The sequence below is a fragment of a genome, unplaced genomic scaffold, assembly GCF_019419815.1.
Source record: "Pyrus x bretschneideri cultivar Hongxiangsu unplaced genomic scaffold, Pyrus_bretschneideri_v1 Contig42, whole genome shotgun sequence".
NCBI classification, from domain to species: Eukaryota; Viridiplantae; Streptophyta; class Magnoliopsida; order Rosales; family Rosaceae; genus Pyrus; species Pyrus x bretschneideri.
Window position 1 is genome coordinate 3,786,311 of NW_025999746.1, and position 69,291 is coordinate 3,855,601.

The window sequence follows — 69,291 nt, forward strand, 5'->3', positions numbered from 1 at the left end:
TTGCTAGGGTTAGTGACTGGTTCCAACAGTTTCTCACGAAGCAAAAATCTGACCTTTGAAACTCCTCAAAACTAATCTCCTTCGACTCGACAAAACCTATTCGACCATAATACCTCCGACAACCCAATGATGGAGATAAGTTTCGTGAAGGGGAATCGGATTCCTTTCCTCATCAATTACTTCACCATTGAAGCTCTTGATTGCAATATGACTCCTTAGGAAGTCGATATTGTAGTAATACTTGTCTGCAACTGATCCTGGTCCCAACACAAACTTATGGGAGACAAAAACACTAGTTCTTAGTTTTGACAATCCGAAGAGCATGCAAGCATGGTGTGCTTAATGCAAATACTACCATAGCCAACAAAAACACGCAACCTTGGAAACAACTTGCCAATTTTTCAGCCAAAATTAAGATAATCTCTGGTTAAACAATTAGAATACTCACACTCACAAATAATCTCAAGACTCAAAGCTCTGAATCATAACAGAGCGATGTTATTGGTATTCCAAAAACGTCATCATACACGCATCTCTTATAAAAACATAGGGGAAAAACTGCACTTCGAGGAGTTAAAGATAATGTCTTTGGAGTGCCAATATTTTGTAACAGCTCCTCAGTTCTTTTATATTGTTTTGCAATAATTATAGTACGGATAATCACAAGTGAAGCGATTTTCACGCTCTAAATTTTCATTCTTCCAGATGTTTCTATCATTATTCGCAAAAGGAAGGACTGCATGGGAGAAAAGGGGAAGTGCATAAGGTAAATGACTTTGCACTCTTTTTATTTCTCTCTTGATTTTTTTTTTTATTTGATCAATCAAATGCTAAAACTGAATAAAAGTGAGCGTGAAAATCAATTTTTTTTTTTTATCAAATTTGCACATTTCTAAACAAATTATGTACTTTCCATGCGAATTTTCATATGGGTTAATATAGAAATGAATAAATATAAGTAGAGGTGGGCACAGTCCGGTTCCACCCTCAAAATGGAAAATTTTCAACTGTTTGGTTTGGTGCAATTCCGCTTAAATTTATTACCAAAACCGTACAGTTCGGTTTATGCCGGTTTATGATTCTAACCAAAATTAAATATATGTTTTTTTTTCTAATTTTCTTCTTCTAGTACCAAACACGTATTTCAACCACAAATTCAAGTAAATTTGAGTGGTAAATCAATAGATAGAAAGGCTCATATCAAAACCAAAGTGTAGATCTTAAACTAAAACTAAAATGTACATAATGCATAATATACTAGAAAATAATAGAGAAAAATAATGTAAGGGGAGAAAAGTGATAAAACAACAAAGGAGGGGAGAGAAGTAAGAAAAATGTCTTATTTATATAAAAATAATAATAAAAAAATAATTTATATTAAAAACAGTTCGGTCCGGTTCCTTCGGTTCTTAATATTTCCAAACGGGAACTATTTGAAACGGTTCGGTTCGGTTTTTGTTCCAGTTTTAACTTGTTTGGTCAACGCGGTTTTTAAGGTTTTTTTTTATCACGGTTTCATTCGGTTTTCCGGTCTGATGGTTGTTATGCCTACCCCTAAATATAAATCAAACATAAAGAGGAAGCGAAGAGCGTATCAGAGTAAGGCAGACCTCTTCCACCAAAGCCACCAAATCAAGTGATCTAAAACTTTGAAATTTGATCCAACGGCTAAAATTATTATAACTTTTAAAGGGACTCATATTTTAGTCATTGGATCAAATTTTAAGGGTCCATATCACTTGATTTGATGGTTTTGGTGAAAGAGATCATCTCCCCTAGAGTAAAAAGAGGAGTTTGAGATGATAAGTTAGAGTCAAAGCTAAGCACAGAGGACTTTGGGAGGTAGTCTGCAACCAAAATGTAGAAGAGATCCATAACTCCTGTGTGTGTCTGGGAGCTGCTGTAATTAGATACTAGAGTCAGAGTCTCCCCATCGTTTATTTTGACTGAGCCGGGTTGAGGATAACAAGTGGACATTCCTCATAACAATCGATGTTGTTGACACTCCAAAAAACCCATCACCATCCCTTATAAAAGGATAGGGGTAAAGCGAAAGGAAGACATTTTTGAAGTATCAATAACAACACTTCAAAATTAATTTCCTTTATGCGTTTTTGCAAGAATTATGGATTAGGGTAATCACATGTGAAGCGATTTTCACACTCTAATTTTCTCCTTCTACATATTCTTTCAACTGTCTCCATCACTACTCACAAAAGGGACGGACTGAGGAGGAGAAAAGGGAGGGCATAAGGTAAATGATATCGCACTCTCCTTTTTTCTCCATCTCTCTCCTAATTTTATAAGGAAGTATGCGGAAATCATTTCCGTATTGAAAGTGCGCATTTCTGAACATACTATGTACTTTCCAGGCGAAATTTTCATATGGTTAATATGGAAATGAACAAATATAATTCAGTCATAAAAATGAAAGGCTGAAGAAGCGTACCAGAAAAAAAAAAGAGTTGTCTGAGATGAGAAGTTGGAGACTTCCAACCTGTTTGAAACAATCAAACATATGTATCACGGCTTATGCGTGTATGGGTGAGCGTGCACCGCCCCGTCACACTTTTTTTTTTCTTTTTTGCTCAATATAACCATGCTAATTACATCTATTTATTTTAGTTTTATAAGATATCAATATTCATTTTTAAAATATATTAATAATTACCTGGGTACATTATTTTTTTGCTAGAAGTATGTGAAGAACAATATTAGGGTTTAGGTAATTATTATATTGTAAAAATATTATTGATGCTTGTTTAAATTTCATAATTTGTGGGAATGGTATGTATATAGTGTATTATGTGTAGATGGTGCATATTTATATCTTTGATACTCTTCACACGTAGTTTACTATTTTTTTTTCCTTTGATTCAGAGGCAAGCCCTACAAATACAAAAAAAAGCGGACGAGTTTGTGAAACAATTTCCTTTGATTCAGTTGGGTTCTTTCATGCCCATTCAAACTGCAATTTTTTCAAATCCTTGAAATATTTGGACCCAATTAAATTTGATACCATATTCAAATTAATGAATTTTCGATTCTTCATATAAAGTTTAGGGTCATTTATCTAATTGTGTCATTTTTCGAAGAGAGAGCTGTGAGCTATGAGTTTTTAGGTTGAGCTTAGATCTGTGCGCATAACTTGTGCATGTCGTGTACATACAGTGTATGAGCGAGCTTAATACGAAGAAAGCGAACGAGCACGCGAAACAATTTTGTCCATATCCTTCTTTCTTCCTTCTTTCCACTCTGATTTCCCTCTTTTCCACCAAATTTATCTCTTCTCCAAAAGGCAACTGACCTTTAATACGTTTTTTCATTTAATTGCGGCAAAAGCTAAACCTAATTTTAGTGCTTGTAAATTTGGATTGAGAGAGGGAGCTAAGGGAGGGAGTAGACAGAATAAATGAAAACCTACATATAAATCAGAGAAATGATAAGAAAATCAAAAATCAAAATTGAAGGATTTGGGTCTCCTCCAAGAAACACCAAACCAATCACTTCAACTCCAAAAATTCATCAATCAAAAAGCAAAATTAAGCAAACCCAGTTCACAAAACCTATGAATGAAAAGGTAAAAATCGAAGAAGATGGGTGGGTGAGAAAGAGAGCTCTTGTGCATACTCGAAATATAGAGAGAGGAGAAAGAGAGCTTGGATGAAGAAGTTGAGTGGATTAGAGAGAGCTCTTGGATGAAGATAGGTGGGTTAGGGTTCTTTGAACTAGAATTTGGGGAGAGGGATTTTCTCTCTCCCTCCTCTGTTTCTCTCTCTACAAAATGAGAAATGAGAGCTAAAATTTCTGGATAACCTATTTATATGGGAGGACAATTTAGTCATTTTAAGGTGTGGGAAAAATCTTATTTCTGTCTGATTGTTGTGCATGGCATGTGCATATTTGAAATGTCTTATTTCTATCACAAAATTAAAAAAATATCCTATTTTTAGGTATTTTCCAAAAAGAAATACCCAATCACCTAATCTACAAACAGAATATCATATGATTACAAAAAATATATGAACAGAATTGAAAACGTTTTGCTTCACTACAATATAAAAACCGAGTGAAAACAGGATGAATATGTCGGTAACGACATCAAATTTTTATTCAAACGAGATGGTGCTAAACTGATATCTTGCTTTCAACTTTGCATATAGTGACGATCATATCGTGAACAAGCACCTGAATATTTATGCAAATCTTCAAATTTATTAAGTTGATAGGAGCTTTATAACTTCATCACACGTTCACCAAACAGATGAATATGATCTTACAAATGTTTATTTTATGTGATAATAGTAGCTTATGTTACTCAAAGTGTTTCTGCAACCAAAATGTAGAAGAGACCCATAACTCCGCTATGCATCTGAGTGCTCTCGTAGTTAGAAACTACAGTCAGTGTCTCTCCATCTTTTATCTTGACTGAGCCCGGCCGAGGGTAACAAGTGGTCATTCCAATGACATAACCAGCCTCATTTCCCGCTTTTTTGCCTTTTCCATAAATTGGTGTTGACGAACACAAAACCCTTCCATCCTAAATTAAAACGATTACAATTAATTAGCAAGAACATTAGTTAATCAGTTGGTTAATGACACTACGACAGTGTATAATTACTAATTTGATTAACAACCAATTAAATTACTTGGAGTGGAAGAAAAAAAGCACCTCTCCATGCAGTGTTGAACCAAGCCCCCCAATGTGCTGATGGGCTACACCATAGATGACATAACCACCGGTTGGCATTGTAATCTTTGCCCATTTGTTGTCTAAGCACCCATTAGTGGCATTGCAAGATTTTTCAACATCATATTCGACCTACACAAAAGAAAGATACATAAAGAATCAAAAGATTTATGTTGTCAAACTGTAACGATGAACCACCCATGCGTGTTAGCAACAAATTAGCAATCAAAATAACGAAGTTTTACGTTGTATCGAGACAGACAGTGTTTGATAAGAGAATGTTAATGTCATACAGTACAAAATTAAGTTCATAAATTAATTAATTACCAGGCAATTGTGTTTAGCTCCAGTAGGTGCTGAATGATTCATTCTATCAGTGGCATCAAGGATATAAATCTTGACAGGCACAACAGACTCGGACCAGTCAACCCACTTCACAGTATATCTCAAGTAGTGGTTTTTCTTTTCACCACCAAACCCTTGTTTCAGTCTGCACTTTGCACCATCAGGGCAACATGTCAAACCCCCGGCGTACCCAGCCGGCAGAGGCTGGCCACTTGGATCCCTGGACACGTTATACATATCACACCTGCACTCCGTGCACCCTAGGTCATATTCCACACCTCTAGTATCAATTGCATGCACGTTGAGCATCCATCTCTCCTCAAACCCTTCAGGAACCCCTTTACCATCCCCAACTTCGATTCCATAATGACCTGGAACGTGTGTGGCTGTTTTTCGTGTTTCGGATCCGAGTCCAAAATATTGTCCAAGAGCACCATTCTGGCACATCCCACTGTTCCTCAGCCATATAACATCCGATTCCGAGAGCTGCTGGGGAAGCTGCTGATCTGGCTCCACGTAACCTTTCCGAGCATAATATCTTTCAACAAGCCAGTGATGGACGTAGACTTCATGAAGAGGACTGGAATTCCCTTCTTCATCAATTATTTCAGCATTGAAACTCTTTAGGGCAATGTGACCTTTTGGGAAGTGAACGTTGTAAAAGTATTTGCTGGAACTTAATCCTGGTTCCAACACAAACTTAGGGGAGAGGTAGACGCCAGTCTTGGTCTTAAATTTCTTGTGTTTCAGATGTGCATGTGAACATGGAGTGCTTAATGCCAATACTAGCACGGCTAACAAAAATACCCAACCTTGAAAACAACGTGCCATTTTCCTGCTAATAATGAAATGGTAATCTCTTAGAAAAATACTCGCGCAAAATGCTCATGAAATCTCTTATGGATAATACTTTTAAGAGAAAAGTCTTCCTTCACTAATGTGATATCATTTCATTGTATAACTGTAGAAACGAAACCGTTTATTGTTTTTATTAGAATTTAAGACCATCTGTAAAAAATTCTTCAATTTGGATACCATTGTCATCCATATATGTTGAAAAAAAATTGATGGTTATAATAACAAAGTAGCATTCTTGAGGTAAACTGTCAATTTCTTTGATTCATATAGATAACCAAAGAAACTCTAACTCAAATAAATTTTTTCTAGAAATATCTTTAAACAATGATATATGACTCAAATTATGACATTTGTATGTAAAATAATACCCCGTTAGCGAGATTTGAGAACTTCTCACTTAATTAAGAATGAAGAAAGTATTATTCATCTCTTATTTTTTTATGTCAATCAATCAATAAATATATAAACTATCAGAAATTACAAAATAATATTCAAGCGTAAGATAATAAAATAACATGATATGACGACATAAATGTTCACGTTCATCACAAATTCGAAACGCGCAAGAAACAAAAAAGTTAGCTAAAAAGCAAGTTTGAAGGGCTTTCTGTAATGGGGGAAAAGATTTTCAAATAGTTACAGGGACTATAAACACACAAAACTGATCTCGTCATTTACATGGGTGCATTTTTCCTCACTACCCTCAAGTTTGAGATGGTAATGCTCATTACCCTACTTAATTATTACTATTGAATGAATTTAAATTTTGATATTTGTGTTTATCCACTACACAGATCTCAAAATTTAAACTCATCCAACAATTATAAAGTGGTGAGGAAAATTATTCCCTCATTTACATACGTTCTAGTATAGGCGGGTTTCAGATATAATTACAGACCTTACTTCTATTAGGTCAGTTTTTGTTTGTCTGGAGTAACATTGTGGATATAAGAAAAGACATAAGAAAAACCCTTCAAAATATAAAAAACCAAGACAATGTAATTGCTATAAACTGTTTTCCACCTTGATTGAATCTACAAACCCCATAAAAATTGAAAGAATAATGAAAATAAAAAGGTTAAAAGTAGAGAGAGTACTCCGAAATGGATGTCTGCTGGAAGAGGAAGCTCTCAACCACCGAAAGAGTATGAGGTGAAGATGAGCACCGTGTAAGATATGAATCCATTACCTATCCATCCTATCCTATATATATACTTATTTGTAAGTGTGTCAAACACAAATGAAGAAAATAAAACGTGAGAAATTGCCTGGAATCTGGAATTGTACATGTTTTATCACTGTGTACGGTTTACTTGTCCTTGGTCATCCCACGAGGAATAGAACTTACGGGCAATCTTAGACTATTCCATGGAAGCTTATCGCCGCTGCCACTTCAGGAAAGACAGATGGGTTAATTTCTTCCTGCACAAGCCAAATAATGGTATAAGCGTTAGATTAGCAGTCAGCCCTCAGCCATGACGATGCTAATTAAGGGAACTAAGAAAATATGACTGCATTTAGTTTCATCTTAGGTTTATTCAATTTGGATCAAACATTCAAACCTATCGGAGTAAAAAGATTGCAAGTGATACTCGAAGCCGCTATAATGAGGGGTGAATGATTGCCGGAGTTACGTACGGAGGGATCGACTGCGTATTATTCAATATTCGATTGATTACGATGGTTTGGTGAACAAGAAAGATTTGTCAAAGTCAATTTTTTCTTTTTGTCCAAGTTTTTCCATTTTGCTAGTAAGATTTTGAAGTCAAAAAGAGCTGCTGTTAAAGATTCAAACAATATATGTATATAGCAGATTTCAACAATAGTTGCTATCTGTCAACAACATGGAGATACCTGAGTATTTAGGGATCCTGTGCAAAACTTAAATGGAGGCCCTTCATTCTTTTTAATGTAATATTTTTTTAGTATTTTTTTTTTTTTCAATTTTGTTCATCTATAAAACTAAAATATTACAATTTACTATAACAAAAATAAGTTGTTTGATCGCCGAGGTGTTTTTCCTTACCTTCAAAGGTCCTGAGTTCGATACGCGTTGGATGTGTTTTTGTTATCTCCTTAAAATAGCAAAACAATGTTCTTGTTATCTCCTTTTTAAGTTTACAAATTTCAAAAACTTAAAATAGCAAAACAATATCACAGGGATTCAAACCCAGCACAACGGATATAAGGAAAAAAAGGCTAAACCGCTAGCACTAGAACCACATATGACATTGTCTTTTGCATCTACTCTATTTTATATGCATATGTATACATGTAATGAAAATTTGGGAGCCCTTCTGAACCGGGGGCCCTGTGCGGTGGCACCTGTTGCACACCCTCTGGGCGGGCTTTGATATATATATATATATATATATATATTGTCAACATTAGTTGCTACTCACAGTAAATGTTGCTAAGTGAATATTAGCAGCTGTTATTAAATGGTCTTTAGATATTAGTTCTCTAAAGGGATATAAAAAACTCCTTACGGAAGACAATCAATATACAGAAAATTGACCCAAACACATTATTTCTGAGGATTCATAAGTACGAAATCTACATCTATGAATTGATCATGTAATTGGTTCTTAGAATTAATAGGTCTTCAAATTGTTCATAGCGCTAGCTAGCTGCGGTTATCTTTTGAGTTTTGATTACAAAACTAGTCAATTACCACATGTTTATAATTTCTTGGCGCGGCGCGTTGTTTGTGGGAAAATGTTAGAAAAGTCGATCTAATCTAGAAGGGATTGTAGGCATGATAGTTTAAAATTTTGAAGAGGTCTGTTTCAGTTTAGGGTTGTTTGGTAATTATTTGGTTTTCAATTGAAAACTCGTTTGGTAACACCTTCAGTTTGAAAACTGAAAATCAAAAACCAAAAAATGAAAGTTAGTTTTTTGAGTTTTTAAAATTTGACTTTCAATGTTTAAGTTTTGGTTTATACTGAAAATAGCTACCAAACGATTTTCAGTTTTCGAGAAAATGAAAAAAAATTCAGAATTAAAAACTAGAAGCAAAAATGTTTTCAAACAGCCTCTTAGTCGCTCATATGGAGTTTGGAAATGGGATCAATCGGAAGCGATGACAACTCATGGATATAAAAGTTGGGAAATTATTGTGCTAGTAAGCTTGACTATGATTTTGCAAATGCAATGTCGAATGGAGGAGGCGATGGAGGAAGGGATGGTGGGATGGGTGACAAAGAACAGTGACAGAGTCAGAATTTTATGTGACAGAGGGTCTTTCATAAACGTATGGATTTTTTTTTTTTTTGAACTTATAACATGAGTAATTGAAGTAATTTTCATAAAACTGAAAGACCCATTAAATTCAATAGAGAGAATCAAAAGAATTGCACAATACAACTCAATAGGAGGCAGAGAGAGGAGGGTAACTATAGAAGAGGGCAAAAAGGAAGTCTACGAATAATATATGATTAGGTTGCTTTAGAAATAATATTAAAAATTGTTTTAAAACCCTCATCTGCAAACTCACCGTTTCATTAAACTATAAATACAAAACAACAAAACTATTAGAATCTGAAGACGACAATGTGGTTGGAGTCAACTTTTTCATGTGGACAATCCATCTTCTTTCTCATGTTACGCAACACTGTAGGCTTTGGGCCACAAGTAAATTTCTTACATTGTAATCAGGATGGGCCCGTGGCCCCTCCCTTGACAAAAAAGAGGATTTTGAATCTCAAAATGCTACTTCCATAAAACAACTCAACCGCTAAAACTAACAACATATTGAGCAAGTAGTGATGACATATGATAATACTGTCGAGATATCCAACACTGACGAGATATTAACCGAATACTGATGACATACTGATTGAATAATAACAACGTATCAACTGAATACACTTTTTAATTGTAAATTTTTGTACAAAGTAATTATAAACCAATTTCATAATTAAATCGGACGTCTCTTAAGCACCCCACATTATCTCCCCTTTTTAATTTACCATTGTATAACCGTCATAATCGAAACTGACATTCTCTTTATCATCATCTAAAAATTATTTTTAGAAAATTTCATTCTAAGCTGCTCAGTCATCCATATGAATAAACAAACATATTAATCATTTATCATGAGGATGCTAGATGTTATTAGAACCGTCAATTTATTCGCCACATTTGAATGATTAAATGATTTTTAAGTTAGATGAATTTATCTAAACATACCTTTAAATTATTATTATTATTTTTTTTTTTTTTTACTAACCGTAAAATAATGTTACGTTAAAGGAAAAAGAAACGAAGGAAGTATTGTATTGTATTGTATTGTATTAAAATCAAGTCAGCCCAACGCAACCCAATCCGGCTGCAAGCCTTTGGGTCGGGCCACCACAGCGCAAGTTCTGGAAGTCCATTGCATGGGAAGCAATGGTTAGGAGGAGAGAAAAGATCCGAAATTATGGCAGGAGTTTTGACGATGAAACATCGGGCCACGCACTTGACCAAAACCAACAACGTGGCAAATGACGGAGCCCTGTCGCTCCTAGAGCCGCGGCGGCTGTGATAAAACTGTTCCAACGACGCTAAACTAACCAAAACAAACGCTCTCTCACTCTCTATCTCTCTCCATCTCTCTCTATCTCTCTCTCTCTCTCAAGACGCAGAGCGCAGAGCAGACATGGAAAAATCTGAAAGAGCCAAAGAAAGAAAAGAAAAGAGACTCCAAGAAATCTCCCTCCTCAGAACCATTCCTTATTCCGATCACCAGAGGTTGGTTTGCTCTTACTTTGCTCGTTCAATTTTCCTCACATTTCCATTTCTGATAGAGTAAAAAATGATGACTCTAGCTGTTGTTATCTTTGTTATATTTGCAATTTTTTTGTGTTCGTAATTGAAAACAGAACTGAACAAAAAACCCAGTTGTGATTTGTCATTTGTGCATTGGATGTTATGATTTTTGCAAGTTTTGCAATTTCTTCATGTTTGTGAATCGAACACACACAAAAAAAAAAAAAAAAAAAAAAGACACATTTGTGATTTTGTGCATGGTGGAATGCATGATCTTAATTTAGTCTCTAGCTGTTGTGATCTTTGTTAGTTTTGCAATTTCTTCATGTTCATGAATTCAGAACAACAAAACGATCAACCCAATTGTGATTTGTGTATTTGGGCATACATGTGTGTGACTGTGTAGGTGGTGGTCAGCGGAGACCGTTGCGGTGGTGACTGGGGGTAACAGGGGGATTGGGTTTGAGATTTCGAAGCAGCTTGCGGCACAAGGGGTGACTGTTGTACTCACATCCAGAGACCACAGTGTGGGGCTTGAAGCGGCTAAGGTCTTCCAAGAAGGTGGTTTCAATGTGTTTTGTCATCAGCTCGATGTGTTAGACACGGCGTCCATCACCGAGTTTTGTGACTGGTTGAAACAAAACTATGGTGGGTTGGATATTCTGGTGAGTTGATCAGATTTTGGGCTTTGAAGATAAACTGTTTCATTCCATTCCCAGCTGTACTTTGCCATTTTCCATACGGGTTCTAATTTTATGCAATTATTTTTCTCCCCCTTCAATCTTGCAGATAAATAATGCAGCTGTTAATTTCAATCAGGGTTTTGATAATACTGTTGAGTATGCATCTCAGGTTATTACTACAAATTATTATGGCACCAAAAATATGATTCAAGCAATGATCCCCTTGATGAAACCTTCAGTTGCTGGAGCTCGTATTGTTAATGTGAGCTCAAGATTGGGTAGAATAAATGGCAAGCGGAGTGTAAGTAACTTGGTTTCTTACATCTTTTCTTTTGTATTCATAAAAAATTCATCCTTTTTATGTATGTCAATGTTGCGGGTAGGGAAATTGGAGGATGTTGTGCTCAGGGATGGGCTAGATCGCTACTTTTCGTGGGGCAGTGAGATCTTTGGTTGCATGCTTGAAAAGAAATAAGTAGTGTTTTCTAAAAGGTCAAAACTTGATGGATTTCAAAATAACCGATTTAGGTTATAGAAGTTAAGAAGAGGGTTTGTGCTCATCTGGGTGCTAGCAGAGTGTTACCCTTTTGACCAGAAGTTTGAGAACCTGCCTTTATGTTTGTCCCAATGGCATCAAATTCCTAGGAGGCCTTATAGTTCGCCCAGGTTATGCTGCTGGATTGAGGAACACTGTTGAGAAACCATGGGTGGATGATATGAGGTGGATTTGGTGTCGGAACAGGTCAGGAAAGTAAGTGTCTAGCTGCTAGATGAAGCGTCTCTGAGAGGCTTGCTAGATTTCCAGCTGCCGTCGGGTTTTCTAATCAACTCTGATTTCTCTCTAAGGGATATCAGTAGCGTGATGTGAATCTCCATTGTGATATCATTTGATGCTACATATTTATTGAAAAATTATCAGAAGTTTAATGAAACTTGTTCATCTTTCCCCGACCATATGCACTTGCACAGCTTTGTTTTATATCTATCTAATCATTTTTTTTTTTTCTTGACAGAAAATTGAAGATGTGTGTTTGAGAGAGAAATTTAGCAATTTGGACACAATCACTGAGGAACTGATTGATCAAACAGTTTCCAGTTTTCTACAACAAGTACAAGATGGCACTTGGGAATCCGGTGGGTGGCCTAAAACGTTCACTGACTACTCGGTATCAAAACTTGCAGTCAACACTTACACCAGGCTGATGGCAAAGATGCTATCAGACAGACCAGAAGGCCAGAAAATTTATATCAACTGTTACTGCCCAGGTTGGGTGAAGACTGCTATGACAGGTTATGCTGGGAATATTTCAGTTGAAGCAGGGGCTGACACTGCAGTTTGGCTTGCCTTGCTTCCAGACCTGGCAGTAACGGGGAAGTTTTTCGCTGAAAGACGTGAGATAAGCTTCTAAGGTAGTCTGTCTAAAGACTAACAAAGTTTGTGCAACAGTTCAATTGCTTCATTACGGACTTCACATCCGTTACAGCCCTTATACAAGTGAAGATTCTAATGTAATCGACATCTTCCGAACTGCAATATGCCGTGAGTGAATACCTTATGAATTATGTTGAAGAAGAGAGCCAGCAACTTACTGTAGAGTGTAGACGGATAGGTTGGATGCTAGAACGTATTTGATGTCAACAAAGGTTATGCGACGTGCTTCTGTGTCATCGGAAAGATGGGATTTTTAAAAGCACCATTTTGTTCCCAATCGTGTTTAGTTATTGGGGTTAGGGATTAAGTTGGGAAGTATTCACTTAGTGATTGTTATGCCACTGTTTATTTTGTTTGGGTTTTACCTATCAATGCAAGTGATTTTTCTATGTGCATTTGAAGAATTTTTTGGTATCATGTTGGGAAATAATTTTGATACTCTACTAGTAAATGTCTAAATCCTGCTCTACTATTTTTCTTACTTCAATTATATTCTACTAGTAAATGCCTAAATCCTTGCTTCCAAGAGAATTTAATTTTGATGGGGCATGAGTGAAGCTTACCACAATATTGAACTTTGTGGGTATATCTTTTTTTTATATAAGCGATATTGAAGAAGTAAAAATTGAATAACTAGTTGAGTTAGAAGTCTCTTATCAATGAGGTATTATTTATAAGTGTGCTATATCTATCTCTCTCTCTCTCTCTATATATATATATATATATAACTTATTTTTAAAATCTATCTGCATCACTAATTTTAATACATTTTCAATATGAATATAACACCTATGTTTAGTTTAATTGTTTTCATTCATGTTATAATTGATCATACATGGATATTCCGCTTCAATCAACCTCAATTTTTTGTCATTCATTATCTCGAATTACTTCAATATTTATATGTATTTTACTTCCGCACTCTGAATTCTATGGAAGGCTTTGCCTCCTACAATATGGAAGGCTATGCCTCCTACCACTAGTTCCACCCCATTTGGTATCAGAACCAAGTGGTTGGCAATTGCATTAGCATTTATTTGATCTATTTCTGATTCATACATTCTTATATTCTATTTGTATTTCTTAATCGTCGGTCCTCAGTTCTTCTTTTTTCCAGCCAAACAGTAAGACGTGGTCTAAACATTAAGTCCCAGGAGAGGCATGAGCGGGGGAAGAGTCTAGACATACGAGGAAGGTGAATCTTTTAAGTCTTGCATATAGCATATTTGTTTTGTGTGCATCATGAGTAGATTATTTAGATCTAGTTCAATGGCCAGCACTAGCTCTAGATCCAACTTAGGAACTATATCTGACATTGTCAATGAAAAACAAAAACTTGATTTTCAAACAGATGAAAGTATTGATTTTTCTGAATGGAATATTCCAAAGGTTTCAACCCAAAATATTTACAAGAAAAAATGGTTTTTGACCTCTTTTAAATCAAAACATCACGTCAAAACAGTTGAGAATGCTTATGCTTTTAGCAAAGAACATGAGACTTGTCAATTATTTTCTCCAGAACAAATCAAAGCGCATCGCAAAAATGGTCATAACTATCTTCATATTGGTTTAGTTCAAATTGCAGTTAAGCCATTAACCCGAAAAGGTCTTAACACTTCTATCCTTTTATGTCTACGCGACGCTAGATTTACTGATTTCAACGATAGTATACTAGGAATGATCGAATCCAGTCTTTACAACGAACCTATCCATTTTGATTGTTTTCACGATCTCACAATAAGTCTTTCCGATCCACATGTTTTAAAAGCTCTTACTCTTAATATCAAAACCTCTAGGTATCACGTCCTGGAAGGAACACAACATTTAGTACTTATTTTCAGAATTTATTACAAAGCCACTGGCACAAACATGAATTTCCAAGCTTTAAACAAAAGCCTTCGCGACCATACCCTTTTGATCCAAACAACCCAAGAAAATGCAAACATAAGAGTACCAAGAACCATTAGGTGGTCAGACATCAGTCTCCCTTCAGACTGGTGTTTAATCAACGAAAGTAAGCCGGTTTCTGTCCAAAATAGTCTAGTTAATCTAGACAACATCGAACAATATTTTGTTGGCACTGTAAAAATTAATTTTGATCGACCATCAAGGCAATCTCATGAATCAGTACATTCACACAAATCTTTTGCTCCTAGCAGACAGTATTTTTTGGATCCACGTCAACCGATAGACTGGGTTGAGATCAAGATTTGATCAAATCTTTAGTAAATAAAAAATTAAAAGAGCAGGAAACTGCACAACAAGATTTAATTAATTATTTGCTTAAATTAAAGTCTGTTAATACTTCTTCACAAATTGCACATCCTATTTACCATCCTCCAAACCAAGAAGAACCCACTTCTCCATCTGCTTCTAATTTTGAAACAGCATCGGTGAATCACCAATTACTTATTTTAAACAAACCAAATAAAATCCGATGAAGGAAGCTTAAAGCTGACATCGCTTCTGAGGAAAATATTCCCAGAAGAAATATTTTTAGAAAAAAGTATTGTGATGAAGAAAAGCTAGCCATATATGCCGAATGGAAAGCTTTTGTAGAATAATACCAATTTGAAATATCTTTCTTTGATTTTATTGAAAAATATTATGAAACAAAAAATAAAGTTACGGTTGTTACCAAAGAAAATTGGGTTAAGAAAGACAAAACTCTGATTTCTTCTAGTCATCCTCCCAAAGAAACTATTTTGATTTCCACTGGAAATACCAACATTCCCGCAACTCCTTTTAAAATTCCAAAATAAGATTCTGGTTTTAAACCTGTCATTGAACAGAATAATTTTACAAACCAAAGTCTTCACACTATTGGAAAACAGTTAGACAAAATAGAAACTAAAATCGACAAATTGTCTCTTCCAAAAACTTCTCAGAAAGAAAAACCATTAGTCCATTTTACTGATACTTCTTCAAGCTCTAATGCTTTAAAGTCTATGACTACTTTACAAAAAATTGATCATATGCTTACTGAGCTTAAAAAAGAAAAAGTTGTCAATGTTTTGCAAAATAATGATGTTTCTGTTGAAGGAGAAAATACTTCTGATCCAGATTCTTCTCAAGAAACAGAAACTAGTTCTGCTATTCAAAAAATTGAAAATGTTTTTCAAAAAATTAATATTCAACCAACTTTTGATTTGAAACGTATTCGTACTCATCCTGTAAATCCCACATCTTTTACAAAAAACTGGTATCCCAAACCAACACCTCCTGATCTTCAATTTGAAGAAAGAAATATTCAAAATCAATTTTCAATCTCTGCTGACAAACTCTATGAATGGAATATAGATGGATTGTCAGAACAAGAACTTTTGAACAAACTTCAACACATGTCCATGGTTGCCAATAGCTACATTTCCAATCACAATTTTACACAAACACAAATCGTTGACCTATTAGTCACTGGTTTCACCGGAATGCTTCATTCTTGGTGGGAGAAGCACTTAACTTCTCAATCCAGAGATGAAATACGCTTTGCAATAAAAAAAGATGAGGAAGGACTTCCCATCTTTGATGAAACGATAGGACAGGGAATACCCGACGGAATAAATACTTTACTTTAAACGATTATAGAACACTTTATAGGAATACCTAGCAACGTTACTACGCGTATTCACGACCAAATGAGTAATTTAAGGTGTCCAACCTTAAGTGATTTCAGATGGTATAAAGATGATTTTATATCCAGAGTTATGCTTCGAGAAGATAGTAATCAACCTTTTTGGAAATAAAAATTTATCAATGGTTTACCAAACATTTTTGCTTACAAAATTCGGAATGTTTTAGTAAACGAAGAAGGTGTCATACCTTATCATACCCTTACTTATGGTAACATATTCAATGTTATATAAAAGGAAGTATTGAAAATGTGTATCGACATGAAGATTTCAAAACAAGTTAATAAAGATAAATCTATTGCTAAATATGAACTTGGAACGTTTTGTGAACAATATGGTTTACCTCCAATAGCTCCTTCAAGTAAAAAGAAAAAAGCCCAACAAACAAGCAGGTTTGCTAAACATCAATCCAGATTTTATAAAAACAAAAGATCTTCCAACAAACCTTTCCAAACAAATAAATTTTATGAAAAACCATCTTCAAACAAAAAACCTTTTCGAAAATCTAAAAAGGATTTTCAGAATAAAAAGGGAAATGTTACAAATGTGGCAAATTTGGTCATTTTGCAAATGAATGTAAAGTTAAGAAGGTTATTAACCAGCTAAAAATCTCTGACAAAGAGAAAGTTCAACTTATCCAGGCCTTAGAAATTAGGAACATCGACTCTAGTCAATCTGATAAAACTTTGGATTTTTCCGCCTCAGATTCTAATAGTTCTAGCGACGTTTCTTCGCCAAACATTAAGTTTGGATGCATAGACACTTGTTGTAATAAAATTTCAGTACTTAATAAACAAGAAGAGTTTTTAATAGAATTAATTAGCAAAATCGATGACCCTGATTTGAAATCTTTTTATTTGAAAAAACTCAAAAATTTAATTTCTCTTCATGAACCTGGCATTAGCCAAACTTCTTCTCAAAAGATTTCTCTCAGTACCACTATAGAACGTTTTAATAAACCCAAAAAGCAAATCACCATCAAAGATTTGCAAAAAGAAGTTAATCAAATTAAATCGGAAATTAAGTTTTTAAAATCCGAAAATATCGAAATTCGCTCACAACTCAGTCGAGTTCACACCCAAACACTTGAACAAGACAGTTCTTCTTCACATTCTGATTCTGACGCACAGTCAAACAAGTCTTCTTCTTCAAAAAATCTTGTTTTAAGTCTTTTAGACAGAATTCGTAAATGGTATTCAAAAATTAAGATAATAATCGAAGATTTTTCTTTCGAAACCATCGCTTTAATTGATTCAAGCGCAGATTTAAATTGCATTCAAGAAGGATTAATACCTACAAAGTATTATCATAAGTCAACTGAGATACTTAGCGCTGCAAACCAATCCCCAATGAAATTGAAATATGAGATCCCCAAAGCCCATTTTTGTCAACAAAATGTTTGTTTTAAAACTACATTCGTTTTAATTAAAAATATTTATGATCCAGTTATTTTAGGACTCTCTTTCATTGCATTAAGTTATCCTTTTAAAGTTCATCACAACTATATTTCGACAGAGGTTTTTGGCCAAAAAATTACTTTTGAATTTTGCATGGAAACCGATCTTAAAAAGTTAAAACAACTTCAAAAAGATAATGTTTCAAAAACCCTCAACCAGATTACTGCAAAATCTCAACAAATTGAATTTTTGCAAGATGAAATTAAACACAAACGAGTTGAAGAACAGCTCGCAAAAAAATCATTGGTCGAGTCTATTAGCCAATTTTCTGACAAACTTACTAAAGAAATTTGTTCTGACCTCCCCAATACTTTTTGGCACCGAAAACAGCATATTGTTAAACTTCCCTATATTAAAGATTTTGTTGAGTCAAAAATCCCCACAAAAGCCAGGCCCATTCAGATGAATCAAGAAATTTTAGAATTTTGTAAAACAGAAATCAATCAACTTTTGGAAAAAGTAATTATTCGTAAAAGTAAATCTCCATGGTCTTGCCCTGCTGTTTATGTCCAGAAAAATGCAGAATTAGAACGCGGTGTTCCCCGATTAGTTGTTAACTACAAACCTTTAAATGATGTTTTAGAATGGATCCGTTATCCAATTCCTAACAAAAGAGATTTGATAAGAAGACTTTCTCAAGCAATTGTTTTTTCTAAATTCGATATGAAATCAGGTTTTTGGCAAATACAAAATAGGGTGGAACTAGTGATAGGAGGCATAACCTTCCATATTGTAGGAGGCAAAGCCTTCCATAGAATTCAGAGTACGGAAGTAAAATACATATAAACATTGAAGTAATTCGAGATAATGAATGACAAAAAATTGAGGTTGATTGAAGCGGAATATCCATGTATGATCAATTATAACATGAATGCAAACAATTAAATTAAACATAGGTGTTATATTCATATTGAAAATGTATTAAAATTAGTGATGCAGATAGATTTTAAAAATAAGTTTATTAAACTTACTGCAATGCAGATTACAAACTGATTTTTTGCCTAATGGCAGATAATGAACAACAAAAGACTGGAGCTTGCAGGCATCCTGGATAATATATATGTATTTCAAGTGTTTAAAATCTCTGTCCTTTGTGGACGAGCAGAAATATATATTGTTGAACTGAATTCTTGTGTTTTAAAAAACTCTGTGTCTTCTGAAGATGAAAACCTCTTTTATAGAGCGAGGAGAATGAATGATACTTGCAATATAGATCCGAGAATCCCGCTTCCATCTGAAGAAAACTGGTAAAAAGATGAAAGGTGACTGTGTAATCACGTTGATTCTTTCACAAAAGTTGGATGAATAGTGACTTTTATTGTCTTTCACTATTGATGAATAGTGACTTCTTGTCTTTCACTGTTGAAGAATAGTGACTTTTCTGAGGAGCTACTGCTGAAGATGATGTTGGCTGGTACAATCACATGGGCAAATAATGTAGGTTAATAATCAAATGGATCATGGGCATCTTGAAGATCTGCTTGATCTGCCCATTTGGAGTGAAGTTGAGATGAGGCATCAAATGTGTCAGAGTCCGAATCTGAACCTTTTCATTTTTATAGCATCGCTGCTTCAGCCATGAGCTGTTGAGCCAAGTCAGGAAGCTGGGAGGACTTATCAGATTTCTCTTTTTTCTTCGAGCTGGAGGACTTAGAAGGTTTTTCTTTGAAAGAAGATGACGGACTAATGTCTGATAAGGATTGAATTGGCTCTTGGGTTTTTAGCAGCTCAGGAAATTGCTGATGAATTGGCAAAGCTTGTGAGGACGAAGCTGAAACTTTGATTGGCAGTGCCTGAGAAGATGCTTGGGGAAATTCCACTTTTACAAGATCAATAATTTTTTCGTGGTTGAATTTATCCCACCATTTTACCCATCGGGTTCTGTAAATACCACCAGTGTCTACTTCAAAGTTCCATTTGAGAATCCATGGGATCTTATACTTAGCCATGAGTAGTGAAAAAATAGTAACTCTGTTGTCGAAACGACTTCTGTCAAAACTGGGTTGGAAATTGTTTGTGAGCACATAACGAAGGTCATCTGGAATGATAGAAGAGCTTGGGCCATGGGAAGCCCACCAATCTAGAAACCATGCCAGAAACCGCAATCTGAAATTCTTATCAAAGGTTATGAACCATGAATGACTAAAATCTTCTGTCTGGTGGAGGAAAATGTTGGTCCATACTTGGATATAATCATAGTAATTGTAATGGTTGTTTGGGATGAGAACATGCTGAGTATGAAGGGGTTTTGTGTGATAAAGGGGAATTCCCCATTCGAGTTCGGTAAGAAATTTTTCAATATGGAGTGAATGATACAATATTTTGTTTTGATGAGTGGTGTTGTAAATTGGCTTAATAGCAATGCTTTCTGTTTCTGAAAGGATGACCTGGTAATATTTTAGGCTTTTATAGAATTCAGTTGGTAGGAAATGAAAATTTGGTGGAATGCGTAATTTGGCAATGCACTCTGGGGGTTGGTTTTTGTCGATGTGAAGAGGGATGCTAAAAAGCTTTTCTGAATTGGGATTTTGGACATATGGGGATGTTTTAGCATAGCTAGGTGTTTTGGGTTGTGAAGGTGCTGGAGATCGTACTGAAGAGTAGGGATCATAAGGGGTGGCTAAGGCCATTTGGTAGTTTGGACGGATATTTCCTATTGTTGATCCTAAAGGAGTGAATCTGTTGGTGCTGGTGAGGGCTGATGAAGAGTCAGGAATGGACTCTTGTTTTATTGGTGCTGAGGTTTGGGTAAGGGTGGCTGGGAGCCTTCGTTGTTGAGTAGGATTAGTACCCATTCTTCCCCTGCAAAAATTCTCTGGTCAGAAAATCTGGTATGCAATTCTGGCTGTCTTTAATGTATTCAATTTCAAAATCAAAAATACTTAATATGGCTTGCCAGCGTGCGAAAATCTGTTTTGATGCAATATTTTGAACGTCTTTTTGTAAAACATGTTTTGCAGATTTGTAATCAACACGAACTAAAAATTTTTGGTTTAATAAGTCATCTTGGAATTTGCTAATGCATAATACAATAGATAAAATCTCTTTTTTAATAGTACTATAGTTGCTTTGAGTCGGATTCCAAATTCCTGAATGGAAACGAACAATTTGTTCAGGAGATCCGGAAGAAGTTTTCTGTTTGAGGATACCTCCATAACCGATATCAGAAGCCAAGTGGTTGAAATTCTTCCATTGGGATCTAAAAAAAAAAAAACCACTAACTCACATAGCCGGACTGTAGATGGTTAATAAGTTTTTTATTTTCTAAAATATGTTTTCATAAAAAAAACCACTAGAAGATGAGCACACACTTTGTGTGTGAACAATTTCATTTTCTTTTTTGTTTTTGATTAAAGAGTATGATTAGTTTTAAAATTTTTAAAAATAGTATGAGACAATGATAATGTGATCTCTTAATAAGGGCATATTTTTCTTAATATTACATAAATACTATTTTGCTTTCTTTATGTAAATATTATGTATCAAAAGTAAGGATAAAATAGGAAAAATAGAGATATGATTGTCATTTTGTCAAAAAGTACAAAATTACTATTTTTCCCTCCTTTTTGTCAAGAGTGTGTATCAAAAGTGAGGGCAAAATTGAAAAAAAAAAAGTGGCAAAAAGTTGACAATGAGGGTTTTCTTAATATGTAGTATATTGTGTATCAAAAGTGAGGGTAAAATAGAAAAAAAATAGGGATATGATCGTTATTTTGTCAAAAGGTACAAAATTACTATTTTCCCCTCCTTTTTGTCAAGAGTGTGTATCAAAAGTGAAGGTAAAATTGAAAAAAAAAAGGCAAAAATTTGACAATGAGGATTTTCTAATTTATAGTATAGATAATAACTAAAATAAGTAAATTAAAGAAAAAACAAAAAAATAATATATTATCAGATAAAACAGTTTAATTATACTTTATTCCTTGGAGTGCAACTTGCACATCATTCTCATCATGCTCTAAGATTTCTATCTAATTATAGATTTTGTTAGATTAGATGTTAGATTAGCCACCGACGGAGTTTGAACCCACGCCATCATGCAAAGCCCAACATCTTTCTACCACTATGGTAAAAGACCACTTGCTAAATTATGCATATATGAATTAGGTCATTTGCTCATCAATAATTTTGTGTCGTAATTTAAAAATAATATACATATGATCTTTCACCGGTAGTCATTCTTTTTCGGTTCGGATGGTTAACAATACCTTTAAGTTTCAACTACGTTTCCAATGAGCAGTGGCGAAGTCACGTGAGGGCAAGGAGTGGCGACCGCCCCTTCCCTCACTGGAAAAACATGCCTGGAGCGCGGTTCAGCCCCTCCCCTCACCGGAAAACCCGATTGGTTCTGTTGTTGCTTGTTTTGTACAACTAACTATACAAGGAATTCAAATCAATAAATGACCATCTATAACAAGTGCTTCTCCTGATAAACTGGAACTAAAAAACAATAGGCAAAGCAGCTTTCTCCTAATCATTCTTGAAATGTGTGGTAGAGAGTCAATGGATATCAAATATGACAACATTTTATCATTTTGCTCTTCCCAAAAATCACAACTCAACCTATGTTTATTCAAGACACCATCACTAGGGGCATTTTGGTCATTCGATAGGTACGGATTATAACAGATATTAATATTGTTCACTATTTGGTTGTCTAAATTTTTAAGGAACTTTTACCCTTTGAAGTCATGCCCTTCCCCCCGAAAATTCTTGACTTCGCCACTGCCAATGATTCCCAAGAGCATCAAAACCGAAGCATCCCTCTAACAAACAATGGAGAATAATAATCATAACCTAAGAAGTAGCAGAGATCCAATTCTAAAACTAAAGCCATCAACTGAAACCATACATGCAATAAGAAGATTTGGATGACAAATTCCAGTCGAAAACCAATCTAAAAGGAGATAAACAGTTAAAGTATTTCTATATAACTGTAAAAGTTCCACACCACCAACCATCTCCTCACATAAATAACACCAAAAAAAATTATCAGAATGCCTATGCAAAAATAACACTACCCTTATGTCCATAAAAAATTCGGTTTGGCCAGATACCACCTCAATAAACAATTAAACATAGTGGCTACAAACTAACAAAATTAACGAGAGAGAGCAAGGGAGAGAACAAGAAAAAGGCACAACATTCATCAAATTAATGCAGTAATATTGTTAATTCATGCATGTGCACAGACATGCTCTAGTAATAGAGCCATAGAGTAAATCAGTGACTGTCACTACCAACCTCTAAAAAGGTGATCTTGAGTGAATTGGATGGGCGAATTCAATATCATGAATCTTTGCCTAATAATCAAAATGAAGGAATCCAATATTAATACATGGGAAGAAAGAAAACATTGGAGAAACAGTATATAAAATAGAACATGAAACACAACAATCTAATTGTAAATTTTGAGAAAACCCTAAATGGTGGCAACAGAACAATCATTAATCTACAAATTCTAATTTAAAAACCCTAAAATCCCTACACCAGAAATTCATATTAATAACAAAACCCTAATTCAAAATTACCTAAATTTTAGAGGGATGTTGGCTGGTAGCAGTGTCCTCGACGATAGTGATGGGGTGATGGTGGTCACGACGGCGGAGGTGTTGTCGAATAGGAGAGAATCGACGGCGGGGATAATGGGGTAATGGCCTGGGTTCTTTGGGATGTCGTCGAGAAGGATTATGGGTGATGCCGTTGTGTTGGTCGACAACGGTGATGGCTGGTGAGCACTTTGAGGAGGAGGACGATTGAGAGTTAGAGAGTTGAGGGACTGAGAGTCTGAGGAGGAAAGTCGGCTGCAACGGGAAGAGAGAGACCGAGTAAGCGAGATTAGAGAGAGGAAGGCTTTTGTGCAAAGTGCCTATTTAAAAAAAAAACTTGGGAAATTTTTTAAAAAAAAAACACCTATTTTTAACTATTGCACTGCCAAAATTATCACAAATGGCGCGACACAGATATACATTTCCACTTCGCGCAAAGTGCTTTTGCGCAATGACCACATTGTGGCATCGCACAAGGTTTTTTTTTTAAAAAAAAGTATTATAAATTTTACTAAAAATTTACTTAATAAATATATATAGACCTTTGAACTTGATGGGATACGCATTGTACGAAACTAATTTCAACGATCCAACCGTCAAACTTGTTTGTATATGCTTCGAGATCACATATGCCAAAAATAGCAAAAAACAAACATTCAGATATCAAATAACGTGACAAAACTTTTCGACGGTTATAAACAAAAAATCACGATTTAACGGTAGTTTTAACTCAGATTTTGATGATTTTTTTACAGCTACACTCTTTGATCCTATATGAATACAATGAAATAACTCGATCATCAATTTAAAATATTTACACAAGTGGATACCACAAAATCTTATGTTATACTTAATGAAAGTATAAATAAACTCTAAGTGTTAGTGAATCTATCGTTTTGATGGAATATGCATTGTACAAAACTAATTTCAATGATTCAACCATCAAATTGTTTGTGCATCGAGATCGCATATGCCAAAAATCACAAAAAACAAACATTCAGAGATAAAGTAAAAGGACAAAACTTTTAGACGATTATAAACGAAAAATCATGATTTAATGGTAGTTTTAACTCCGATTTTGATTATTTTTTACAACTACACTCTTTGATCCTATATGAATACAATAAACTAATTCAATCGTCAATTTAAAATATTTACACAAGTGGATACGACAAAATCTTATGTTATACTTAATGAAAGTATAAATAAACTCCAAGTGTTAGTGAATCTATTGTTTTGATGGGATACGCTTTGTACGAAACTAATTTCAACGATCCAACCGTGTAACTTGTTTGTATATGCTTCAAGATCGCATACGCCAAAAATCACAAAAAACAAACATTCAGAGATCAAGTAACGGGACAAAACTTTTCGACGGTTATAAACGAAATTTAAATACAATGAACAATTCCTATTGTTAAGAAAGGAATCTTAGATTGATTTGTCAAATATTGTAGATTGATATTTACTTACCTATTAGGTTATCAGTTAGCATTATTTAGGGAATAGAATAGGAAACAAGTCATGTTAGCCTTTATATAAAGCTGTAAATCCCGTTGATGTTAATACATAGAAATTCATTCCTATATTTTATGCTTCTTATGAACATAGGTGGACCACAAAAAGTTTTTACAGCTACACTCCTACGTTGCGAAAAGCTGTTTTGCGTGACGCCAATCTTCGTCGCGCAAAGTTTCGTTGCGCAAAAGTCGTTTGTGCGATGCCTCCTGTTTTGCGTTGCGTAAAAACATACTTTGTGCGACGAAATTTACTCCGTCGCACAAACATGTTTTTGTACTAGTGTTAGACCGGTCCAATATATATATAAAGTTTAACTAACATCAATGATTTTGCACTTGTTGGATTTGATAGACACGGTGACTTTTTCTCATGATTTCTTGTTTGATATTAGGTTGTAATTCCTCAGAGTTAATTTTATTGTTTTTTTACAATTTGTAAGCCTGTACAATTTTGTTGATCAAGCGCAGCGACACACAAGCGTGATGGGGAAAGAAGAAAACATGTGGTACTTTTTCACACCAAGGGATAAAAAGTATCCAAAAGGGACACGTCCAGATCGAGCAGCATGGAATGGATACTGGAAAGTTACTGGGGTTAAAAAAAGATGTAATGTTAAAAAATGTTGAAGTTGGTTTTTCGACATCACTAGTTTTCTACGAGGGGAAGTCTCCCAATGGTAAAAAGTCTGACTGGCTGATGCATGAATTTAACGTTGTAGCTCCTCCCAGTAAGGCAGACAGAAATAACATGAGGGTTTGAATATATTTAGATATTTTAACTACTATTTCTTTGACAAGAGTAAAAGAGCTAATATTGTCACTCTACATTCGTCATGCACTCGAAATACAAGAGAAATTTTACTTAGAAAGGAGTGCATGGTGACCCTTTGGAGTGTCAAAAAACGGCAATCACAATAAATTTGAGTTTAACTTCTTTGCTTGGAAAAATTTTGTGTTCCTCCCAACACTTAGTTTTGACTTAATATTTTCTCTCTTGCAGCTTGATGACTGGGTTTTGTGTAGGGTATATTACATATGAAGCTTAACAAGGCTAAGAAATTGAAAGCTTCAAACCAAAGTCATGATGTTAATCAAGTTCAGGAACAACAAGACAATGGACATGATTATGATAGAGTAGATCTTTTTCCTCAAAACCCCGACGAGTATCCTCATCCTCCTCAAAACTTATATGATCATCCTCCTCAAACCTCGTATGATCACACTCCTCTTCAAAACTCATATGATCATAGTACTCCTCAAAATTCTAATCATCAATATCCTCATCAAATCCCTACTCATCAACCTTGCTTAGTTTCTAACCAGGGTGGATATAACACAAATCCCATGGGCACGGAAGTTGGACATCTGCATTTAAATTTAAATTTTGAATCTCCTATTTCACTCATTTTTTGAGTTACCTACCAATTTATGTTTTAACTTATGATAGTGATTATTCATATTTGGAACAGGTTATGACGGTTGTTTTGAAGCGGATCAACCAGCAATCCTCCCACGACAGAATGATCAACACTTTTATCTTCCATACTATAATTCTCAGCAATTGGCTGGGTATCAACCTCACCAACAATTATGGGGTTGATAACCATGGGACAATGGTATGACGATTGGTTCGCGAAGCCAATGACTTACCCTATATGACTTTGTCATAGCTAGGTACTAAATATATACTTTTTGTGACTTTAAAGTCTTAGTACCTTTATATTTTTTTTTTCTTGATTGGAATAGTGTTTTTAAATTCTCCTTTCCTTTTATTCTGAAAGGCTATCTATTGGACCGGGAATTTTCTATTTTTAATAACTATTTTTAATGTTTTTTTTAAGAAAAAAAATATGTTGGCAATAATTTTATTTCTACTCTGAGCTTAACACTGAAAAATTCTTCTGTGACGATTTTGATGACTTTCTTTTCATATAAAACTTTGTTTCTATGTTTTCCACATGCACTTCTCTCCCCTAATCTTTCATGATGTGTCGCATGTTCAACCGATGAATGTTTTTGAAATGCTGTGATAAAAAGGTTGGCACATAATATGTTAGAGCATACTAGGCACATAACTGATGTCCTTTTCATTAAAATTAAAAAGCAAGGCTTTGAATGCAGTCTCTAGCGATCAATGTTTTTTTACTAAAATCTTATTAGTTTTCTTTTTTTATCAAAGTTCTTGACATTAATAAAATAATGTATTTTTATGTAGGTTACTATATTTTTAAATTAAAATTTGAAGTTTTTAGTTGTTTGTTTGAGACTTTATGTGACATCCCACATCGCCCAGGGGACTGATCCTTATATGTATATTCCATCTCTACCTAGCACGAGGCCTTTTGGGAGCTCACTGGCTTCGGGTTCCGTAGGAACTCCGAAGTTAAGCGAGAAGAGGGCTAGAGCACTCCCAGGATGGGTGACCCTCTGGGAAGTTGCTCGTGAGTTCCCAAAAACAAAACCGTGAGGGAATGGTAAGTCCAAGCGGACAATATCGTGCTACGGTAGTGGAAGCGGGCCCGGGAAGTGATCTGTCCCGGGCCGGGATGTGACAATTTGGTATCATAGCCTATCCCTGGTCGGAAATGTGCCGACGAGGACGTCGGGCCCCTAAGGGGGGTGGATTGTGACATCCCACATCGCCCAGGGGACTGATCCTTAAATGTATATTCCCATCCTACCTAGCATGAGGCCTTTTGGGAGCTCACTGGCTTCGGGTTCCGTAGGAACTCCGAAGTTAAGCGAGAAGAGGGCTAGAGCACTCCCAGGATGGGTGACCCTCTGGGAAGTTGCTCGTGAGTTCCCAAAAACAAAACCGTGAGGGAATGGTAAGCCCAAAGCGGACAATATCGTGCTACGGTAGTGGAAGCGGGCCCGGGAAGTGATCTGTCCCGGGCCGGGATGTGACACTTTAAATAAAACCCATAATTTGTGGGACTAAAAATAATAAAATATAAATTATATTCTCCAATACGTTGTGTTTATAAATATAAGCATAGGTACAATCATCAAAATTATAAAAAATTTATCGTACTAAAACATGGGTACATTCTTCAAAGCTGCAAATAAAAAAAAATAGGCTTAATAGTATTAGTAAATTTCTTTTATTAAACTTGACACGAATACATTCTCAAATCAACAAAATAAAATGTACACATATAAGTTTAAAATGGATTAGAAAAAAAATTGAATGGGTTTTATATATAAAAAAACAAAGAAGTTACATCTTATATTAAAAAAATGATACATTTCCATATAACAAATTGGTATATTTTAAGAATAGTTACATTTTGTTGATGTACAAAATCAGTGAAGACTTTGGAACAATGTAAAGTGTCAAGTTTGTGACCTTCACTTGGTTGCTTCGATCACTAGTGAGGATAAATATGTAAAGAGATAGAGATAGGGAAGGAAACACAAGATGTACATGATTCACCCTAAGTTTGGCTACATCTACGGAGTAGAGGAGTTCTTATTAATAGTGAAGGGTTTACACAAATAAATATGTTCAAGCATAATCATCATTAGTGAGTTTTAATGACTAGTTTAAGTATAATAATGACATTAGGGATTCATTGTAGGAGAATGATCTTCTTTTATAGTTGAGGAGAGTCTCTAACTTTTGTCCGCGGTCAATGTGTGACTCTATGAGTTTTATTCTAACCTTGACATGTGTCGTGCCGTGATTGGCTTCCTGGTCAGAAGGAAACTCTTATGCTTCGGCAAGGGTGTCTCACCATGAACCTCTCAATGGATCCTTGAAGGTATGAAGTTGACCGGTGCTTAGTAGTTTCGGGATTGATCAAGTATGGTACAAACACATTTAAAATTAAAAAAATTGAAAAATTATATGAATGACTAAAAAAAATTTTAATAAATAATTGAATTTTTTATTATAAAAAACTAATGAATACAAACTTATTCAAATTTTATTTTAGAAATGCTTTAAATTGAAAATTAATTAGGAGTTTATAAAGATGTAGCCTTATCTTTACTATGAGCGTAGCAATAATGTGGTTCAAGTTCGTCTATGGCGAAATTTGAACCTGAGACCTCTCACATACAAATGAAAAGAAATATCACTAAACTGTAGTACTAAGTGGCAGTAAATAGTTTTAGTTAAAAGCAATGTTATTAAAAAATTTCAATCAAATGTTCAAAAGTTTTAATTTAGAATTACTAAAAAAAAAAAAAAAAGGTCTAAACAAATGCTGCTAAATCTAAAAACGAAAATTTTAACCTAAATTATACAATAAATTAGTCATAATAATTTAGAAAGTAAAATATCAAAGCCAAACATCTCCTTTTAGGTACCTTGCCTTTTCTGAATTGACGCCACAACTCACAAGCATATGGACGTAAAAAGGCCACGATGCCTCGGGGCGGGCAGGCCCTTTTCATTGTTGATCTAATTTAAACCCCACAAATTGTATCATTTCTCGACTCCTCTCTCTTCCCTTCCGTTGTTTTCTGCGAACGCAGTCGAAAAAAGAAGGGAAAACATGGGAAGCTTGAGAAGAAGCTTGATCAGCCTCCACCGAGCTCTCAAATCCACCGCTTCCATCTCTCCCGCCGAAACCCATCTCAGGTATTCCCTTCTCCCTCATTTGCAATGGCTATTCGTAAAGGCGGTGGCTTTGTGTGGAGTGAATTGGCCCTGATTTTTGTTGGGGTGTGATTTCATTTTCCAGGCCTCAATTCGGATACGGTTTGTTTCAGCGTTGTTATTCCGCTAACAATGGCAGCAATCTGGATATCGACCTCTCCAACCAAGAGAGCAAAAGGCGGTTGTTCAACAGGTCACTAATTCTTCTATAACCGTTTCGTTTTCAGTTTTTTGTCGCGTAGTTACCTCTATACATAACCAAAAATAATTGGTTTTGTTGCTTCTGAGACAAGAATTGGTTTGGGTTGTGGAACAGATTGATATACAGGAGCAAGCAGAGAGGGTTTTTGGAGCTGGATTTGGTTCTGGGGAAGTGGGTGGAGGAGCATATACATTCCATGGATGAACAGGGAATTAAATCTCTTGTGGATGTCCTTGACCTGGTAAATTTCTTATCACCACTTTGATCATTAAAATCTTCTGCTTTCGGTGCCCTTTCGAATGCTTGATAGTTTATGCTGTGATTAGTAAAGAAAACACTGCCGAATTTGTTGTTTTTTCATTGGAATTTAACCAATAAGTTTCTGATATATGCGAAATAGTTTAAACAGGCATTCTGCTAAGACTCAAATCTTGTATAGTAACAGCCCTAATGTGAGTTGATGTTAATTGTCATCGTAGACTAACTGAAAGTGTTGCATAGGCAACACCAGCTCAGATGTGTTTGTTCATGGTTGTTCACAGCATAAGTTAGCAGTGTATATAAGGTCATCCCTATTTGATGTCGGAATTATATTTGTTATCCATCTGAGCGTTTAACTGACATATAGGGATGTGGTGCTTTCAAGAGTAGGGTGACCAGCACACTATTTGTGATGGCGCTAGCTTCTTCAGTTATTTAGAGCTTTCTTGTTCACTGTTTCTCACTCAGTTTTGTGATGTATGTTGGCAATAAATAGTTGTTCCACTTGTGAATAAAAGAGGCTTTGCATTTTCGGTTGAGTTTTCAAGCACTTGAAATCAAATATCAAGAAACATAAAATGTTTTAAATCCCTGGATTTTCATCAACCAACAGTTGAAATAACAAAGATTTAGAGTGTGTAAGTAAATGCTATGTTTCCTGTTAACCTCAGAACTTAGCACTTAGAGCATGGTCAGTTCCCTATTCATGCACTTGATGTAAGCATGGATGGAGGCAAGATGTACGGTTTTTCTAGAATTGATACTACGCAAATTGCAAAGTCGAATGACAAGGGAGAAACTTTTGCTTGATTTTTCATTTGCCATACTGATATCATTTTCCCTTCTACAGGAAAACCCAGATCTGTGGAAGTGGTTAAGTGGCCAGGAGCAACCCCCTGAAGCACTCCAAACTAATCCTGTGAGAAAGTGATATCTGAATGTTCAAATTCCATTTGTTGCTATATTCTCCATAGACACCGTTTTCATTCAAATGATCTGTTTTTGTAGGTTTTTACTGCAGTGCGCAACAAGATCATGAACAACCTGAACAGCTATGCCTCTCCCGAGACACGAGCAACACCTGGCCAGCCATGGGTTAGAGGGTGGGATGATATAAAGAAAAGCCAGGGTGGCCCTTTAACCGGGAACCAGTAGCTCTGCCATCACCTTTTCAAGTTAAATTTCTATGTAGTGTGTTGATTTGTGTAATCAGTTAGCGATGAAAAATGCCAATTAGAAGTTGCAATGCCGAGTCTTAAGTTAAACACCGGCGGATTCAATAAACCCAAGAGGTATGATTCTCATTTTACAATGTAACACATTGATAATATGGTCGATACACTTTGGCATGCGTTTTCAGAATGAATGAAAGGAAATAAATTGTGTAATCAAATGGTGCAGTTATTAGAAAACTGAATTATTCTTTTGGTTCTTTGCTTCTGGAGTTGAGTTGTAGCCTTCGAAATTTTCAAATAAAACCAGTTTAAACAAGTTCTTGTAACGAATAGGAATTGCCTGTCGATATACCCTCCATAATATAAATATCATTGTAGGTAAGAAAATGTACTAGCAACAAGTGCTTGTAGCTTAGTTAGTTAAGAGTATTTAACTATGCATTTGAGGTTTCAAGTTTGATTTTTTGCTCCCTATAGTATTTTATTGATGCTGGTGCATTATCGACAAAGAAATACTAAGGTTCTAAAAGACCGCTAGTCGAGCAGCGGGCTAAGGACACGGTGAAGATGCACAAAAGCAACAACTGATGAACGGGAACAAAACATAACGGTACATAATGACTCAGATGTAGCGAAATGTAAGTAAATGTATAAAGCCTAAATGTAGAGACTTAAAATCCTAATGGAGAAACTACAGAAAATTTTGATTTTGGGCTTGATTCCTAACAGATTTTACCACAAAGGTTTAAATTCAACTTCTTTTTTACCACATGGGCCATTTTCCAAGTACTCTATTACCACGATAACTATTTATTCAATTAGACTGTTAATGTTTAGTAGTGTCAAATTGGAAGGATATTTTAGTAGGGTAGCTCTCTCACAATAGTTGAGATTGAGAGTCCAAAAATATGACGTACTAAACTATCTGGTAAGAGAATATATGTTGAAATGCTCTTAACTAGTGGTAATGATCATCTTCTTATTTATTATCATTTTTTTTTTTATCGAATTTTATTTATTATCGTTGAATGAGTTTAAATTTTAATATTTATATTTATTCACTATACAAATCTCGAAACTTTAATAATAATAAATAAATGATTTTCATTACAACCACTTAAGAAGGGTGAGCAAATTTATTTTGCAAGATGAAACTTCTACGTCACTTAATAATTTCTTTGGACGGAATGGTGACGGCAACGTGGCAATCATTGGTAAGCTCCTGAAACAAAGCCGACGGCCGATGTTAGCTTTACTACATCCAGATAAACGGTCTGGATGAACCGAACCGAAAGCGATTCGACCCGACCCGACCCAACCCATTTGATCAATTTCCAGTTCTATAATTTTCACATTTCAATTTCAAATACAGAGAAATGCAGAAGTAGCAAAAACAAAAAGGTGTTTTTAGGATTATCCCTAGATTTGTGGGGTGTGGCTGAATTCAATCGAAATGGTACTAGTTGCAGTAGCAGTAAACACACCGCGTGATTGAGATTGTAATAAAGGAAATGGTAATTGGGTCGGAGCCCGGTAGCGGGAGCTCCGATTCCGCGGGAGGATGGAGCGTGGCTCGCGGGCTGCTGGTGAAAACGCTGGTGATGATAGGCGGAGCTCTGCTGCTGAAGCGGCTCACCAAGTCCACCACCCGGTGGGACCACGCCCGCCTCGTTTCCCGTTCTCTCTCCGGCGAGAAGTTCTCCAAAGACCAAGCGGCCAGAGATCCTGACCACTACTTCAACATCAGGTGGGTCCCCAAAACCCAATTGGACCACAATTCTTCGTTCCTTTCGTGTTCAATTCAATTGGGTTTTTTTGTTTGAAGGGTTTTGTGGTTGAATTTTACATGATTTCTTGATATTCTTGCAGAATGGTAACTTGCCCAGCAGCTGAAATGGTGGATGGTTCTAATGTTTTGTACTTTGAACAAGTAAGCTTATTGTTCCATGCAAAATTCATTAAATTTTTTTCTGTAAAGTTTGGTTTTTTTTGGGTTGAATTTAAGCTTGAATTTGTGGGGTTTTGGTAGGCTTTTTGGAGGACTCCTCAGAAGCCGTTTCGACAAGTATGTTCATGCCTTCAAATGTCAATTCTTGGCAAACTTACTTGCCCATTGTTTTGTTCTTTTGAGTAATTGTTAGAGTTTCCTGGTTGCAGAGATTCTATATGGTGAAGCCTTGCCCGAAAGAATTGAAATGTGATGTCGAGGTGGGTGTATAATCGGTTTTGCAGTTTAGTTTGAAGAGCGTGTTAATGTAATGATAATCTGTATGTGAACTTCTCTTTTCAGAGAGTATTTACTAAGTAAATTGTTACTAGCTCTCTTTTACTCAATGCACTAGCATGAAACTAGAGTGTGCGAGATGTATCTCGGGATTCTTTGAGGTTCTAATATATTGAAATTTCTATTAATGAGCAGCTAAGCTCATATGCAATCAGAGATGCAGAGGAGTACAAGAATTTCTGCGATCGCTCAAAAGACCAGCGACCACTTCCTGAAGAAGTTATCGGGGTTAGTCTGTTCGCATCAAAATCATAATCTTTGCTTGTCAATGCTTGCTTTTAGATTTTCTGGTATCAAACACATTATTGTGGCTTACAAATGCAGTTTATAGTTATCTTGTAGAACATACTAATTTTAGGTTATAGACGACTTTCAACTTGCTAACTTCACATTGATATAACTTCTTTAGCATTGAACCTTTCAGAGAACTAATCTTATTTAAAAATGTAATCTAAGATGATCTTTTAGTGAAAACTTAGGAGTCATTACCAGGGACCGTTGATATTATAACCTTGCCTGTAAGGCTTCAGGCACAAGCTTGTGAGTAAGCACTTAAAGAAAGCTCTGGAGTTGCTACTTCATCCGGGAATTAGATAGTCCAATATTTAACCATTTGAAAACATTTATGGATATGCTTTCAATGTTTTTATTCAAACTTCTCTCTGTCCGCAGGACATTGCAGAGCATTTGACAACAATTCATCTGAAACGTTGTGAGCGTGGGAAACGCTGCTTATATGAAGGTTCAACTCCGCCTGACAGCTTTCCTAATTTATGGGTAATTCTTTTAGTCTTGGTCATTTTTTCCTTTTGTTAAGACCTTGTTACGAGTCCATGGATAACAGTTGGTTACTTGATAGTTGAAACTGCTATGAATCAAATGACTGTTATTCAGTGATATATCGTTTTTCCCCGTTTGTTACAGAATGGAGCAGCATACTGTACTTCGGAACTTGCAATTCATAAAAATAATGAGATACATGCCTGGGATAGGGGATTTGATGGTGATGGAAATCAGGTCAGTTTATCCTCTTAGTCACTCTATAATCCCCTTACTGGATGCTGTAATGTGGTAGTTTTCCGGGGAGTAAGTCAAAGTGCTTTGTATTGTTACAGGTTTGGGGTCCAAAGGAAGGTCCGTACGAATTCAAGCCTGCCCCGGGCTCTAGTACCAACGACATGTTCTCTTCTTTAAATTTTCCTATTCAGCAGTCTATGGAGAAAAGAATAGAGGGTTCTTTTGTTTTGCAAGAATAATCACTTGATACCTGTAACCATCCTATGTAAATGCTCAAATTTTTTGTAGCTCAACTCTGTTAATGGTATTTCGTTTCAGCTTGCATCTTTCTCTCGCTCTTCTCGTTTACTGAATATCGTAATTTAGGTTTCAGGCGAAATTTTGGTATCTGCCACTGTGCCGGTGTATGAAAACCCGACTAGCACATGCAGACGTTGCTTACATGTTGAGGAATACATCCGTATGTGTTGGCGGTGCGATTGCATTTTTATTTGATGAGTTCTTACTGCATTCGATATTTGAAGGAATTCACGGCTGTGCTACTATCGATTCCCATGAGTTCATCCTACTTTCCGGAGACGCCAATTTTTTGCGTAGATCCTTTTTGTTCTTATTGTGAATTCAATTGCTGACGCGACGGAAGTAAAATTCAACAGAAAGATTTGTTCTACACATCGAATGAAATTATACAAATGATTGTGTTCAATACATTTGAGGTTACAGAATCTAATACTCTGATCTATCCCTGAAAGCCGGCGTTGATGTAGAAGTATAATCCAACAAGTGCCACAACTCCGACAACGACAGCTATAGGCAGTGCCTTCCCGATTGCTTCTTCTCTCTGCAACTGCGCTTTTCGTTCCTTCCGGACATCCTTCTTGTTGGCGTCTTTGGTCACCGGAGGCTGGTATGCCCTAAACCTCCGTTTCGGAGCACCACAAACTGCAAACCACAGATTACTTACATGAGTTTAATCATTTGTACAAATGAAAAGCTTTGAAATTTGATGGTGAAATGTAGGTCGTGTAAAAAAATGAAGTGCTTAATTTTTACCAGGGCAGAAATACTTGTCAGGTAACTTCTCAAAGGGAGTTCTGTCGTTGTATATATACCTGCATCATCATGACGATCAAGATTAAAGAACAGCAAAAAAAACTCAAATTCGAATCTCACTCCCCATAGATTAGAATAGTTAGAATATCGCCATGTCAAGAATAAAAACTGTAATAATATGGTACCCGCAATCGCGACAAATATAGGCTCCTTTGGAGGCGACGCGCATGGAGAACTTGGGTGCAGAGGAAGAAGCAAGAGGCTTTTGCTTCGGAGAAAGCAATAAGAGGTGGTGTGATGAAGAAAAGAAGGTTGACTTTAGAGCGAAGCTATCGGATGGTTGTCGGAGGCCGGCATTGCCCTTCGGAGCTGCTAACGGAGACGGTGGCGCTAGGCGGTTTCTTGTGGTGGGTGCCTGCAGTTGCAGGGCCATGTCGTAGGATAGTAGGAGCTACAGGGAAGCGAGTGAAACAGTAGAGTTGAAGGAATGAGAGGAAGATATGAAGAGGATAAGAGACCGTGGTGGGAACGAAAAAGGTGAATTGGAATTGTGCGAGTCTCGTTGGGCGTCGCGTGGCCTTGGTAATCCCCACATACCAAACACTTACTACAAGGATCTCTTCTATCAATTTTATCGGATTAAGTGATCTGAACCTTCCAAATTTCATCCAACGGTTCACTTGTTTTGATCATTTAAAAGTTATGATATTTTTTTTGCCGTTGGATAAAATGTAAAAGATTCGAATCATTTGATCCGATGATCTTAGTGGAAAATATCGGAAGAGGATCTCTTTCCCTTACTACATGTTACAACCAGTAGCACCCTCTCGACTCTTCTAATTTATTTTTCAGGAATGCTAGCTATGTTTTGTTTCTTCTCTTTTCACTTATGCCCTATTTAAATTTGACAGATAATATTAATGATTTGGTTGACATCTGGTATTTAATACATATACGTAGGTGTAAACAAAGTTAACATGACTTCTATTCAGTGAGAAGGTCTAAGTAGGAAAAGGCAAGTATAAAAGATGGCTAGCATTCCTCTTTATTATTTTTTGGGCTCGTTCTGGTTTGCTTTTTTAAAAAGTACTTATGTTCATAAGTTCTATTTCTAGAAGTGTTTTTATTATTAAAAAAAAAAAAAACAAACAAACAAACTTCAAATGAACCTGTATAAGTAAGCACAGCAAAGTCATGAAGCCGAGTATTTCGTTGGTGTGGGATTCACAAACTTCAAATGAAACGATGGAACAATCACCATCATGCTTTCAATGAAATTATAACAATCCAAGTCACGCTACAAAAGAAAAGTGTACAATAATCTGATACCTTTTCACGAAATCCAAATTTTTACAGTCATGAAAATCGGCATCTCAACTATAACAAAATTACTACAGTAAAATTTGGAGGCTTGGCTGAAGAGGAGGTAAAAAGTCAGAGTGGCTACCATGGTTTCAGGTCGCCCACTGGCCCTGCGGTCCAGTTCAGGATCTTCTCACCCGGCTTCAAGAAAACATCAGGGCCGTGCGGCAACTTGCGCGCAAGTCCGTTGAGAACTTGATGGAAAGCATCTCCTGCTTCGGCAGGTTGTGGGAATAACATGGCTTGCTTCATTGAAGGGTTAGCGAGCAATCTCTGCTTTCTCAGTATCAGTTCAGGTGGGATGGAAGTGAGTATGGTGTCCAAGTTGGGGACATCATTCTCATCTACAAACACACCAATCTCTTCCCAAGGGATGGCATCGGCAAAGGGTAGAACAATGTCGTCTGCTATGATAACAGGAATGCAGCCAAAAATCACTGCTTCAACCAATCTTGGACTCCAAGGAGCCCAGCCGAGAGGGCATAAACAAAAGACTGCTCGTTGCATGTCCTCATAGTATGTGGTGGGGTGCTCGGTAGACATGTCAAAAAGCGGATTGTCTTTGAAGTTCTCCCACACCGCTGCTCGTGCACCTCTGTAAAGTACAAAAAGTTAGACCACCTCCTGCCCCGACCTATTTTCATATTATTGTTATCTAGCAAACCAAAGAACCCCAAACTCTCATTTCTTATTTTCAACAGCTATCAGAAGTTAACTTCTAGTTTAGAAAATGAAATGCCGTCACATTGTTTAACCTCATAAAATGGCACAACCTCTCTCATCCACCAATGGAAGGATGCATTTTGTGCGTTCAAACACTATGGGAGACTTAGACACCATTTTTGTTAACATTCACATATAGGTTATGGAAGAATTACCTTGCATAATAACCACCTTCTGGGTCATTTCCCACATCATAAAATAATCCTCGGAAGTAAACAAAGATGGACCTAGGAGTTTTCTCAGGAATTAGGTGGGTTTGCATCTTCTGTGGAGGAGCATAAGGAGGAACTGTTATTGAGCCCTCTTTCAAGCAAACATGATTCTTTTGCCCAAAAGTCTGAACCAAAGTTGCACGTTGGAGCATGCGAAGAATTCCTCTTTCAATCGCCTTCTCTTCCTGCAATAGTTTATACATGGAACCAACTCAGATAATTGACATGCTCAAATACAACACATGAATTTACATCATGAAAGAAGTAAGCTCTACAGGCATATCGGAACAAGCTAACATAATTATTCCAATTGGTCCAAATTACGAACGGTCAGAATTCCATGAGAGAATTAAGAAGAAGCAAACCAAGCTTCTAACCTGATAATGAAAACATGCTCCAAAGTCATGAGGCACTACAAAAAAGTGATCAGCACCTTCTGTCCGGTTCCAGTAAGGCCAATTCGAAGAAATGAGTTGTATTGCACTCCTCATCATCCGTGGTGACTTAAAAGGCAAAGGAAGGCCATTGGGGGTCAGGTCACAAGTGGTGTAAACAGGAGTATAAAACCAATCTGCTTCTTCAGGATTAAGGGTTCGGACGGGGCTAGACAGGAGAAACCGATGCATAAAGATCTCAGCTGCAAACATATGGTTGAGGCATCTGGGATCCTTCTGAAGAATCTTCTTGTTGTATTTGCTTGGAAGCTCATACACAAAAACTTTCAACCTTCCTACTGGGTCATCGTCCAAAACATCACCAGCACTACCTACATTTGGTGCAAACAAACCATACTTAAGTTCTCATACACTTGTATTCCTCAGCAGATTCTGAATCTACGTACAATAGACAGACTTCTAAAGACCAAATCCAACAAATCCAAAAGGATCAAAACGGCGTAATTCTTGGTCCTTGGAGTTCATCAACATCGTCACAATGGCATTATTATGCATTTGCCGCCCTTCTGGGAGCTACAATTCCAGCTAAACAACCCAGCATTTACTATGTATATAACTTCGATTATTGGCGGATCAAAACTAAACTCTTCTCCGAGACTAACCTCATTATTGTCAAACCAAAATTAAGAACAACGTGGAAATTAACAATGATAAGAACTAAATCAACATCCAACATTCCATATGTCCAATTGAACATCAAATTTAGATAACAGATCCATAAAATGTACCAAACCTACGAACACCCCATCAATCAAAAGATTCAAAACCAAAACTTCAAGTGATCAAAACCCAGGTAGCTGTTAAAGGCAGCAAAATGAAATTCGAAACCGAAAAATGGCAAAAACCCAAGAGCAATCAAATAATGTAAATCGAAAAAAATAGTCTTTCTGTCCCCTACCTGAAATTCTCTCAGTGCGGGCATGCTCCCCTGAACCAAACCCCACCACAAAGGCAGCAACAAGAAACCCAGCAAAACCCAGCTTCCAAAATCTCATATTTTTTTTTCCCCAATCCTTCTCTTTCTTCAGCTGCAAAATCAGCAACCCAGCAAACGTGGAAGGGTCCTGAAGGATATGACCCCAAGAAGGCAGATGGGTTCTTTAGCAATCTGGTAAAGGTGGTGGTTGGGACGTCGAAAGGTGGATTGGTTGGATGATTCGTTCAAAATTGTTGAGCTTTATTTTCCGACTCCAAAGACTCTGGCTTTTGGCTTCAGCAGCAGAGAGGAAATTGACAGGGAAAATGAAGAAAAAAATAGTAACAATTTGGGGTTGAAGAAACAAGGACAATAAGATCTCTTCTGGGTTGTTTGATGTGTATTTTATTCAGCGTCCATGGAGGTTCGATGGCAAGTCCATCTCAGTCACCGACACCAGAAGACCAAGCCTCCCAACCTGCTCTTTTCTGATTCGTGATTCACCAAAATTTACCAAATTATTCCTTTTTGGTCAATGAAATAAATTGGAAGTCGTTTCAAAGTTTTTACTTTTTACCAGCAAGTAGAAAATAAAAGAGACCGATGTAATTTTGTAACTGAAAAAAAGGGTCGACTTTAAAGGGTTTAACTAAATACTGCTAGAACAGTACGCCTTATTAAATTTGAATTCTCAGCTTTATAATTTAGATAAACTAATGTAAGAAATCATTTGTCCAAAAGATCACAAATTATCAGAGGGGCCATTATAAAAGCTTTTCATGACCATTTCAAAGGAGATGTATAGAAATTATAGCTTTAATTTGTGATGTATATTTCATAAATTGCAATGTACAATGGGGGTATATATAAGGAAGAAGACTAAGAAAAAACAAACAACATTCCCCTTAAAACAAGGAATAAAACATTCCTTAAAACATGGAATAAAACAAGGAATAAAACATTCCTTAAAACATGGAATAAAACATTCCTTAAAACATGGAACTCATTATTTATTTTCAACACTCCCCCTCAAGCTGGATCGAGGAGGTTCACTGAGCCAAGCTTGCCCAATAACCGATGAAACTGAGATGATGCTAGTGCCTTTGTAAAAAGATCTGCTAGTTGATCATGGCTTCGTGTGAACAAGGTCCGGATGATTTGCGTTTGAACTTGAGCTCGGATGAAATGACAATCCACTTCAATATGTTTGGTTCTTTCATGGAACACAGGATTGGCAGCAATGTGCATGGCTGCCTGATTATCACACATAAGCGTCATAGGAGTAGAATTAGGAAACCCTAAGTCTGAAAGAAGCCCTTTAAGCCAAATGAGTTCACAAGCAGTGGCTGCCATGGCTCGATACTCAGCCTCTGCGCTGGAACGAGCAATTACCTGTTGCTTCTTACTCTTCCATGTGACAAGGTTTCCACCAACAAATGTACAATAGCCTGTGATTGATTTCCTATCAATTGCATTACCTGCCTAGTCTGCATCTGTGTAGCCACTAATGACAGTGGACTGATTGTTATGCATTGTAATTCCTTGCCCAATTGAACCCTTAAGATAACGAAGGATTCTCTTAACAAGGTTAAGGTGATCAACTGTGGGAGAGTGCATGAACTGACTAGCCAAGCTCACTGCATATGTGATATCTGGACGAGTGATAGTGAGGTATATGAGCTTGCCTACTAATCGTTGATAGTAGCTTACATCATGCATGGCTTCTCCATCTATGCTGAGCTTCAGTTTACAATCAACAGGAGTGATAGCAGGCTTGCAGTCAAGCATTTTTGCTTCTTGAAGGAGGTCCAATACATATTTCCGTTGATGTAGAAACAGTCCTTTTGAAGATGTTGCCATTTCGATCCCCAAAAAATACTTTAACCTTCCCAAATCCTTGATAGCGAAAACTTGATGTAGTGAAAGTTTTAGTGCCTCAATCTCCACAGTATTATCTCCAGTGATGATAAGATCATCAACGTAGATGAGGACCACCAACTTCCCTTTGGTGCCAGTTCTTACAAATAGCGAAGAATCAGCATTACTTCGCATGAATCCAGCCTTTTCCAGAACAGAACTGAGCTTGGCATACCAAGCTCTTGGTGATTGTTTCAATCCGTATATTGCCTTGTGCAATTTACAAACCATGTTGCCTTTAATACCATCATAGCCTGGAGGAGGTTGCATATACACTTCTTCCTGCAGCTCGCCGTGAAGGAAAGCATTCTTCACGTCCATTTGGTAGAGTGACCACCCACAATTGATTGCAACTGACAGTAAAACCCTGACTGAGTTCATCTTGGCCACCGGTGCAAATGTTTCCTTATAATCTACACCAAAGGTTTGGGTGAAACCTCGAGCAACAAGTCTAGCCTTGTGTCTCTCGATAGATCCATCAGCTTTGAATTTAGTCTTGTAAATCCAACGACTTCCAACAGCCTTCTTTCCTGGTGGTAGTTGAACTAGGCTCCAGGTGCAATTCTCTTCCAGTGCACGAAGCTCTTCTTTCATGGCTTGGTTCCATTGTGGGAGAAGAAGAGCTTCTTGAAAGCTTCTTGGTTCATAGTGCTTATCAATTTCACTGAGAAATGTAGCATGAGATGTTGAGAACTTACTAAAGCTGATACATTCATTGATTGGATGTCGTGAGGCATATGTAACATAGTCCTGCAACCTAACTGGAGGTTTTCTGATTCGAGGAGGATTTCTTTTAATCACCTGAGACTCTGTAGAGGGCGGAGAATGATCAGAGTAGGGCTCGTCTTCACTCTCACTGGCAGTAATTTGGTCAGTTTGAACTTCTTCACAATCTGGACTTACACTGACTGATCTATTTTCCAACATCGGATAATTAAAGTTTTGAGGAAGTGGGAACATGTCAACTAAATCCTCCCCCTGACTTGTAAAATAGGGATAGTCTTCTTCGAACTTCACATCTCTTGAAACTGTGCACTTCTTAGTGACTGGATTGAAGCACTTGTATCCCTTTTGAGTGGTCGAGTATCCCATAAACACACACTTGGTTGCCCTGGCATCTAGTTTGTCACGGTTCAAGGTTTGGATGTGAACAAAACACACACAACCAAACACCTTGAGATGTGTCAAATCTATTTTCCTCCCCTTAAGAACTTCATATGGAGATTTAAACCCTAGCACACGACTTGGAAGTCGATTGATGAGATAAGTGGCAGTAAGGATGGCAAACGACCAAAATTTCTTTGGAACGTGCATGTGAACCATGAGAGCACGAGTTTTTTCCAAGAGATCTCTATTTTTCCTCTCGGCTACTCCATTTTGTTGGGGAGTCCCCACACAGCTGGTTTGATGTATGATACCCTGAGAACTTATGTATTGAAGCATATTGTTGGATAGAAATTCAGTGCCATTATCTGACCTTAAAACCTTAATGTTTGATTGAAATTGCGTTTTAACATGCATGTGAAAGTCTTTGAAAATGGTAGGGACTTCACTTTTTGATTTCATAAGATATAGAAAACTTGTTCGAGAGAAATCATCAACAAATAGAACAAAATATTTAAAACCTTCCATTGATTCAGTTGCAGGTCCCCATACATCGGTGTGTACCATTTCAAAAGGTTTACTTGTCCTAGACATTGAATTACCAAAAGGTAGCCTAGTAAACTTAGAAAATTGACAAGTATCACAAGTAGGATAAGGGTTACAAAAATTTGGAAACAGTTTCGACAAGACAAGTTCAGAGGGGTGAGCTAATCTCCTATGCCAAAGTTGGTTTTCATCTATGGACTTTGATTGAGCTTGAAGAGCCTGAGGGAAACATGCATTCTTGCACAGGTAGTAAAGTCCATTTATGAAGACCCCTTCACCAATCATCTTCATGGTGAGAACATCCTGAAACATCACTTTATTTGGTGAGAAAATAGCACGGCAGTTTAGGGTGTTGGTGATCTTTCCAATTGACAAAAGTTGAAAAGGAAAGGTTGGTACATAGAGGGCAGTGGAAGGTGTTTTTTGAGAGAGTAAGTTTATTTCTCCTTTTCCCAAAACTAAGACATTTTTTCCATTTGCAACAGACACATGTGAGGGGCTTGAAAATTTTTTAAAATGATGTAAATTTGTAACTTTGTTTGTCATATGATCTGTGGCGCCTGAATCAATTATCCAACAATCAGTTTCAGTACTAGTTAATAGGGCAGTAGTAAAGGCTTTAAGTATACCTGATGCTTCTCCCTTTGGAACTTTCTCATTTCCAGCAAGAAATCCGGCAAATTGTCCCAACATAGCTGTGTGACTACCCTCTTCATTGCCTTGACCATGTGAGCCTCCTCCGTGCCCCTTACTTTGTAGGTAAGCTGCAAATTCATTGATCAATGACAATGGATTGGCAGTGAACTCCATGGATCCTTGTGAGATAGTAGGAGCTTGAGCATTAGCAAGTTTTGCCTTGAAATGAGGTTGAAATTGTTGTGAGGACCTTGGTATCATCCTTCCATCTTTGCTGAACTTAGGCTTGAGTTCAGGATGAAGTTCCCAACACTTGTCTTCCTCATGACCAACACCATTGCAATATTTGCATTTTAGATGTGTGTTTCTTCCCTTGTATACCTTGGCTTCTGAGTTCTTGTAATTTGATGCATATGCCCGAGTCTCCGTTAATCTAGGATTGTGATCAACATTCATAACCTTCTTCCTTGCTTCTTCTCGTTGGATAGTTGCACAAACATTGTTGAAGGTAGGCAGGTCTTGACTCATCAAGATGTGACGCCTTAGGTCCTCGTACTCAGAGCTCAGACTCCCTAACAGCTGATAAATTTTGTCTTCCTCAGCTCGTTTTAGGAGAATGGTAGGATCTGTGGTATGAGGGAGATATACATCCAACTCATTCCACATGGCTTTGAGACTCCCAAGGTGTTGAACAAATGCTTTCCCTTCTTGTTGAGCACTGGCAATGTCCTTCTTTAATTGGAAGACCCGTGCATAGTTGTTCTGATTTCCATACATATCCTGCAAAGCTTTCCAAAGATCATGGGCGGAATTGGAGTAGCTAAAAATTTCAGCAACATGTTTCTCCATGGTGTTGAGCAGCAAGGACATGACAAGTTGATCTTTGCAGAGCCATGCATTGTATGTAGAGGAAGAACGATCTGGAGCTTCCACACTTCCATTTACAAACCCTAACTTCCCTTTGCCTCCGAGAGCTAGTGAAACAGCTCGGGACCAAGGAAGATAATTGAACTCGTTCAAGAGAACTGAACATAAACGTTGATTGGTGTTAACCTCAACGTCTGAGGAGTTTGGAGAGAGATTGTGCCGGGTTTCCTTATCATGGTTGACAGAACTTTCTTCAGTCATGGCTTAGACTTTGAAAGAAAGAAAAAATCGCAGCAGCAAGAATTGTAGAGACAGGTTACAAATGAACCTGCTCTGATACCATATAGAAATTATAGCTTTAATTTGTGATGTATATTTCATAAATTGCAATGTACAATGGGGGTATATATAAGGAAGAAGACTAAGAAAAAACAAACAACATTCCCCTTAAAACAAGGAATAAAACATTCCTTAAAACATGGAATAAAACAAGGAATAAAACATTCCTTAAAACATGGAATAAAACATTCCTTAAAACATGGAACTCATTATTTATTTTCAACAAGATGGATTTGCAAATTGTTACTTGAAAAGTGTCATTACCTTCATAATGATCATGGAGTACATTTTTTTAAACTTGCTATAAACTTTTCATGTTTCATTTTTCACTAGTTGAATATACAGGGTTTATGATAAATTTAAAGTTCTTTACCATCTCACAATTCTCAAATAACAACTTCAATACTTTATTCTTCTCCATAAGGAAGTATTTATAAGATTAAAAATGAGCAATATTAGGAAATAAATCAAAACAATCATTTGTCTACAAGACAAGGAAACTTACACTAAATCAAATCATATCCAAACCCTAATTAAATCATATAAAATTACTAACTAAATCATATCCTCGAAATATTTTCCTTTTTATTTTTCAACGCACATCTAGTGGCTTCATTTGCATCTCGTGTCGGGGGCTCCCATACCTGGAACTCTTTTAAGCCAGAATGGTTATTTAACACTTTGGCATCAGATATTAATGTTTCTATTCGAATTTAATAATATCTACCTTTCGACAAAAACTAAATAAAAGAAAAAAAAAAAACTCATGATGTGAAATCATGAGTTTGCCGAGAAGGAAATAAGATCTAATTTGAAACTTTATAAATTCAACACCTCCCATCACATGGGACCATGCATTAAGTGAGCCACAAAACTAACGACAATCTTTTCGAAGGCTCAATAAATCACAATCTGTCAGAACTAACGCTTCTTTTCGAATGCCCAACTAGAACTAGCGCCAATCTTTTTTAACGACCAACTAGAACAAACGCCTCTTTTCAAAAGCCTAACTAACAAATCATAATCTTTGGAACTAACGCCTCTTTTCAAAAGCCCAACTGAAACTAACACTAATCTTTTCAAAAGCTCAATTGGAACTAACGTCATTTTTCGAAAGCCCGATAAATAAATTTATTGATATTGTGAAACCAACTGAAACTAACTCCTATTTTCGAAAGCCTCAACCACCAAATCTCTTTTTTCCTGCAATTCTATTTTCATTCTTCTTCTTTTTTTTCTTTTTTTTTTTTTTCTTCCTCAAACTCATAACTAAACTAAATTAAGAAGAAAAATAAAACAAAGCACATAAGGCTCCATGAGAAGAAACGGATCCTATCATGCCAAATATTTTTTTTTTCTTTTCCCCCAGGCCGCGACAACATTACTTTTTTCTTCTTGATGGCAAAGGAAACTTATCTTCCTCTAACAATCGTAGACAATTTTCAACCCCAGGCTCATAGTCTGTGGGTGCATGAAGAAAATTAGTTTCGTGCACCCACAAGGAAGCGCTCACAACAAAGTTCAACCAAGAATCGAACTCTATTATGATACCAATTTGAAAATAAAGGGTTTAGGATAAATTTAGAATTCTCTACAATTCACAATTCTCAAATAACAACTTTAGAACTTTATTTTTCTTCATAAGGAGGTATTTATAGGATTACAAAGGAACAATACTCGAAATTAAATCAAAACAATCTTTTGTCTACAAGACAATGAAACCTAGACCAAATTAAATCATATCATAACCTTAATATTTTAATGAACAATACAGGGCCATATTTGCCTCCATCTCCAACCGATGGCCAAAGGGCCATAGGACTCGTTTTAGCTCTGTCACAAAAAACCATCTCCAACCGAGGGTTAAAGGGTCATAGGGTCAAACATAATTTATTATTTAAAAACTACAACTTAAATTCAAATTCAAATCCAACAATTAAGTACAGTAAAAAAACTACAACATAATTTATTATTTAAAAACAACAACTTAAATTAAATTCAAATTTTGTAACATAGAAGTTATAGGAAAAAAAATATAATTTAGAAAAAATATAAAACGAATTTTGTAAAATAGAAGTTATAGGAAGTTATAGAAAAAAAATAGAAGTTACAGAAAAAAAATTGCGTAAAAAAAATTAAAAAAAAAACTGTAAAAGAAATAAATAAAAAAATTACGGCTAGCTGACGTCAGCTAGCCGCTGCATTTGAAATTTGGCCTAGAATTCATGTCGGTTATATCCAACAGGAATGCTAGAATTTCTAGCCCAGCCCGAGGTTGGCCAGATTGGGCCAGCCTTCTGGCCCTTTGGCCTTTTCAGATTCCATGGGGCCGACGAGCCCTCTGGCCTAGCCCCCTATTAGAGATGGTTTTCGAGCTATTTTTGGCCCTCTAACCATCTGAACCATTCGGTTGGAGTTGGCCTTAGCTACCTCCATGTTGTACCTTCTCCCTCTATGTTCTCTCCATTTTACTCCCCAATCTCCAATGTTGTATGACAATCTCGGAAAGTTTTACTTTCTTCGCTAGCCTTCAATAATTATTTCTGCAAAAAAAAATTAACTAATTCAAAAATCGTGTGTGCGTTTGATTATCAATATGATATGCATTTTCTAATAGAAAAACAATTAGGATCGTCTATTTAGTGATTTCTAATATGGTGATTTTTGCACATGTATAATCTTTTATAAATTAATCTATATTTTAAAGGCTTTTTAGCCAAAATGGTTCCTGAGATTTTCCACCATCCATTATTTTAGTCATTCCGTTAAGAACTCCGTTAAGTGTCTCAAAGCTCTTGGCCGAAAGTTTGGGCAATTTTCAAAACTTCGTAACTTAATCGTTTCTTAACCAAATTCGAACCATATTATATCAAAATGAAAATAGGAAAGTGTAGAACAAGATTATACCTATTTGGAAGTCCAGCGGTTGCCGGAGATAGCCGAAAAATAGCCTGAAAGGTGACTGGTCCGCAGGAAAACTAGAAAACTCGCCGGAAACTAGGTAAAATTTAAACATTCATAACATCTTCAATACTCAACGACATCGAGTGATTCAAAAACAAAAATCATACTTCTCAATGAGAAGAAGAGAATGGCACCTTTCTTGATAGCTAACTTGCCGTGGTTTGGCTGAAAAAGGGCTCGAAAATTGTTTATTAGTCTTGAGTTAGCAAATTTCGGGGCCATTTTTCGGCTAAATCACAGCGAATTAGCCATCGAGAAAGGTACCATTATCTTCTTCTCATTGAGAAGTATGATATTCATTTTTAAATCACTCAATTTCGTTGAGTATTGAAGAAGTTATGAACATTTAAAATTTACCCAATTTTCGGCAAGTTTTCCAATTTTTTCGCGGACCAGTCACCTTTTAGGCTATCTTCCGGTTATCTCCGGCAACCATTGGGTTTCCAAATAGGTATAATCTTGTTCTACACTTTCCTATCTTCATTTTGATATATTATGGGTCGAATTTGGTTAAGAAATGATTGAGTTACGAAGCTTTGAAAATTGTCCAAACTTCCGGCCAAGAGCTCCGGGACACTTAACGGAGTTTTTAATGGAATGACCAAAATAATGAATGGTGGACAATCTCAGGGACCATTTCTATTGATTTTCAATCTTAGTGACCAAAGTGATGTGTTATGCAAATCTCAGGGATTATTTTGACTATAAAGCCTATTTTAAAAGATAAATTGTTCTGATGATCAAAATAAAAAGGAAAATAGTTGCTGCCATTCATATAGCAATTATAGCGATTGAACAAATAGTTCGTTAAAAGAAAGTTAAGTTTGCTGGTGATTTTCCAGCACAGAGAAAAGAATACCCTAGTAGCAATCGCATTGCTGGCCCTTGCGAAGGCTTGGGCTAGCGGCATTCTCACCTTTCCTCCTCCTAGCCATTTCCCATTCTTCCTACGCCATCCACAGCAGCCTCTCCCCCCTCCCCCTCTTTCCTGCTTCCTTTTTTTTTTTCCGGTTTATCCTTCCTTTTTTTTTTTTTTTTCCTTCATCATTCAACTCAGCTTTCCTCTGAGTTTTTCTCAGATTTCCTTGGGTTTAGTCCCAATTTTCCTCTGAGCTATAAAACTCGTGAATATTTCTCAGCAGAACTTTTTGCTAGCTATTTATATATGCTCGAGGGCATGCAGGTAGTGTCTGAGATGGAGTGCAAGGAAACCATGAAAGATGAAGCAGAAGAAGTAGTGACACTGGTGAGAATTCGTCGTGTGAGAGAATTCGTCGAAGGCAAAGATCCATCGTCCAAGGTGCTGTCTTACCAGTGAAAACAATACTTGCATATTTTTTAATTAGTAAGAATCACGAAGTCTTGCAAAAAAGCGTGAAAACAGTAGTTCTAATTTCAAAAATGAAATTAATATATAGATAGTTTTTGGTTTATAACGTGATTGACTAGTGAGTTAATCACTTCTCACAATAAGGTTGAGTACAAAGCCAAAAATTGAAGGCACGGGTAAATTAGAAATTATTATTCCTTTCCTTGGAAAGATGGCTTGATTTACTTGAACCATGTCATGCTTTCTTTGCCTGTGCTGATCTTCGGGCGCATTGATCTTGTATTCTATAGTTTGCATAGTTGATTGCATAGCTGATTTTGGGAATGCGGTCTGTAATTGTGTGCAGGAAGTGGATGATCCGACGATATGAAGGGTCCTGCGTGCTTGCAATTTGGATATAGAGCAGGCATCTGCAATGGTCCTCAAGTAATTGAAATGGAGACGCGATTTTGTTCCTAAAGGTTCTATTTCTGCTTCCGAGATTCCAAACCAAATTGCACAGAACCATACGTTTTTACAGGGATCAGACAAGAATGGATGCCCCATAGCAGTTATCCTCGGATATAGACACTTTCAAAACAGCCTCAAGGAATTCAAGCGTACGTTTCCACATTTTTTTCGAAATCTTCATACAATAAGTAACATTTCCTATGGCTCAGAAGAAATCTGACGAGTCTTCCAAATCTAAAAGTTGTATATTTTTGTATGTACAGGTTTTGTATTCTATGGTCTCGACAAGATATGTGCTAAGTAAGTTTTTCTGTCACTCAACCATGTTCCTAAGCGATTTCTTTTTCTTTTGGCCATTGCAAAGCTATGTAATGTAAGAGCTCAAGGATATGCAACATGCGAAACATGTATAGTCCATAGACAATATGTTTTATGTGCTGAATTGAACTTCATGTGTCAGGATTCCACCAGGACAGGAGAAGTTCATTGCCATAGGTGATCTCGAAGGCGGGGGATATTCGAACAGCGACCTTCAAGGTTACATTGGAGCTCTTACAATTTTGCAGGTATCGGTTCTGCTGCTTAGCATTACTTTTCTATGTACAAGATTAAACAAACTTGCTAGTCGGCTAATATATATATAACTTCTACAGCGAAAGTGAAAACAAAAATATACCAGAAGGATAAAAATTGTCCCATAACATCCATAACTGTCTACTAATCGTTGCAGGACTACTATCCCGAAAGGCTAGGGAAGATGTACATCGTCCATGCGCCTCTCATATTCATGAGGGTTTGGAAAATGGTTTACCCTTTTATCGACAACAAAACTAAGAAGAAGGTAAAATTAGCAATCTGCACAAGATGTTATTTAGCATGATTGTATACAGCATTTCATGCTTCGGAATTCAGATTATCTCGCTTCTCTGTGCAGATAGTATTCGTCGAAAACAAAATGCTGAAATCGACTCTGCTCGAAGAGATTGATGCGAGCCAGCTTCCCAAGATATACGGAGGCAAACTGCCGTTGGTTCCCGTCTAGGATGACAAATTGATGAACCATGCCAAGAGGAAAAGTGAACAAATTAAAACTCATGCTTCTGCACAAATCTCATTAAGTTTGCAAATGTATGGATAATATACATACAAATATGCTCTACAACATATGATTGTGTTTAAACTTGAAATTTAGAATAATGTTCAACTCTGCTCAATTTGTTAGAAGCTTTTTGGAGGTGTTAAAATATAAAACTGCGTGAATTTCGTGTGCTATAATTTCTTTGAGTACGCATCTTGGAATTGTAACAATTAATAAATTACATAGACTAAATTAGTAAATCGAGACAAATTAAATTACAAGATCGAAGTGGAATATTGTGCATTTAACTTCTCTCCTCGTACCCTTCTCTATGCTTTCTTAACTTATGAATTAAATAAATTAAAGATTAACGCATCAAGAGAAAACGAGCATGAGAAATCATTAGCTTAATACAATTCCCAGAATTTTGTAGAAAACAATATAGATGAGCAAAAATTAAAGTGGATTACTGGGTCCATTTATCTCTATTTCTAGTTGAATAATAATGGAATGGGTTAGGGCTCATCCATCTATCGTCGTGGGGCAGGTTCTATTGGAACCCAAATTTACTTGAGAGAGATAATTAAAAAATGAAGACTTTAGATTCGATCCCTAGTCACTATCACTCTTTAACTAAAATTTTAATAGTATTTAATTTTTTATCAAAGTCTCATCACTATGAAAACCTCATATATCAATATTAATATGTATATTTCTATATGTTTGACATTTATGAGATTTATAATATATATGTGGCGTATAAATCCTATATTTAAAGTCCCTCATTAAATTACAATGTAATAATATGAAACGGCTATAATAAAATGTTTTCAAATTTTTTATTGAACAAATGAATAAAAACAATGTAATAATATGAAATCATAAATAGCAAATGAATGTATCCATGGTTTTAAAAAATTGTAAATAAGCTATATAGTAATATACCCAAAAATTCATATGGATACATTATTTTGATTGAAATTTTATTATACCAAAATCTTAGACTTAAATTTTATTAATTTAAATAATTTGATTGAAAGACAAAATATTAAATTTTAGTATTAATTTCTCCCCATAATCTTACAAAAATTGATAATTCGTCTTAATTATCAGATTTTCTAGTTTATCACAAAATAAAATGTTTTATTTTATATTTTTAAATAAGGGTACATTTCAAATTGAGAAAGGGGTACATTTATAAAGAATAATGGGTACATTATGAATAAATTATGGGTACAAATAAAGAATTAAAAAAAAAAAAAAAAAAAAAAACTAGACTAATCATTTAAAGAAAAGGGCACAACAAGAAGTTAATATATGGGTACAAATTAAAACTAAAAAGAAATGTAGTACAAATTTAAAAAAGGGTTGCAAATTAAAATTGGGTATAAACTAAAAATAAAAATATGATACAAAGTATAACCATAAATATACATATATATATATATATATATATATATATATATATCAAATGCAACATTTCCAACACTAAATTAATATATTTTAGAAACTTAATTTAATTATGCTAATATGTAAATATTTTATTATTGAAATAATGACATTCATTAAAACCTAAGAACCTTCCTATAGTTTAAATTATGTTAAAATAAAATATCGCTGAAATAAAAAATTCTTTTTAAAATAAAGTCATAAAGAATTATTGTTTAAATAATACAAAAATCTGAGAATAAATGGGCAAATTAAGTTGACCTGTAATCAATCTCCAAAAAATTTAAATGTGATTACATCATACATGCATCGCATTTCAGATTGTTAAATACATGTGATATTAATTATTTACAAGATGTGCAAAATGAGTTAAGTCTCGCAAGAAGTTAGTCATAAAAATTTGGTATAAATTTGTGTTTAGTAAGAATCGAATATAAGACCTCTCACTTATAAGTGAAAAAAAAAATATTATCAGACTATTGCATCGAAGTTTTGATTCAAATATAGAGTTTAGTGCAAAAATAATTACGTTAACATCGAATGTTATACTCGAATAATTTTCAAATCATATAACGTGTTATACTTGAAATTGCCGATAAATGAAGATGTAATCATATCTAATGAGTAGTGTCTTGGATCTTTAAAATCATGTGAAATAAAAGACTGGTGAAATGACACTTAGTATTATGGTCTAGTGTATTCCTCTTCATTTGTAAGGGAGAAGTCTTATGCTCGATTCTTGTTAAATGTAAATTTGAATCACATTATTGCTAGCCATTATAAGACTTAGCCCACTTCTCCCCCCCCCCCTTTTTAGACCTACTGTAACATTTGGAGTAAAACTCAAATTTTAGGTTTTAAACCTACTCCAACTTGCTCTAATCCTTGGGCCAAATATGAGTTTTAACCAAAAATGAGTTTTTGGGGCAAATTTAACACCCCCCTCCCCAACTAGGTTAGTGCACTGACTCACTATATATGTGTATTTTTTTTCATTGTATATTATAAAATCATTGAATCCAACAGTTAGACCTAATATGATCAAATTCAACTAGATCGGGTAAAATATTAAAAAAATTCTTTCATGTGTTTCGTATTTTTTAGTGCTGGTTTAGTGATTTTTCTATATTTATCATAATCTAAATATTTTTTGTTAAAATCTTCATAAAATTAGATTATGATAGCCTACATAATTTTTTAGTTTAAAAAAAAAGTTGCTTAAAGAAAAAAATTATTATAAATTCGTTCTTTAATAATTTTGGCCTAATGATTTAACCTAAAAGGATTGAAGTAGAAAAACTATTTCTAGATTAAAATTTTCTAAGTTTGTGTAAATGACATCCGTTGTTCAAAAAATTGGTGAATAAAAACTATGAGGAAAAATATAAAACATAAATAAATTTAAAAAGAATAAAATGGGTGGGTAAGGTGAGGTAAAAGGAAGAGTACTGTTAATGACTCAATGTGAGAAGGAGCGCTCCTCCTCCAGAGCCTGACCGCCTGAGTCACTGCTTTCTTTCGGTGTCATCCCAGAACCACCGTACACTACGTGTCAACCCTACAATGGCCCGTCCCATCCAACTACCTTCTGTTGCCCAAAAATATATATTATAATGTTAGAAATACTAATTTTTTTAAATTAAATTTACTAACAAAGTAACGTGGTTCTAGGTGATTAGATTATTACTTACGTGTTGATTATCATTTAATTTACAAATTTAGTTTAAAATTTTGACTTCCTAGCATAACTCTTAATATTATTCTCAAAAGTTGATGGAGGCAGTATCATGTTACCAACATGATTCTTTTCGGATTCTTTTGGTGAGGATCCTGAAGCTCAGTAAATCGTGTCTATTTATCGTGTATCGTGCGATTATTTTTTATCAAATACTATTTATATTTAATTTTAAATAAAAATGTTTAAAATAATTAAACTGCACGATATACGATAAACTAATATAATTCACAAATTTCTGATATCCGAAAAAAAAAAAATCCATCCGGATTCATCTTGTTACTGCCGATCGTAAATTTCTAATTTCTCTCCTCTGTTACATCACGCTTCATCATTCATCAATTCATTAGTAGTACAGAAAATTTTCAGGAATACAAATAGTACATAATGTATTTTAATAAAAATTGTGAAAATTTTATTTTTTAAATTATTAACATTTCAGCACATATATTTCATTATTTATATAGTATCACGTGATGTATCATTCTGTGTACCGTTCACACTGAAAAATCTATTCTGGTAGTAGATCAGCTGGCAGTGTTCTCTGACCCCCATCACATCCCCTCTTCTCCACGCGACACGCGTCCGGAATTGTTTCAACATCGTATTCGTCAGGCCACGGGTCGAGATGGGGAAGGGGAATAGGTAGGCGGAGCTGCACCTGATCGTGACCCCCCTTTGATGGGGCATTGAAAGTACAAAAGCAGCCTTTCAGTTCTGAAGTAGCTGCCCAACTCTTGTACTTGCCCTGCCAAATTATTAATTTCATTTCTGCCATGGAAACAGTGAACCATATAATACAATGTGTACGTGTTATGAAATTACGGTTATGACCTCCATGCATGCTTGGCCTGCTGGAGCAAGGAAAGGTCCAAGATTCTCAACAGAGATATGGTGGTTGTGTGTGTCACGCTGCCCTAGATCGACCGACGGGGTGTGATGGATCTGATGATGATGCGATGGTAAAAATAACCATGTATTACACAAACACCAATCCTAATCTTAACATTCCATTTGACCAAAATTAGGGTTTTCGTTTTTTTTTTGCCATGACTAATTTCCCCACACTCAATCCATATATGTCAAGATCTTTTATTACCAAGATGAGAAATGCTAACAAGATTTTTTTAAAGTAAAATTTTTTGTGGACTCTTTGTTATTTTATAATTTAACATTAATTCTTATACTAATATTATAAATATTGTGTTAAAAACATAAAATGAATATGTAAAATGTCTCATTTTTAAAAGAGTTTCCTTAAAAATGTTTGTGTGTGTGAATCATGTCACAGATTTTGGACATTTGGATGTTGGTAAGTAAGAGACTAAAGCAGACAAGTAGCTAGACAACAACAAGCAAGCAAAGAAATGTTGGACAAGTTACTTCCTATTAGCACTTTGAGGAGATTTGGCTCTCCTCAGTCCTTTCACAAAAGGATTCATTCCTCTTTATAGGTGAATATATATATATATATATATTTTCCAAAAGTTACTATAAGATGTATCATAATTTTTATCCTCTGAATCTGGAATTTAATGACAAAAAACACTGGCGTATAGGCTACCTCGGAATATATTAAAAATATTTAACTTTTACACTAGAGTCTAAGTATTGATTTGGTACTGATATGTTTTTATAAAAAATGGGTATAGAAAAAAAAGCTGATCTCAAAAGGGTATTTAGTAAACACTTAAAGAAAAATTTCAATAAGAAAACGCAAACCCTTTCTTGGTCCATTCTCTCTCACAAACTCCACTTCATTCAGCTTTGCTTTACTCGTTGGGGTTTATGGTAGAATGACTTCATAAAAATTGTACGAACTTTTGAATAACTTGTTTTACATGTCGACCACGAAATGCGGCTACTAAAATTACTAGCATGACCATGTAGAATCCAAGCTTAAGTTCGACCAAAACAAAAATCCAACCTTAAATTTCAACTCAAATCTATCACAGACATGCATAGATCTTCATAGGCTAGAGCTAACAGACATAACAAGTTAAAAGTTCATTGGGTAGTGGGACCAACCGGATGGACCCTAAGTTAAACGACACCTTCAATATGATAGTTATTATTTGGTTGGGTTTGGAATTGTCAAGTTTGAATACAAGTATACGAACCCCGGTTTGTAAGTACTTCGGGAAACACTCGTACAAAGCACAAGGGTAGTTTCGGAAGTATGAACAAAAATCGTCTTGCTTTTATGGGAACAGAACACTACAAGCTCCCCCAGAAAATAGTCTCTGTTCACATTGTGCTGTGTGGAGTTGTGGAAAATATGGATCCGGATGCCTTCTCTGCGAACTTGTTCAAGTGGGGCCTACGAGGCATGGTTGTGCCGACGAACCGGGTTCAGCTGGAAGCAGCAGTGCCACCAGCGGCGGCAGCTGCTGCTGCGGCGGCTGGTTGTACTTTGCGGCCTCCAGGTGAGCTTGGACTTGGAGGGCTTGAGGATTTGTTCCAGGCATATGGGGTCAGATACTACACGGCGGCAAAGATAGCGGAGCTTGGGTTTACAGTGAAGACCCTCTTGGACATGAAAGATGATGAGCTTGATGACATGATGAGCAGCCTCTCTCAGATATTCCGCTGGGAGTTGCTTGTTGGGGAGAGGTATGGTATCAAAGCTGCCGTCAGAGCCGAGCGTCGCCGCCTTGATGAGGAGGATTCTCGGCGGCGCAACCCTGTCTCTGGTGATACCACTACCAATGCCCTTGATGCTCTCTCCCAAGAAGGTACTATACCTATTTACATGAATATTCTTTTTTTTTTTTTTTTGTAATCATTTACATGAATATTCTTTACCTTTGTGTCTTAGATTAATTGTAGTAGGGTTTGTGAGTTAACCTAGGGTTTGATTACACTTTGATATAACTTTATTTTAAATGTAAATTAATAGTGTGACAATATAAGATCTTGGGTGATAAAAAGAACTGAAAATATGAGTACACCTTTTGGAGTTTAATTTTCTTTAACTAAAACTTATCATGGTAAATTTTTCTAACAAAAACCCAATGATTAAACTCTAATTAAACAAAATTCATAATTAAATTTGACTTGGCAAAATTTGTATTTTTGGATGTCTAAATTACCCTTAATTACACTTTGGGTCTCTCAGAAAACTTGACCATGATTGACCGCGTTTTTTTAAGGACATAGTTGACCATGTGAATTCTTAAGGTTTGCAATTAGCTACAACTCATGTTAGTGATTCTAATGTATTTTTTTTGGTAGTTCAATATAAGTTTTTCAAACGAACACAACATATTTATTAACTAGCCAAATTTAAAGGTTTGTACTATGCAGAAGTAAAGAAATTGTGAAAAAGGAGGTCAAAAGTCATAACTCATAACCATGAACACAAGTCATGAGAGGCACATGGCTTATTTTCGGTAAGAAATATAACGGTGTTAGGGTAAAATGATAAATTAATAATCTCAGAAAGTTAATATAACAAATAGCTTAAAATTTTAGTTCATTGGATAAATTGAAACTATATATATAATAACATTTTAAAAAAAAAAATCCCAAAGAAAAGTATGATTCTTGATTAAGGAGAAAAATAGGTTGTAAAACATTACTTTTGGTGTAATATAACATGCTCGATCGAGTGCATGAACAAATCGAAACCATTGTTTTATATTTCGTAACATAACATGTCATATTGTGTAAAAATAATTATGATAAACTTTGATACTAGAGCACTAAGTTGTTATATTTGGATTGGGATATATATGATACGTGGTGCATGGGATGTGCAGGGCTGTCGGAGGAGCCGGTGCAACAAGAGAAGGAGATGGTGGGGAGCGGAGGAGGGGCGACGTGGGAGGTTGCGACGGCAGGAGAGAGGCGGAAGAAGCAGCGGAGGATGAAGAAGGGGCAATTTAAAAATTGTAGCGCTGGAGGGCGTCATAATAACGAGGGTGTGGACGACGAGGACGACAACGACATGGACGACATGACTGGGTATGGGAACGGTGGAGGAGGGGGAATGCTGGGAGAGAGACAGAGGGAGCACCCGTTCATTGTGACGGAGCCTGGGGAGGTGGCGCGTGGCAAAAAGAACGGCCTCGATTACCTCTTCCATCTCTACGAGCAATGCCGCGATTTCTTGATCCAGGTCCAGAACATTGCCAAGGAGCGCGGTGAAAAATGTCCCACCAAGGTACGAAGTTTTACCCATCTCCCTTTTACGTACGCTGATTTCTACTGTAAAACTAACAGTAACTTCATCGTGTTAGTCATTGATCTGTGGGCCCATTTCCTGTAGTACAATTAGGCCTTATTTGGCAGCTCGTACTGTATTGACTATTTCTGTCGGATAGGATAAATAGCCACCGGATAGTACTGACTAAATTAGTCGGGTGTTTGGTGCAGTATCGGACTAGTGACTGTATTATTTATACTGTGTTTAGTATTATACTAGATAGGAGGAATCAAACTTAAAAAAAAAAAATTTAAAAAGTGAAATAATTTTTTTGTTCCCAGATCTCTCCGCACCCCCCAAACACCCTCCCTCTCTCTCCCTTCTTCTTCCCAGACTACAGAAGAATCCCAAATAATTGTTCCCTAGCTCTCTCCGCCACACCCCCCAAACTCCCTCCCTTTCTCTCCCATATTCCTCTTCCCCGACTAAATAATCCGGGCGTTTTGGTTGGTTTTATTAAGCGGGTGTATACCGTGTTATCCTATCCGACCGGTTAAATTAATCCGGCGCTTATTTAGTACGAGTGAACATCAAACACCCGAGTCCGTATAACTAATTCTATCCGATCCTTTATCCGATCTGTCAAACAAGGCCTTAAAGGCTAGTAGGCCGTATTAAATTTCACCACAAATCTATATCTTTTAATTGAACTCAACATAAATATTAAATTGTCGCGTTCATAGCAATTTTAGTTCTATAGTTTCTGTGTAGGCCTGGTTTCGTTCATGTATTGCAAGTAGCATCGACATTGGTCCCTACAATTCGCAAATTACTGTAATTCAATGGCACCGGTCAAATTTTGTTGAATTCTTGTAAGAAGTCTGTTAGTTTTACCCTTTTGTGTACCGTGCACATAATGATTTTGTACAAGGTATCAGCGGAAGTTGAGGTTGAGGGCTGTCCTCGAGTTGGAACAATTTGCAATCTACATGGACTAAATTAGATGAAATTAAACGCAGGTCTTTGTGAAAACTACATGGATTAAAAATGTGTTTCGGGTAAATAGCTCAATATTTAGTCCAAATTTGATTCTACTAATGATTTGAGTCTGATGATTCGATTATGATGTAATCAAATACGTGTTAAGAAAAATGTACGCAATTATAATCTGACCGGATTTAACAATGTATAATTTCGTTTTGCATTTGTTTACTCTACACATTATATATGCAGGTGACAAACCAAGTGTTTAGGTATGCCAAAAAGGCAGGGGCAAGCTACATCAACAAGCCAAAGATGCGGCACTACGTGCACTGCTACGCCCTGCATTGCTTGGATGAGGAGGCATCGAATGCGCTGAGGAGAGCTTTCAAGGAGAGAGGCGAAAATGTTGGGGCTTGGCGGCAGGCATGTTACAAGCCTCTTGTGGCCATCGCAGCAGGCCAAGGCTGGGACATTGATGCCATCTTCAATTCCCATCCCCGTCTCTCTATTTGGTATGTTCCCACGAAGCTTCGTCAGCTTTGTCACGCCGAGCGCAACAACGCCACTGCCTCTAGCTCTGCCTCCGGCGGCGGTGATCACCTGCCCTATTGAGCAAACGTTATGCGCTTCAATATAACTGATAAACCAGCTCTGCAGGGAGAGACTAAACAGAGAGTTTGAGCAAACTAAGGAGTGAATTTTATGTAGTAGGCTAGAAGCCTAGAACAAATTTTTATCAATATTTTAGGATCCTGTTATGATCTACTATTTAAAAAAGCTAGCAATTATAAAAGTCAACACTTCTTTTATGGTTCATGTTCCGGATTAGGTTCATCCCTGTAATAATCGGATGAACTGAGTTGTAGACATGCTACTAAAAATTCAACAACCACTCCAACTTTTATCCAATTAGATTTGGACACATGTCCAAATAATTGAAATTGTAAACACAAATTGGACACGTATTCAAATCTAGGTGAAAGCAAGAATAACGGTTGAATTTTTAGCAGCCAAGTATTGTTCTTTGCAATCTACCATAATGATAATGATAATCTTTTTTTATTATTATTACGAGTGAAAGGGACAGGTCGATCTCCCCAGTCCACAACGACAAAATTGAGGTTGCCCTTCCCAAGCATTATAGATAAAGGCAGAAGACTCTATGCTCAAGACTTTCGTAAAATTTCAATCTTTGTGATTAATAAACTACAAGTGATTCTTCGTTTAACCTAACACAACCTAGTAGATCTTTTCACCAAGTCTGCCAAAGTCCACTTTTTGGAAGCTTGTTCAAGGTATTGAATCGCGTAAATTATCAGATTTGCAACGTATGTAGTTTCAAGAGGAGTCGAGTCGAAATCAGAAAGAGTATCCCAAAGCATGCTCATTTGATCTTAATGTACTCTTTTTTCCTTTGATCATGAACATTTCAAGTTAGATTTTTGTTACATGGCAACGTTTTAATGTGGCATCTACATCGAGATGGTCATACCTTCTATGAGTTTATTTCTATAGCCTTACTACGTTCCGAAGACTCAAGAATTGACACATACGCATTTACTCATACTTTCTCCTGGCAAGGTTTTGGTGTAACAATCTCTTTTATGCATCATCCATAAATCAATGTGTTCTTTCATATGTGTTTGACAAGAAAACTTCATCAATTGCTTTTACATTGATACGATTGCTTTTTGATTTAACAGACAGAACTGGTGTTGTAAGCCATTTATATCAAAGCGTGATTGTGTAATCTAGAAGTAGTATTAGACATGGTTATATATATAGATTATGAACCGAAAATCTATTATCCAATTCATTTTGAAAGGGGCGGAATAAAACCCGATTCCGAGATTGAGATGGGCCAGCTCACGGCCCAAAGAATAAGGCTGAACTCGCGTCAGTCAATCGGGCCTTGATCTTTATTACAGGCCTACTTACTTCTAAAGAGACAAACGACTGCCCGTTTGGTAAACACCAAAACAGTGGCTTAAATTCAAAAGCGGCAAAAGCAATTCATTTCAGCGCGAAGATTCCCGCCAAAACATGGTTAGTAATCGGAGATCATCTGAGACGGCGACGCCGCAGCTCCGATCGAAATTCAGAAGAGTCACGTGCGATCACGAACAGATGAAGATCGCATTCCACGATCTCAAATCTCAGATCCGAATCGGTCTCCTCCAAGTATCCACCTACCTAATTTCTCTCCCCAGTTTTCAAAATTTTCGCACCTATTTCTGAATTTAATGGAATTAAATTGCTATGTGTAATGATGGAGGCCGAAGAAGTCTTCGCATCGCTGGCAATTCCGTTGATGAAGCTTGTAGGTCTGAAGACGGTGGAGATGTCGATGGAGGGCCGGTTCTCCACCATCATCATCCAGACAGACACCGATTCTCTGCATCAGGTTTCAATTCCCAAACAATCGAATCGCCATTTTCTAATGACTCTGAATGAGAGATCTAAAGCTTAAATTATTTGCAGAATTTTGGATCCGACTCGGGGGAATTCGGATCGTCGAATTGGAACCGCCGTTCAGCGAAGGAAGAAATCTACGCCGCTAAAGCCGCCGTGGCAGGGAGGCTCGTGATGGAGAAGCAAAAAGATCAGCTGGTTCAACTGGTCGGAATCCTGAAGCAAATCGAGACTCAAGTCAACGCTCGCCAGAGACACATGGTCAAAACCCTCACTCACCGCCGTCTCTACATCCAGAAGTTCTTCCGCAGAGCCGTCGATTATCTATCCTCCGTAGACCGCGTTGACCACCGGACCTTCCAGATTGCAATCCTGAAGCTCCTCCGGGCGGTGTTTGACGAAGTGGGCGCCGTGCTGGGGTCAGTAGAGACTGATGTGGATGATCTTCTGGTGGATTTGGGTAAGCAGATGTGCGATCCGATGGTGGAGTACGTGGAGGGGGTTAAGGCTGATTTGAGTGAGGGCAATTGCGTAAGGTTGGTGGGGTTGGTGAAGGAGATGGCTATGGAAGCGGGAGAGGCGAGGGTTGAGATGGAGGCAGCGAGGAGTAGGGCCGCGGTTGCAGAGGCTAAGAGAGTTGAGGCTTTGAGTAGGCTCCGGGAAGCAGAGAACAATGTGTGCAAGTTGAAGGAGTGCCTCAAGTTTTTGCCTGAGCCTCATAAGGCATCCACCAAAGTGAAGCCTTCTGCCCAACAGAAGGTAATCACCCTTCTCTTTCTTTCCATTTGACTGGTTGTTTGTAGATTCAATACTGGATGTATGTATTCTTGTAACACTGTTCTTACTAAGAGAAGTGAACCATGACCATTGCCATATCAGAAAACGTTATCTAATTTGGTTAATTGCTTAATGAGGCATTTTTGTCGTCCAATTTAATAGCATTGGAAAATTATGCCAGAATAATATTGCAGCTCCAGTTAAGAGACGTGAAGCATGACGAATGCCATTCTAGAAAGTGTTAGCTAATCCAGTTAATTGCTTAACGAATTACGCATTTTCGTCATTTAGATTGGATAACTGGGAAGAATGGTAGAATGATTGATCATATTCGTTACCGTATATTTTTGATTGCATAATTATAGAACTGGCGCACCATTTAGTCATAATAATTGATGTAATAAGTACGTATCAACAGCCACATCATATAATTAGTCGAAGGATGTTTTGGGCATGCCCTTTGTTAGCATTTCAATGCCATCCACACGTCTGTGTTAGCAATTTGAATACCCTTATCCCTAATTTTCAAGATCAAGCAAAACACTGTGACATTGCCTCTCAGTTTATCTTGATGTGAAGTTTTTGAGCACGGAGAAGGAGAAAGCAAACGATGAAGTGCTGCTGTGGGAGATACTGGAAAAGAAGAGAGAGTACCACACACCACGGAGCCCATTTGGACCCAAAGAGCTTCTTTCCTTTGAGCCAAATAATAAGCGCCAAAAATCAACCAAGGTAAAACCAGCAGCAGTAACTTCTACGTATTCACCGCGGTCAAATACAACGCGTTCGGATGCTCGGATTCCCTTGGGCTCATCTCCTTCGGTAACAATTCAGCGAGCTGCTTCTCTCAAGCTCAAGCAAATCAGCTCTCCAAAAATGCGTCGCGCTTGAAGGTATGGATTTTCCTGTTGGTTTCAGCATCAAATCAATGGCTAGGATTGCTTACCAAAAAACAAATCAATGGCTGGGATTTGCACTTGGCCATTGAGCATGCATAAAGCAAGAAAATATGTTTGTGTGCTGCTTTTGTCTGTTTAGAGCTTTTAGTAGGTCAGGCCAGCAGATTAGGAGACATGATGATAGAGAACCAGACAAACTTTGGTGCTGCTGTGGTGTGATTTAAGAGCTTTTGGATTAAGAAATTAAGATGTTGGGGATGGCAATTTTATATTCTGACATGAATATTTTTATATAATCCCCACCATTTGATGATGGCGGAGTGCCGGAGTGGGGGGTGCGTGGATCAAACCCACCGATTCCCTAGGTTTATAGGGAGTAGGACTATTAGTTTATTAATCTTGAGAATTCTAACGTGGAAATATCTTCCATGCTGTTGAAGGATTTTGGTATGTCTTTTTACGAGAGATTCTATCATATAATCGTTTGTGTATTTTTTTTTTATGGTTTTTCTCGTCACGTAATTTAGAGTTTTAGATAAATATGAATTTAAATTTGGATTAAGAAGTTAATGTTGGACTTAGAAAGTTAATTCCAACATGTATATTTTTATATAATACCCACTATTGATGATGGAGAAGAGATTGTACCATATTGCTAAAGATTGTGGTATGTCTTTTTTTTACGAGATATTTTATCATACAATTGGTGGTATTTTTTTTTTATATATCTCTGATCACGTAACATTTAAATAATTACCAACATTGATGATGGGATAGCCCATTATATCTTTATTAATTATGAGAATTGTCATGTGATTCTTTATGCTGCTGCTGGACTTTTGCATTGCCTTCACCAACTCATGTTTGCTTTGCTCCTTTTGTTTCCATTAATCTTTGTTTGCAGATTTGATGCAGAGGAAAACTTCACGATTCACTCTTCGATGTACAATGTGAGTTTTAATTCGTATAAAAAAGAAGTTCAACTTGCATGTATCAAGTAAATTTGGATTACTTTTCTCTTGTAAGACTCTATTTTTAATAATAAGAGCGTTTGAAAATACCTTAAAAAAAACTCTTTATTAGAAATATATAATATGTACTTCTTTACTTGAAGGCTTCTTGAAAGAAATGTATAGCAGTTGCTCATTCCAAATAAAACTTCTAATACATTTTTAAATTCATAAACACTTTTAACGTTTCTAAAATATCATCATAATACTTGTGTAGCACTCCTTCAATAATCCTTTTGTCTTTTAGAATTGATATTCATCACCTTGTATTATCGCACTATTTTACAAGGGGAAAAATTTAGCATTGTTCTCAACCTACGATCTTCCTTGGACTTCTAATTTGGTTATGAACCCGAATAATAAGAAACTTTCTTTTTTAAATACCACATAACATTTGCAAAATATTTACATTAAAGAATGAGATGTTTAGGTAAGCTACGCAATGGCTAATCATATACTAATTTGATGTAAAACATGTCTTTCACGGGCCTATAAAACTTACAATAGGAGAGAAATAGTACAACTAAACATCAATAATGCTATGTTGAAAAAAAAAAAAAAAAAACTTTAACGAAAAATTTCTGGTATTGTTCACTTTAACAAAAAACCAAAATTTTACATTAAAAAAAATCAATTATGGTACTATTCATTTTACCCTTTATTTTGTCTTTATCGTTAAAATTCAATATTTTAAAGCCATTTTTATTAGTTTTCCTAAAAAAAAAAAAAAGGTTTACTAATGGAAACTTGGATAAATAATAAATTAGAAATAAAAAAGAAAAACAAAAAAGGAAGAAAGTACCTAGATTTGATAAGTAAACCATTCTCTTCATGGCATTGAGAGATTTTTCAGTGTGACCGGAACACGGAGTGGTACATCACGAGTCATTATACAAATGATAAGATATCTATGTTAAAAATTAATAATTAAACAAATAAAAAGTTTCACTACTTATATAAAAACACGTGGTGTATTATACCACCCGTACTCTAATCACAATGAAAAATTTATCCATGGCATGGTTGCATGAGTTCTTCGATTTGCGGTTATTTTCGACAAGGAAAATATTTACAAATGTTGTATGGTCATGCATTGGGAAACAAATTAAACTACCTATTAATAAAATATATTAATAGGTAGATTTTCAAATAAAGAGTTTTTTTTTATTTGAAAATATGTAATATGTACTTCTTTACTTGAAAAAAACTCTTTATTAGAAATACATAATATGTACTTCTTTAGGTTGTGGCCAAAAATAATGATGGATATACATGTAGATGCAAAAGGTATATTTTCAAAATATATAAACTACCTATTAATAAAATTTTGTTTGTCAACCAAAACTCTAAAAAATTACTATTCAAACCCTCTCATCAAAACGAAACAAAAAATAAAAATAAAAGTATTTTATTGTTTTTTACAAACCTCTAAACAACACCATATTTAAAAATAACAACTTGAGAAGGTTTTTCAAATTTTACAACACAAAGTGATATAAATATTTTTTATAAAAAAAAATCCACTTAATTCCGTGTGTGGGCATACGACTTGCATTATTATATTAAATTTTTTTTTTATTTTCTATCAATTTAAAAATGGTAAAATACCTTTTTAGTATTTAAAAAATGGTAAAATATCAACCAACTGACCAGCATTAATTGCCGCGTAGATTCAGGGATTTCAATGCCACTTTTTGGATATAAAAATCTAGACCTTTTTGGTGAGGCATTAAGCTTTTCCACAAGAAATAATTTACTAGCAGATAATGAAAAATAATACGCACATTTGATTTCCAATAATGCCCATGTCTAAACTTCGTAACTACTACCGTGCCATTTCAAAAATAATTCCCTTTATTTTCCTTTTATTGCTCAAGAACTTTGTACCCATACCTAAAGATTAAATCTGATCATGTAATGGTTGTTTTGTTATGTGTTGCAAAATTCATCATGTGTTTTCTCTTACATTTTTATTTTTTAACTGAAAAGACCACAACTTGTTTCCTTGTGATATCAAAGTCGGATAGCGAATATACATTTTGGATTGAAAGATAACGTCACATACCATTGAAATCAGATATTTAGTTTTTTTGACAAGAGGTTGTAAACATTCACTAATCATTAGCGATAATTACAAATTTTTTGTTCTTTGGGATATGATGATATATGCCATAACAAACAAGTATTCAGTTACTTCGACAAGCGTTGTAAGCAACCACTAATCATTAACGATAATTACATACTAGAAAACAAGTAATTCAATTAGTTCAACTATAGCTTGCTGGAAACTAGTAATCATGGGGGCGTTATTCGCACACTTTTTTTACCTCCCAAACATTCCCTGTTAATTTCAATCATTTGATCATATTCAAATCATTCAATTTGACCATTGAAAATTGAGAAGTGTGTATAACGGTAAAAAGGAGTGTATAGATAATACCACCCTTAATCATTCGAGACAATGGATAATACCACCCTTAATTCGATTAAAGTTCGTAGGCAACCATAATCATTGCTAATAACTGCAAACTTATCGTTTTTGAAAAATATTGATATGCCATAATAGTTACGTACTCTTTAGTTCGATCAGAGTTCGTAAACAACCCTATTTTTTTACAATAATTGCAAACTTGTGATTTCTCAGGAGATAATGACATATACCATAACAGACATATATTCAAATAGTTCGCCAGCAACCCTAATCATTCGCAATAACTACAGACTTGTCATGCCTTGTTACATAAAGAAATTCGAAATCGACCAATATCATCCTTAGTTGTATCCACTACCTACTATAAACAATTCTTCTTGAACTAAAGATATATCATATTTAACCTACTTACGTTACTAGAATATCTAATACAGGTCGCTGTTATGTGAACTATTCTCAATTACACATCTTCATTGTTCGTGTGCTGATTTAGTATGCATTTTGTTTCTTAAACACGTCAATAATGATATGTATGCCACACCAACTCACTTAATAATACCTACAAAAATTCATATATGTAAATTGAACTTGTTGTCATGGTAATTAGCTAAGGACCTAAAAACCTAAAATGCTATAAAAAAAGTTAAAGGCCTAGGTTTCTCTATCGTTCGAGTGGACAAAAAAAGTCTAGTTTTTGTTATTAGAAATCATGATGGGTAGAGTTGTCATTCCAACACTAAAATATCACATACTAAGGATAAAAATAATGTTATTCACACATTTGCTTTTACTTTCCACGCAACTTTTAGTTATTAATTTTCTTTAATTCATTTAATATCGATAGTTAAAATTGAGATGATTGTGTGAAAAGTAAAAATAAATGTGTATCTAGCAACCTAGCACTACCCTATACTAATCTAATTGTAATTCTTATTTTATTTTTATAAAAGGTAATTTACCTATACATTTATTTTTATCTTTTATATATTTTTCGTAATTTTCGACGATCTAATTGAATAAATCGAAGAAGACAACACTAACCCTATATTTTGTGGAGTAAAAGGAAAATTGTATTTTATCATTGCATACTGCCAGAAACGGCAAAACCGATGTGGCCACGATCAGACAAATGAGGCACACCCAACGTTCGAAAAGCGAGTCAAAAGCGGGATAGGCATTTGGCACCAAAATTTCAAAACCCATCAACCAAAACCCTTTCCGTTAACTCCCCCTTACGTGGACCACTCAAATTTCGTCAACACAGGGACTTCAGGTACACTGCAGCACACCCGATTTCCTCCCAAATTTCAAAACCTTTCCAAAAAATTTCAATAAACCCGCCGTCGCCCAAAAATCTCACCCCTATAAAGTCTGAGTCGTTTCCGATTCCACCACTCACTCAACGCCTTTCACTCCACATTGTCCTTACTCTCTTTCTCCGCCCTGTTATCGTGCGCACCCCCCAATGGCGCAAGTTAGCCAGCTTCCCTGCGACGGAGACGGCGTCTGCATGCTCTGCAAGGTGACTCCGACCGACGCCGAGAAGCTCACCTGCAAGACCTGCGTGACCCCCTGGCACGCTGCCTGTCTCTTGGCCAAGCCCGAGTCCCTGGCCGCCACTCTCCTGTGGGAGTGCCCCGACTGCACATCAATCTCCGGCGACGCTCCGGCGCACGTCCCCGCCTTGAACGCCGGCGTGGACGGCGGTCTGGTGGCGGCGATCCGGGAGATCGAGAACGACGCGACCCTGACGGAGCAGGAGAAGGCGAGGAGGAGGCAGGAGCTGATGAGCGGGAAGGCGACGGTGGAGGAGGAGAAGAAGGGGGCGAAGGACGTCTTGGATGTGCTCGGTGGGATTTTCAACTGCGTCTTCTGTATGCAGTTACCGGATAGGCCTGTTACGGTTCGTCTTCTTCCTTTTTTGATTAATTTATTTCGAATTTTTAACTTTTTTTTTGTGATTTGTTTTTTTTTTAATGCTTTAAGATGTTGGCGTATTTGGATGGTGATAGTGCAGGTTTGGTTCTTCTGTGCCTGTATTTTTTTGGGAATACCGTTTTGCGTTGATTTTTTTGAAATTTGTTGTCGTTTTGCCCTCACATTCTCCCCCTGTTTCTTGAATGCATTTCTGTTTTTCTTCCATGGAAATTCTGTTTTCAGAGTTCATCAATCTTTAATTTTTCCGGGTATTAGTTGGTATTAATTTAATTTTTAAATTTATTTATATAATTATATTCTTGCTTGTGATTACTTTTTTCTCAGACAAAGTTGGATTTTTTGCTTCAAAGATAAGATTTTTAACTATTTATGATGGTGGGTGAGAGTCCTGATTCACTAATTGTAATCATATAATCTCTTCAACTTCTTCAACAGGTTTAGTTGGGTTCTTAAATAAACCCAGATGTAGAATTGATTAGTTGATTTAATACAGTGTTCTTCGATATTTTTCAGCTTTTGGTGCTCCCATTTAAAAATTTCTTTATGGTTTCACCCAAAAAAATTAATGTTTGGTTGGTTTGGTAACGCACCACTTGTTTTCTTTGCTTTTTGTTCACTCTGATCCTGAATTTCGGGTTTTGTGGTCCCATCACCTTCCTTTGATGACGCTTTACCCTTTTTGTCTTTGTGTGTGTGTAAATTGGTTAATTTCTTTAATTGTTTGCATCTGAGTTTTCAATCCTATTACATCAACTGCATATTCATGTCTTTACAGGGTTTATGATTATCTACATTGTTTAGTTTACTAATATTCTAATGAATTTATCATTTGTATTTAATCTTATTGATTGGATGCATTGATAGTTTTGTTGGTCCACATAGTTTACCATGTTCATGTATTAGCCTATGTTTTAGGTGATCAGTCCAACAGTTATGAGTAAACTAGGAAACTCCTTGAATAGGTGAATGGATTGGAAAATTTTGGCTTTTGAGATATTTCGTGTTTCAGGCATTGAATTTAGCGTGCTTTCACATTGTTGGTGACCTTGCTTCTGAGGTGTTGGAGGATTGTTAGTAGGTTGCTGTACTGATATAGA

General features: G+C 36.1%; 9 protein-coding genes and 1 pseudogene across 14 annotated transcripts in view; 7 read left to right on the forward strand and 3 right to left on the reverse strand.

Annotated features, from left to right (window-relative positions):
* Positions 1-4,078: 4,078 nt before the first annotated feature.
* LOC108868333 lies at positions 4,079-7,612 on the reverse strand. Of its 5 annotated transcripts, none has more exons than XM_048566622.1 (6): positions 7,456-7,612; positions 7,181-7,315; positions 6,991-7,091; positions 5,018-5,873; positions 4,673-4,822; positions 4,079-4,540 (listed from the first exon to the last, which is right to left on the reverse strand). In XM_048566622.1, the coding sequence occupies exons 3-6, from the start codon at positions 7,077-7,079 to the stop codon at positions 4,319-4,321; spliced, it is 1,317 nt and encodes a 438-aa protein (XP_048422579.1). In that variant the 5' UTR covers positions 7,080-7,091; positions 7,181-7,315; positions 7,456-7,612; the 3' UTR covers positions 4,079-4,318. The 5 variants fall into 5 exon arrangements, with proteins under 5 accessions (XP_048422579.1, XP_048422577.1, XP_048422581.1 ...); XM_048566620.1 differs by having other exon boundaries at positions 6,991-7,096; XM_048566624.1 differs by having other exon boundaries at positions 5,018-5,870; positions 7,456-7,611.
* Positions 7,613-10,488: 2,876 nt separating this feature from the next.
* LOC103962644 (carbonyl reductase [NADPH] 1) lies at positions 10,489-13,138 on the forward strand. The gene is made up of 4 exons (XM_009375387.3): positions 10,489-10,627; positions 11,052-11,310; positions 11,435-11,629; positions 12,342-13,138. The coding sequence occupies exons 1-4, from the start codon at positions 10,536-10,538 to the stop codon at positions 12,735-12,737; spliced, it is 942 nt and encodes a 313-aa protein (XP_009373662.1). The 5' UTR covers positions 10,489-10,535; the 3' UTR covers positions 12,738-13,138.
* A 16,136-nt stretch (positions 13,139-29,274) lies between these two features.
* LOC103962643 (succinate dehydrogenase assembly factor 2, mitochondrial) lies at positions 29,275-31,416 on the forward strand. The gene is made up of 5 exons (XM_009375386.3): positions 29,275-29,503; positions 29,607-29,714; positions 29,838-29,964; positions 30,835-30,903; positions 30,993-31,416. The coding sequence occupies exons 1-5, from the start codon at positions 29,418-29,420 to the stop codon at positions 31,137-31,139; spliced, it is 537 nt and encodes a 178-aa protein (XP_009373661.2). The 5' UTR covers positions 29,275-29,417; the 3' UTR covers positions 31,140-31,416.
* A 1,099-nt stretch (positions 31,417-32,515) lies between these two features.
* LOC103962642 (chromophore lyase CRL, chloroplastic) lies at positions 32,516-34,788 on the forward strand. The gene is made up of 8 exons (XM_009375384.3): positions 32,516-32,906; positions 33,029-33,089; positions 33,189-33,224; positions 33,317-33,367; positions 33,579-33,671; positions 34,116-34,220; positions 34,368-34,460; positions 34,559-34,788. The coding sequence occupies exons 1-8, from the start codon at positions 32,671-32,673 to the stop codon at positions 34,697-34,699; spliced, it is 816 nt and encodes a 271-aa protein (XP_009373659.2). The 5' UTR covers positions 32,516-32,670; the 3' UTR covers positions 34,700-34,788.
* Positions 34,789-35,108: 320 nt separating this feature from the next.
* LOC103962641 (rubredoxin-2-like) lies at positions 35,109-36,058 on the reverse strand. The gene is made up of 3 exons (XM_009375383.3): positions 35,699-36,058; positions 35,514-35,572; positions 35,109-35,402 (listed from the first exon to the last, which is right to left on the reverse strand). Exons 1-3 carry the CDS (start codon positions 35,944-35,946, stop codon positions 35,200-35,202), a joined length of 510 nt encoding a protein of 169 aa, XP_009373658.2. The 5' UTR covers positions 35,947-36,058; the 3' UTR covers positions 35,109-35,199.
* A 693-nt stretch (positions 36,059-36,751) lies between these two features.
* Positions 36,752-39,694, reverse strand: LOC103962640 (probable beta-1,4-xylosyltransferase IRX10L). The gene is made up of 4 exons (XM_009375382.3): positions 39,164-39,694; positions 38,188-38,576; positions 37,754-37,995; positions 36,752-37,470 (listed from the first exon to the last, which is right to left on the reverse strand). The coding sequence occupies exons 1-4, from the start codon at positions 39,258-39,260 to the stop codon at positions 36,957-36,959; spliced, it is 1,242 nt and encodes a 413-aa protein (XP_009373657.2). The 5' UTR covers positions 39,261-39,694; the 3' UTR covers positions 36,752-36,956.
* Positions 39,695-48,749: 9,055 nt separating this feature from the next.
* LOC103962638 lies at positions 48,750-50,566 on the forward strand (annotated as a pseudogene).
* Positions 50,567-55,747: 5,181 nt separating this feature from the next.
* Positions 55,748-59,525, forward strand: LOC103962637 (floricaula/leafy homolog). 2 transcript variants are annotated; one of them, XM_048566592.1, is made up of 3 exons: positions 55,748-56,331; positions 57,358-57,871; positions 58,398-58,827. In XM_048566592.1, exons 1-2 carry the CDS (start codon positions 55,776-55,778, stop codon positions 57,864-57,866), a joined length of 1,065 nt encoding a protein of 354 aa, XP_048422549.1. In that variant the 5' UTR covers positions 55,748-55,775; the 3' UTR covers positions 57,867-57,871; positions 58,398-58,827. The 2 variants fall into 2 exon arrangements, with proteins under 2 accessions (XP_048422549.1, XP_048422548.1); XM_048566591.1 differs by lacking the exon at positions 58,398-58,827 and adding an exon at positions 58,977-59,525 and having other exon boundaries at positions 55,761-56,331; positions 57,358-57,761.
* Positions 59,526-60,593: 1,068 nt separating this feature from the next.
* Positions 60,594-63,862, forward strand: LOC103962676. The gene is made up of 4 exons (XM_048566747.1): positions 60,594-60,908; positions 61,003-61,131; positions 61,209-61,898; positions 62,496-63,862. The coding sequence occupies exons 1-4, from the start codon at positions 60,771-60,773 to the stop codon at positions 62,805-62,807; spliced, it is 1,269 nt and encodes a 422-aa protein (XP_048422704.1). The 5' UTR covers positions 60,594-60,770; the 3' UTR covers positions 62,808-63,862.
* A 3,859-nt stretch (positions 63,863-67,721) lies between these two features.
* The window catches only part of LOC103962636 (E3 ubiquitin-protein ligase ORTHRUS 2), a 5,207-nt gene continuing 3,637 nt past the window's right edge, over positions 67,722-69,291 (forward strand). Inside the window, exon 1 of the mRNA XM_018651259.2 lies at positions 67,722-68,159. Coding sequence (XP_018506775.2) covers positions 67,722-68,159 — 438 coding nt within the window. The remainder of the gene's footprint in view (positions 68,160-69,291) is intronic.

Bases quoted from the DNA above. Each gene is read 5' to 3' on its own strand.
- LOC108868333 (XM_048566622.1), bottom strand. From the start codon at position 7,079: ATGGATTCATATCTTACACGGTGCTCATCTTCACCTCATACTCTTTCG. The intron at 5,874-6,990 runs GTACTCTCTCTA...TTTCATTATTAG, and splicing joins CAGCAGACATCCATTTCGGA to CAGGAAAATGGCACGTTGTT. The intron at 4,823-5,017 runs GTAATTAATTAA...TCTTTTGTGTAG, and splicing joins GAGCTAAACACAATTGCCTG to GTCGAATATGATGTTGAAAA.
- LOC103962644 (XM_009375387.3), top strand. From the start codon at position 10,536: ATGGAAAAATCTGAAAGAGCCAAAGAAAGAAAAGAAAAGAGACTCCAA. The intron at 10,628-11,051 runs GTTGGTTTGCTC...GTGACTGTGTAG, and splicing joins CCTTATTCCGATCACCAGAG to GTGGTGGTCAGCGGAGACCG. The intron at 11,630-12,341 runs GTAAGTAACTTG...TTTTCTTGACAG, and splicing joins GAATAAATGGCAAGCGGAGT to AAAATTGAAGATGTGTGTTT.
- LOC103962643 (XM_009375386.3), top strand. From the start codon at position 29,418: ATGGGAAGCTTGAGAAGAAGCTTGATCAGCCTCCACCGAGCTCTCAAA. The intron at 29,504-29,606 runs GTATTCCCTTCT...TTCATTTTCCAG, and splicing joins CCCGCCGAAACCCATCTCAG to GCCTCAATTCGGATACGGTT. The intron at 29,965-30,834 runs GTAAATTTCTTA...TCCCTTCTACAG, and splicing joins TTGTGGATGTCCTTGACCTG to GAAAACCCAGATCTGTGGAA.
- LOC103962642 (XM_009375384.3), top strand. From the start codon at position 32,671: ATGGTAATTGGGTCGGAGCCCGGTAGCGGGAGCTCCGATTCCGCGGGA. The intron at 33,225-33,316 runs GTATGTTCATGC...TCCTGGTTGCAG, and splicing joins CTCAGAAGCCGTTTCGACAA to AGATTCTATATGGTGAAGCC. The intron at 34,461-34,558 runs GTCAGTTTATCC...GTATTGTTACAG, and splicing joins TTGATGGTGATGGAAATCAG to GTTTGGGGTCCAAAGGAAGG.
- LOC103962641 (XM_009375383.3), bottom strand. From the start codon at position 35,946: ATGGCCCTGCAACTGCAGGCACCCACCACAAGAAACCGCCTAGCGCCA. The intron at 35,573-35,698 runs GTACCATATTAT...ATGATGATGCAG, and splicing joins TATATTTGTCGCGATTGCGG to GTATATATACAACGACAGAA. The intron at 35,403-35,513 runs GTAAAAATTAAG...TGTGGTTTGCAG, and splicing joins TGACAAGTATTTCTGCCCTG to TTTGTGGTGCTCCGAAACGG.
- LOC103962640 (XM_009375382.3), bottom strand. From the start codon at position 39,260: ATGAGATTTTGGAAGCTGGGTTTTGCTGGGTTTCTTGTTGCTGCCTTT. The intron at 38,577-39,163 runs GTAGGGGACAGA...CACCAAATGTAG, and splicing joins CCGCACTGAGAGAATTTCAG to GTAGTGCTGGTGATGTTTTG. The intron at 37,996-38,187 runs GTTAGAAGCTTG...AAACTATTGCAG, and splicing joins GAGCATGTTTTCATTATCAG to GAAGAGAAGGCGATTGAAAG.
- LOC103962637 (XM_048566591.1), top strand. From the start codon at position 55,776: ATGAACAAAAATCGTCTTGCTTTTATGGGAACAGAACACTACAAGCTC. The intron at 56,332-57,357 runs GTACTATACCTA...TGGGATGTGCAG, and splicing joins TGATGCTCTCTCCCAAGAAG to GGCTGTCGGAGGAGCCGGTG. The intron at 57,762-58,976 runs GTACGAAGTTTT...TTATATATGCAG, and splicing joins GTGAAAAATGTCCCACCAAG to GTGACAAACCAAGTGTTTAG.
- LOC103962676 (XM_048566747.1), top strand. From the start codon at position 60,771: ATGGTTAGTAATCGGAGATCATCTGAGACGGCGACGCCGCAGCTCCGA. The intron at 61,132-61,208 runs GTTTCAATTCCC...AATTATTTGCAG, and splicing joins ACACCGATTCTCTGCATCAG to AATTTTGGATCCGACTCGGG. The intron at 61,899-62,495 runs GTAATCACCCTT...CTTGATGTGAAG, and splicing joins AGCCTTCTGCCCAACAGAAG to TTTTTGAGCACGGAGAAGGA.